Genomic DNA, 60,948 nt, shown 5'->3' on the forward strand with positions numbered 1-60,948 from the left:
AGTTTAGAACGCCTAAAATTTACAACAAAATTACTGAATTGTTGAAATCCTCACAAATTGCAAACTGACCTTGCAACTTTCCATAGGCAACTAAAGAACCAGTAAATGTTACACCTCCAATATATGTTCCAAGGTATGCAACAAACTTGATCATATTTCCCATATCACTTTCTGCCAAATGGGGGTATTCAATCATGTATTCAGCAATGCAGGTCATCACAGCAGCGAGACCAACCAAGCTGTGGAATGCTGCTACCAGTTGGGGGAGAGAAGTGATTTCGATTTTTTTCGCAATTGTCAAACCTTTTTCAAATTTAAATGTATTGAATTATGTTTTGCAAATTACAACATAAAAAAATACAAACCTACAACTCCGCCCATGGTCATTGCAGCCAACATCTGGGTAAGCAGATCGGTTGAAGGAGCAATGCAGCCCAATGTAGCTGCAATTCCACCTGATACACCAATAATTCCCAATGCATTTCCAGCACGAGCTGTTGTCTGCTTTGAGAGACCACCAAGAGCACCCACACAACATAAACCAGATGCAAAATACATCATCTGCAAAATATAAAAAAATTTAAGATGCAAAAAAAAATAAAAAAAATTTTTAATCAAAAATGCAAGCCTAGAAATCATAGCACCTGGTGAAGATCTGATGCACCACTGATTGAGCCAAGCAAATAGGCTCCCAAGTAAGCAGCCGCTGGGATTGCATAAAGATAGTTGTGCTCTGGGGGATCTTCCGGTCTTTTAAACATGTCCAACATCCTTTGTGTAACAAGAAAACCTCCCAAAATGTTGATTGATGAAATAAATGTTGATGCAAGAGCAAGAACCTGAAATTGTCAAACAGTTTCATAACATGGGAATTAAGAGTAGTTGGATGTTACGAACTTGTGCTGTAGTTTGTGGATACAGACCACCTCCCATTAAACATAAGCCTCCAGCTGCTGTCAGTCCTGATATAGCATTTGTTACAGACATAAGAGGAGAGTGTAATGCGGGGGCTACACCCCATACAGTGTGGTAACCAACAATAATGCTCACACCACAGGTAGTGATCATTTGTGTAACTGCAGGATTCGGGGAAAGTATTCCAAGGCCGACCAAACCACCCAAACCTATAACACTTGACCTTGTAAAATTGCTTGTGTTACATTTATTATGCACACATTTATTTGTTATTTACCAGTTGTGGTAAAAAGGCCTGCTTCTTTAAACTTTGCATTAAATGGTGACACAGCGACTTCCTCAACCTCTTGCTTTGTTTTGACCGGTGGGGCTGCAGCTTGAGGAATATTTTGCGGTGGTGGACTTGGAAAGGCAAGTTTTCCTTCATGGACAACACATGAGCCACGGACCTAAAGTTTTAACCTTATTGTGATACCAGTACTAATGCATGTACCCACATTAAATTTTCATGTCATATTCCATCAGAAAAAGTACAGTAAATTAAATATTACTTACAACATGATCAATATTTCCATATGCATAGTCATCCTTGTACACATAGTCAAACACATCAGGATTAGGACTCATTGCTTTAATTAATTTCACCATGTTATTTGAATACAAAGTCGAGGATTGAGTTGGCAAGCGACTTGGAAGATCAGTAAAACCAATAATAGTAACATCCTGAAAAAAGGTGAAAGGTTAACTGCATCATACGATATCTTGATAAAAACATACATTGTGTTTGTAAATTTCCCCAGGTTTAGCTACTTCACAATTTCCACCTGCTTCAGCAGCAAGATCAACAATAACCGACCCACTTTTCATTGACTCAACCATTGCCTTTGTGATTAATTTAGGAGCTGGTTTACCTGGACGAAAATTAACATTTGCACATGTAAGCAGCTTTTTTGTGTTTATGATACTTACCAGGGATAAGAGCTGTTGTTATGATAATATCGACATCTTTTGCTTGCTCAGCAAACAAGGCCATTTCTGCTTCTATAAACTCCTTTGACATTTCTTTTGCATATCCACCCCCACCTTCCCCAGATTCCTCAATATCAACCTGATACAACACTTAATAGGTCTTCCAAGTAAACATTTTGTATAACACAACAAGCTCATATTCAACAAAATACACACATCAAAAGACTGTGAAATCAATTTTAAACAGCTACAATACCTTTAAAGGTTCTGCACCAAGTGATTTAAACTGTTCCAGTGCTGCATCTCTTGTATCAAACCCCCGTACAATGGCTCCCATTGACTTTGCAGTTCCGGCAGCAGCTAAACCAGCCACACCACCACCAATAACTAAAATCTTAACATTGCAAACATTAGACAGTATTAATAAAACTTAGCAATAATGTGTAAACCTTGGCAGGGGGAACTTTGCCTGCAGCTGTTATCTGTCCTGTGAAGAATCTACCAAATTCGTTTGCAGCCAAAATCACAGACTTGTACCCAGCAATATTTGCCATGGAGCTAAGTGCATCAAAAGACTAAAACATAACATATAATCAAGCCTACAACACAGTGCTCAATTTAAACCACTAGTGTTTAACAATGTGATTAGTAAATCAAATCTGGATCAAAAAAACCAAAGGCCCCTGGCAGGCTGTCGATCGCACACCGTATCAATAATAATGTATTAAAATCCAAACACAGCGATCTTCAGACAGCTCAGATCGATTTATTTAGAGAAAAATATATATATATTTTTTTTTTCTCTAAATAAATCGATCTGAGCTGTCTGAAGATCGCTGTGTTTGGATTTTAATACATTATTAGTGTTTAACAATGTGCATTAAGTAATACCTGTGCAATTGTTACTCTTGGCACTTGATCCATTGCAAAAACAGTCAAATGCTTTTTTGATAATGTTTTAAGTAGTGTTGGGTTTTGTGCAGGATAAATGTAACTGAACAATGTACTTTCAGATTTCATCATTTCTATTTCCTCAGATAATGGCAATCGCACCTGTTACAAAATACAGCAAAATAAGTTTGGAAAAAAATGCATACACATTTGAGAACATACTTTTAACACAATGTCAGAAGCTATTGCATTTGTTTTGTTCGTTATTGTCGCTCCACATTCTTGGTACATGGCATCAGAAAATTCAGCAGAATTTCCCGCTCCACTTTCAATGTTTACATTGTAACCAATTTTCGAAAGAATCTTTACACCAGCTGGGGTTAAAGCTACCCTTTTTTCATTTTCAAACACTTCTTTTGGCACACCAACATTTATATTCTTGTATGGTTTTCCTGCACATGCATACAAAAAAATGTATTCAAGTTTAGTTGTACACAAATGTACTTAATAAAGTCGTTGAACAAAAAAGAAAACAACAAAAATAGAAACCATGAGGCATCATATCTAATCATTCGTACACGCAACAAGCGCTGATAAAAACAACACTGTTAACCTTTCTTGGCAATGTCAACGACTATTTTCTTTCAAACCTCGTATTTTGTCAAGCCTGTATTGCACAATAAATACTTACTGAAGTCGCAATAAATACTTAAAAATGATATGATGGCGATGTATTACGAAACAAATATTGAGTCAACGAGTTTAAAACAGTAGGTTTTTAGCGTAATACACAATCGCGTACTAAGCCAGGGTTCGAATTAGAGGGAAACAACCTATGGCAAAAACGTTACAACCGAAATTCCTATACTTATTTTGCTTATTGTGCATTACGCTTGAAACCTACTGTTTTAAACTCATTGACTCAATATTTGTTCCGTAATACTTCGCTATCGTTTCATTGACTTCCGTAAGTATTTATTGTGCAATAGAGGATTGACAAAATATAAGGATTAAAAGTAAATAGTCGGTGACATTGCCAAGAAAAGTTAACAACGTTGTTTGCATCAGCGCCTGTTACGTGTACAAATGTATAGATAAAGAAGAATTCGGCGCCTTATGATCTGCTTCATGTTTCGTCGCAGAGTTCGAATTAGCGGTAAAAAAAACGTATCGCAAAAACGGTACAACCTAAATTCCAATACATAAAGTTTGCTTCGTACGCGATTGTGCATTACGCTTAAAACCTGCGGTTTTAAACTCGTTAACCAAATATTTGTTTCGTCATGCATAGCCATCATTTTATTGACTTGGTTAACAACGTTATTTGCATCAGAGCTTGTTGCGTGTACGAATGAATAGATAAAGAAGGATGCGGCGCCTTATAATCTGCTGCGTGTCGCAATAATCTCAAAAACGGGTCGCAATAACTCCAAAAACCTCTCGCAATTTGCGAAATTTGCGAACTGCTAATTCGAACCCTTTAAGCAAAATTTAAGTATTGGAATTTAGGTTACAAGTAACGTTTTCATGGTACGTTTTTTACCGCTAATTCGAACCCTGGGGGGGGCAAAAAGTGTTTGTAAATTAGCCGATTTGGTAATTAAGTTTAATTGTGGCTAAGTATCACAAAATACAAACGTCAATGTTAGCGCGAATCGTCATATAAGCGACGGACTGCGCAACTGTGTAATGTATATTCAACATGTGAGTTTTTGTTGCAGCACTTGTGCCTTACTTTTATTACTATTACTTGAAGAAATGTCTTAAATATATTTGTAATCAAAAACATGATTAAATGTGTGTTTATGTAGTCAAGGATGTGGTTTTTAGGTGAACGGTAAAGAAAGTTTCTGGCACAGACAAAAATATTTAACAAAATGGGAGTAGGTCTGGACCCCCTATCCTGGATATGCCTTGAACATAACTTATGTGTATATATTAAAATTAGCATTAGGTTTACAGGCTTCGCAACCCTGGCATTGTAGCCTAGCTGGATCAGCCATTTTTACCCAACAAGCAAGATCTAAAAAATGCTGCCTGTGAGGTTTGAACTCACAACCCCGGGCTAACCAGGCACAACTCTCTACAAACTGAGCTATGTGACCACTTCAATCATATACCTTTTTGGAGAAATGGTTGGACATTCCTGAAACTTCTTTTTGTAAATATTCTCTTGAAGTTACTAGTCTGATCCAACAAATGCCCATTTTTACTGAATGAGAACCTCAAAAATGAACTTGCCATTCTAAAAATTATTTTTAGATTACATTGAAGCCTAAAAACATAAAAAATAAATTTGATGATAACATATGGTAAGGATTCAATAAAAACATGCCAAAAGAAGGTGCAGATATTTTTTATTTTAAAGATTAAGAAAAATATTTATTTATCTGTGTTAAATCTTAATATAACATCCTTTTAACATTATCAGGGTTGTACATATAGATGAATCCAGTTAATTACACACCGGTTAATCTATATTAAATGTAATATTGGCAACGTGCTCAACAACTAAACTAATTGACTTCCCACTAGAAAACCGCTTGCGGTTTTTAGGTCAACGTAAGAGAAGGTTTCTGGTTTTCACAGGGTTTTGACAAAAAAAATTACAGTTCAGATTGTTTAGCTAACGAAACATGCAAAAATATTTCACTTGATATGCCTATGAAAACAGACATTGCTTTTACTTGTTTTCCACTTGCACAAATCTGATGACATGTAGTGTAAGCACTAACACCAATGTTCTTTAATTGTTTTCAAACAACGGGAACCCTTTCATTGTACTTTTGTGATTTAATCGTTTGCCCACATTACATAGAGAATAAAGTCACAATCACCAGCAAACAAAATTTCACAAGCTCCTTTAATGTATGTGTCATTGGCATCGCACCATAGCATATAAGATTACATAAGGGAGAAAAGATATTTATGCAACCCAGAGTTTTGGCATTTTGACCATGTTCTATTTTCTGGGAAAGTATTAATTTGCACCACTGTTAACTACATGTACTATTGATAGTACTCCTGAATAATCACAAAAAAAGCTTGGCAAATTGGATATGCAATCAAGCGGATTAGTCTGTAAAGGCATGATCATAGATGCCACAACATAATTTTTTTTAACTGGCAACTTTTTGTGACTAAAGGAATCCGCTTGTTAAAAATGCTGCAGCTCATATACACTGTACCCAGACTGAAAAATTTGTTATTAGCATGAACGATTTTTTTCAACAATTGTTAATTGCATGGATAAAGCACAGGTGATCGCAACATTTTTTGTAGGTTAATGCAATTGCAAATTATCCGTAAATTTTCACAAAATCCACCATGCATGACATTTTTTCAATCTGGCACTACACCAGCGGATTTAAGGCCCTTGTGCAATACAGACAGTCTTTGGTTTTGACCACTTAACATTGCCGCTGGAATTAATTGCACTGGATAAAGCCTATAGGTGCTAGGTCTGGTACACTGCAACTGCAGTATTCAAAGCTCCCCCCTATATCACATGCTAATCTTGTTTAAAAACAAAAGGATCATTACAAAAATTAATAAGGTACAAAGACAATATTTCTTAAAATTGATGAAGAGAAATGATACTATTTCAACAAAGTTTGTAAAATTTGGCGCAACGTAGGCACAAAAAATTACCAAAGCAAAATAAAAAACTCAAACCAAAACTATAAAACCCGACAATTTAGCGGTAGGTTGCGGTGGACTGAAATTTTAGTTCAATATGCGAAAATATTCACAAACTCAAAAAACTCATTACCACTTAATTAGCACCCGTTTGATTGACCTTCTGATTAGGGACGTGTATGTGAGTGTGAGTTAAGGAAGACCAGGCATGTCCAATATTGTGGCGCATGAGTGATTACGGTTAATTGGGTGAAACTTCAATTCTATACTCACGAAACAAGTTTAAGATAAATGTCATTATGACACCATAAACAATACAGTAAATCATAACAGCATGTTTTGAATAGAACAGCAATGACAAAGTAGTATGTTTTTGCGTCATCAAGGTAAAACGCTGTAGTCCGGCATTCACTACCTTGTTGTTATTTTCTTCCTGACCTTCGAAAAATCTGTCATAGAAATGATACACTTTGTGCTATTGTCGAAGCTGTAAAACAACATCGTAAAAGAATTCAAAGCGAAATTCATTTCTTCGTTAGTCTTAACCCTTTAACGGAAACAGCAAAGCCATTGATTTATTTTTACACTCAAATTCCCTGGGGGCAGTTGCGATGTCCAACAATAACAAGTTCCACTTGTACCATAAATAACCGACATTCTAAAGCAGTGGTTCTCAACGGCCGCTCCGCCTGGTCAGTCGCGTGTTGTTGTGCAACTGTTGGGATCATTTGATACAAGAACAAGGATGTGGGTTTGCGTGGTTCGCGTATTTTGGAGAAGCCCTATAAAACATGCGGTTTGGTCTTCTAAAACTGCTAAATAATGTTCAATTTCCCGCCAGGGTAAAGGTTACTTAACGTGTCAAAGCGCACCAGAAGGATTAGAATAAACAAGTTCCTTAAATAAGCAACATGATCGTTATTGAGGCAATGTGTTGTTTTGCAGGGGTTTTGACCCTTTTGGCCGACCACCATCGCCTTCTACCAACGTGACTTTGAACATGTTGCTTATTTAATCAACATGTTACTTAAATTAGCAACTTGCGAATTTAAATCTTTCTGCTGCCAATTTACACGTTTCTTAATAAGCAACATGTTAATTAAGTAAGCAACGTGTTGGTAAAGAAAGCAATGTGTTGATTCAGACGAATTGTACCCATACATATGTATTCGCTGTTGGTATATCAGATACGGGCGAATCTGAATGTGGGCCACAGAACAAATTGAGAAACTCTGAACCATGGTCCACTGATCACGGATAGATTCGTGTCGTGTTTTGCCCTTCGGCTAAGCGTGGGAAGTAAGTCTGACGTACCCGGCAGTAAATGTTTTGGCTGACGTTTTTCTTAGTCCATCAGCATTGGTAGTAGTTGGTATAGTACAGTGCATGTGATTTTGTGGACAAAACTCTCTGTGTTGCCATCATTAGTTATTGATTTACTTTTGGCCTGCAATGAAAAACTAATGTCGTGAATTTTTGAGCTGAGGGTGTGAATGCCACTCTTTCGGTTTGCACTGGCACACACGCAGACACGCTTACTACTTCGTCTAAACAATAAGTAGTTGCGATAATGGCAGATAGTTAACGATAAAACCAAAACACATGTGGGTATAAATGTGGATATGAAAATAAATTGTCACATCTGTCACATTTTTTTGGTTTACTGCAATCTCTAACATAACAATTTGAAACAAATCACCTTGTGATTTTATGTTGTTACCTATAATGTTCAAAAATTTCTAAAACTGTTTTAAACAAAATTATATCACTGCTGTTTTTGTTGTTGGTTGTTTAGTTTGTAAACATTGAAACTGCATATCGTCACAAACATTTAAATTAAACTGTTTTTGAATGAGGTCAGTGTAATGAAACAATGTAAACAATATGGCACAATTTCATATTAACGGTAGCTCTATTTATTTAATAAATCAACAAAATGTTTCAAGGGTCTTACCTGATGGTGCCAACTTCGCTCAGTTTACTCCAATATTGTTTAAAACCAGATTTTATTTGTTAGTAAATGTTTAGGTCATGATTGACTGTATTTGTTTAACAGACTTCCATACACAATGATTAGAAGAACTGTGTTTTTTTGTATATTAGTTAGCTTTAGTTGTGGTGCTCCTGCACCTACCAAAACACCACCACCACCTGAAGAAATTAACATAGGAGACAAAGAAATTTCACAACAAGAAGCAGAGAATTTGGTAAAATGCACATTTTTGTACAATTTGCACTTGTTGTACACTTTATTATGGGTTTTGGGATTTTCTTGACCGTCATTTTTCTGGGGGATTTCTTGACTGTCACCATTCTAAAAACAACTAAGTAGTACATGTACACTGGTTGGTGGTTTTGCATCTTGTTATGTATTAAGAACTTGTGAACCCAGGTTTTGTGCACTAACCAGAAAATATATTTCTATGCAGAACACTGGATTATACTATGATCAGTATTTGCAAAAGGTTGTCAAACTGTTAGAAAGTGATGAAGAGTTCAAGAAAAAAATGGAAAATGCTGACTTCAATGATATTCGGGTAATATATTGTTTTAATTTTATTACCCACATTTTGCCCACTTACAAAGTTACAATTATTCTGGGCTGTGAAATAACGACAAATAGTTATCATGATTAAAATCATAACTTGTAATTAATAACAATTCATTATTCAGCATATTATTTATGCTACTAATCAATAAATCTTTACTCATATAATTACATATAAACATGCATGTATGCACAGATGATCAAACACACATGTAAATCTATGTATATTTTCATCAGATTACATATACTATCAGACAGGCTGCTATATTATTTTTTTGTTAACTAAAAAAGTCATTTTCGTTAACCATGCTTTCAGGAGGGAAGGCTTAGTGATGAAATCAACAAGATGCCGTTTTCGATCAGGGAGAAACTTAATGAATTAAAAAAAGAGGAAATTAATCGGTTACGAAAAATTATTCATGCTAAAGTGGATCAAGAAAAAGGTTTTTTTCCCACACCATAGGCGTCGATTTTTAAAGTTTCCAGGTTAGGCCAAGTAAAATCATTATTCGGCCCATAGGTTCTCACACGTGTTCGTATTGGACTGGTCCTGCGAGTGCCGAGTCAATTTACGGGCTTAGTGCTTTTTAGTGATGAACCGAATCGTCTAAATTTGGTTCGGCTAAAAATATCTTACGTTATCGTCAGATCGTCAAAAGCTATTCGTGTTTGTTTTTTAATGTTGTATTGGCCGTCGTTGGTAGTTTCCAAATGTATTACCGATGTAGTACCGGGCGTGAGCAAAACAATAATATCAAGCACTCCAGCAGTGTTTCCCAACCGGTGGTACGCGTACCAATCCACGCAACGGCATTCCAGGTGGTATGCGAGCATTTTTCCGTAATTAGTGGATATAGTTCGAATTTAAAAAATCGCAAGTAATCTAAAAATGTTTGCTACATCAATCTCTTGTTACTTTGTAACACTCAACTAGGTGGTACGCGTCGAAATTGTTTTACCTCCAAGTGATACGCGACCACAAAAAGGTTGGGAATCACTGCACTACATGCTCCCGTTTTTTAAAGGATATGTCTTCAGCGACAGTAAATGCCAAGACTTACATTACGAAAATGTAACTTCACTGATTAATCATAAGGCGTCGTTTATTCCTCGTTCGTTTAAGCGCAGTTTGTAAGATTGTGTGATACACAATTACGCAGAAAAGACACGATAAATACTATCATTTGTCATAGTATTGAAAATTATCGCTGATTCGGCAGATGAAATCCGAAATCCGAAGCTTCGATACATCACTTTAATGAATAAACCGTTCCAATCCGTGACGATTAGACAAATGCACGCCACAAATTTAAACAGTGGAACACAAAAACATTTACCTATCGCAAGATGCGAGCTAATGGTTGTCATTGCGGGTATATCAGCCTAAAGAACAACGGAGACTTTCCAAATCCAGGGTAGGCAGCCTAACCTGGGTATTTTGCAGGTTGGGGTGGCCTTCTCTTGGAGATAGGAATCGACGCCTATGTCCCACACAAACATAATTAATTGTGTTATGTAATATAGTTCTTTTTGTTGAAAAAAAATGGTGATAAATATTTTGCAAATTAATATTTTTTAAAGGACGAAGAGTCCAGAAAACTGCATATCTTAATCAGATAGCAAGTCATCTAGACCATAACAACAAGCATACTTTTGAAGCAGCTGATTTGACCAATTTGATCAAAGCTGTAAGTAACTAAATAGACAGTAAAACTATAAAATGAACTGGGGCAAATATTTTAGGCCTTACCATTTTAGTAGTTTGGCATCTGTTTAGTTGGTCATTTGGAAGTACATTGTACACCCTTAATATGACTGAGAATAAAATATTAATTTTGTAATTTTATTTTGGTTTGGTCATCAGATTTTACCACAGTATAAATAAAAATGCTGTTATATTATATGTTTTAACCTGCAAGGTCTCATCAGTGCAGCTGTTGAAGTGGTTATAATTATTAAGCAGTACAAATATTGTTGTTCACCAGGCAACTAGTGATTTGGAAAACTATGACAAAGATAGACATGAAGAATTTAAAAAGTATGAAATGGAAAAAGAGTTGAGGCGTGAAGCAAAAATGCAAAAACTCGATGAGCAAGATCGCAAGAAAGCTCAGGAAGAATATTTGCAACAACAACAGGAATTGGCCAAGAAATCGACAATCCACCATCCGGTTGGTGGCAAAGCACACTTTTACAGAGTTCATGTATTGCTTATAGTTTGCTAAGATATATAACTGTATTGAGCTGAAAAGTCTTATTTTTCAGCATTGCATGTATAGTATAATATAACAGAATCCACAGATTTTTAGCACACCCTACAAACTTCACAAACAAAATATTATTGCATCATGTAAAGCATAGCAGCTGAAAATGTTTCAACCAAAACAACTGCAAAATTTTGGTGGAAATACAAGCACAAATATTTCAAGCACCAATAAACATTCCTAAAGGGCCTGTTGCCACTCTTAACACCCTGTATATTGGTGGCACCAAGCTTCCAATAATGCATAATTTACATACAATTGTAGATAAAAGTGCAATTCCCAAATTTGTAAGTGCTAACTTTTTTCTCCTATGTCAGGGGTGTCCAAAGTTTTTGCAGTGCAGGCCGCTTGGGCCACAATAATAACTATTTTTTGCCTGCGCTTTTGTAGTGATTGTTAAACCAATGATGATTGCAGCACTTAGCTGCTCTATATGCATAGACTCGAACAGGACACATGACATCAATCCCAAACGGCAGCTAATACTAACATTCCATAAGGCATGCTTACGGCCATACGGCCTTGATTTAGGTAAATTAAAAAGTTCATACTGTAGTGTTAAATGATGTTTATATGCATAATGATTTGGCACATACAAACATCGAAAACAAATGCAAATAATTTTTACTTCTGTTACCAAGTAGAACCCCAAAATATCTTGCCTAATTTAGATGAAAAAGTTCTGCCTCAGATTATGTGAACTATTTTGCATAATAGAAGCTGACTTTGCTTTTTTTATTTAAATCTCCTTTAAAACATTAGAAAGGTATATTTTGTGTGGTTGTGGTGTTAAATACCACCGGTTAACAGGGTAGCAAAGAGCAACTCGATGAAGTATGGAAAAATGATGATGGACTGTTAGATGAAGATTTTAATCCTAAAACTTTCTTTTATATACATGGTTAGTTTAAGCCAAGTCGGTTTGCTGTGAACTAATTTATTGGTTGCCATGCACTAATACAAGTGTTTGTGTAGAAATTTTTATGCTTTGCCCACCATGGTTCATCAGCAAATTTTTATTATATTTAATGAAAGTGCAAAACAAGAAAAATGCACAAGCAACTTGTATTTCAGCAATCATGCAGCTGGCAGTCATTAAACTACCTAAAAGTCACGAACATTTTACTGAATGACATACAACATTACATTGCAGCCAACCACTAACACGCTCAATACAGCCAAAAGAAAAATAACTTTAAGAGAATAATTTGTATGAGCTGATTTCAGTTTTCATAAGATTGCAAGAAAACAGGTGTTGTTTTTATTTTTTTAAAATGACTTAAATCCAGTGCCCACAATTGTTTGCAAAATTTTAGGATTAATTTAGCGATGCAGAGCATTTTGGAGAATATTTATGTGAACTATACACAAATGACTGAACAAATAAACATTCACAGGGCAGTAAGGCTCAGCTTGAGGATGTTTGGAATGAAGAGGACGGTTTGAATGAGCAAGATTTCAACCCCAAAACGTTCTTCAATATTCATGGTGAGGGCCAGTTTGGCAGCTGAGGTGTTACATTATCTGCATGTTTTATCTCTCACAGAGAGTAAGGAATGCATGGTTGTAACTACTTGGTGTTGTTATAGAAAGCATTTTGGAAAGTTGTAGAGTATATAGATAGTTGTACAAGAGCAAGACAAATAGACAGAAGGTGTTTTATGCAAAAGTTTTATAATAAGTAAGTTGATGGTTTCTGCAGCAAGCATGTTGCAATGCATGACATCCACACACTCCGTTTACTGCATGACAAACTTATGTGCTGTGCATGCGGTGTTAATGAAGTTTTCACATGTGTTACATTCAGTGTTTTTATGGTGCTCTTATATCGCTAGACTAAAGTGCAACTTATTTACAGATATTAATGCGGATGGATACTTGGACCATGGTGAACTAGAATCTATATTTGAAAAAGATGTATGTTAACTATTTTTATTTCTAGTTACCTAAAAGTTGTTATACTGTTTTTTTTTTCAAATTGCCATTGCAGCTTTCCAAAGTGTACAATGAAGATGATCCAGAATTTGATTTTTTGAAAATGGAGGAGGAGCGTAGAAGAATGCGAGAACATGTTGTTAAGGAAGTTGACAAGAACATGGATGGTCTTATTTCACGTGATGAATTTCTTCAGTATTCTGAAACCCCTGAGTTTGCTGCCCCTGATGAAGACTCCTACAAGGTTAATTTAGAATACTACCACACCGTCACACCGTATATCCTGCCTAGTTTTTATTTTTGTTTCCCTTTTTGCAGTAATAGTTTGTAGCAAATATTTTTTTCTTCGTCAACTCATTAAACAAAAATATGTGACTAGACCAGACATTCGCCTGCTAATTCATTCAATCGGGCTTACAAGATGTTGGTTTAAATTAGTGTCGCTTACAAACACTGTTCACAGGTCTCACTGAAGGCTAATGTAGTTATAGCACACATTTTTGTTTAGTTTATAAACTGTAGTGTGAAACCTGTATATACTTTTACTTGCACATACCATTGCCTTGCATGCATAATTTTGATAATTTTTGGTCTGTGGGTGAAATCATTTGCCCACCCCTGTACTAGACATTTGAAATGTTGTTTATCTACTATTGTAACGCTGTTAACATCGTTAGCATCATATCTTCTGTAATATGTGTGTCTTTATTGTAAATATGCTTGGTCACTGCAATGATCAGTATTTAGTAAGTTTAAAATTATGCCCTTTCCTATGTTTAATGCTACGTCAGATACAAACAACTTGTCAAGTGATTTATGTTGTACAGCAAATTTTTTGCATAAAATTAAACTGTGTGAATACTACTTTACGTTGTTTTGCAGTAACATTTAATTAGTGTTGCATCTTTCAGAATTTGGATCAATTGCTCATGGAACATGCACTTTATACTGCAGAAGAAATGAATAGATACAGAGAAACTATTAAAGAACAGGAGGATATATTAAAATTGAAACTTGATGCTTTAAAGGCCCATGCCAAAGAACTTGGTGGTTTGAGGCGTGAATTTGGTAATGAGCGGAGAGAAGCTGCCAAGGTGTGTGACTTCATTTTCTTTTGCCATTTTTAATCTATACTTATCAACTCCTGTAAATAAAGATAAAGCTTCCCATCATACAAACTTCCATTTATACTTTTATCACAAAGGATTTGTTATTACTTTTCAAAGCATGTAACTCAAACTTGTTAGATATCCATACAACAGTATATGCTTTAACAGGATGGATTGCAAGAGGGTGAAAAAATACAACTTCAGCAAAAAGAGCAAGAAATAAAAGACCAAGAAGAAAAAATGCAATTGCTTCATAAAGATTTACAGGAACAAAGTAAAGAAATACTTCAGATGAAGCAGGAACTTCAAAAGGTAAATGCGATTTGTGTTCCAAAGATAAATGCAGACTGTTTACATAACCTTAATTTGACAGCATGAAGCATCTGAGAAGATTGTTCAAAATATAAAAGAAAAGGTTGATAATTTGCCACCTGGCGAAGAAAAAGATAAAGCTGTTGAACAGGCCCATAAAGATTTGGATAATCTGAAAAAAATTCAGAACTCGGAAGGAGTAAAAGAACAAACGGCGGATGACAACTCCAAAGCTGCTGATTCGATTCCATTGTCTTCAGATCCAACACCTACTGCTTCTGTGCCTCCCTAAATTACATAAACTACCTGATTTTTGACCTATTCAAGTAGTTATAGTTGTTCCCATGAAGCTTTTGCTAAGAAAGAGGGCAGTTTATCTTTCGTAGATATTTTGTTGTAAATCTTGTCACACTTGTTTTATTTGCCATATTTGTATTTTGGTATGATAGCAGCAGTGCAATGTTATGCAAAGGAAAATTTATGGAATAAAAACGTCAAAATGGTAGAAGTAGTCCAGTTAATGTCCGATCTGAGTGAAAATAGTCTGTAAACTGAGGAGAAGTGGGTCTATCGCTATGTTTTTTCGCTATAACTATAGCCTATCACCTATGAAGTCGCTGCACCTACAGTATGTCAGTGCTCGACAACTTTTATTCACTCAAGCCACACTTATAACTAGGGATGCACCGAAAGTTCGGTTTGCCGAATTTATTCGGCCGAAACCAAGGTTTTGATAATTATTCGGTTACGGCCGAATATTTTTGCAAAATTCGGCCAAAACCTAAACTTTTTTACTGCATGCAACACTGATACGCAAAGTTTTAGTTTAGAATCATTGTTCAAACTGTACTAATGTGTTTTATTTGTTGATTGTCATCGAAATCAACTTTAAGAAGTTGGTACAGCTTTCTTTAAGTGCTAATAAAAGGCTGTATGATAGGATCAGATCCATTCCAGCACATGTTTTGTTGAAATTTATTGCGATTTTAAAGAGATGGACACCAAAATTAGTTTCGGTTTATTCGGCAACTTTTGCCGAATATTCGGTTGCCACCGAATAAAACAATTGCTGTTTCGGTGCATCACTACTTATAACTAACTACGTCACCCCGCAGCCCAACCAGCATCTACATGACGATTACACAAGAAAGTTTTAGTTTTCTTTTATAACGTAAAACAAATGTTCCCAAAAGGGCCGTCGCGGCGCGTTGGTTTTGACGGAAGGTTTGATGGTCTTGCATTTTCGCGCTGCAAATCCCATCACCGATGGTCTGTTCTTGGATCCAGTTCTGTGAAACCGAATGTTCTGATATTGCGATCTGTTCATTCTCGGAAAGAGTCGCAAATGGGCTAAAGAGGGATACATAAAAGACGATGCAAAAGCAAAATAATTGCTGCCATTGCGCGTCAAGGGAGACTAAAAAGAAGTAGCGCAAGTTGAAAGACGTAACGCAAGCGAGATAACTACAGCGAAGACGCTAGAAAGACGGGGTGAATGTAATAGCGGTTTCGAAAGCCCAAGTTAAATCAAAATAACAAAAGGTTTCGAATTATGACAAGCCGAATTCCCTAGAGGTGCGTCGTTTTGATAGTGTTGGGGCGCCGCGAACTTTCTTATCATTCGCAATATATTAAATTCAATTTTCAAGCAACAAATTTGCCGTTTGCTATATCGACATGATCGTGTTTTTGTAAGCTGGAGTTTTAAATGTTACTGGCATTATTTAACGTCGTTTTGCACTGAGAGAAAACAAAGGCGCTAGTCAAAAATTGGGACATTTCTTAGAAGTAAGGAAATATATCAAATCTATGACACGTGTTAGAAGGTATGGATTCTTACATCGCAGCATTTTTACGCTATACCGTGATTTGACAGACAGCTGCCAGATCGCGGTAATTGTATTTTAGTTATGGTTTGTGTTGTATAGTTTGCCTGTTTTTACAACTTTGGATGCTTTCGATGTGTGTAGATACATGTATAGCAAACAATCAAGGTTTTCAAAATGTTATTTCAAATAGGCACTCACAAAAGGAAAATTGTTTCCCCCTTTTTTCAAGTGCGTACAGGACCGGAATAGCCTATAACACATTTGATGTGAATATACTTTTGCCCAAGTTTTCCTTTTTAATAATATCTTTTCTTCGTTATATTTTTATTTAGATTTTGCGAAATCGCTGGGCGGTAAATTTTACAGGTGTGCAAGTTTAGAAAGTTAAACCACTCGTCTGATCTACTTTTGTAAAGTGCAGTTTTGAAGCTTCTTCTAAACATGTGGTGATGGAAATGGGCACCGCCGAATCGCAATTCCTCGTCGCACCTAAAATGGTCTTCAGATCGATGCCGTCTCATTTTCTATGTATGAGCACATTTAATGACCACTATACTGTCATTTTGGCAACGAATCTAAACGACAAAAACTTTATTAAACAACACACGCACAAGACTTATGCGGGAACTTGCCTGGTATGGGAAATGAGATTTTTTATATTAATTTTTTTCTTGAATTCGAAATAAAATTACATTGAACGTCAGGCAGAATATGTAGACAAGATGGATCTTTAATAAAATCGAAAATGTTTGGGCGCTAACTATTCATATCTGGTTTCACAACACCCAGCAGTAATCAGCTGACTAGAAACACCAAAATTGCCCCAAACACTTTGAAATTCGCGAAAGATAAATCTCATTCACCCGCACTTTGCTTCATTGCGTGCTCTGGCAGGGTAGGAGGCGCTACAAAATACAATCTGCACTTACTAAATATGGCCTTTTAATGGCGAACGAACATGTAACACAGTTTTAACGACAAAGTTCTTGTATTTCATGCTTGTTAACTGCAGCACTAACGACTTCATGTGTGACCTATAAGTATTGTAATATTACAAATACAACAGGGAAATAGTGTTGTTGTAAAACGATTGAACCACTGTACGAAGGCAACTGCAGTAAACAGATATTTCTCAACTGGAAACAATATAACGAAAGTGCATGGAAGGTACTAAAAAGTGCACTGTGTACATAGCAAAAACTATTTAAAAACAATACATATCAGCTTTTTCCATCTTTCGCCACAAACACAACTTCTTCATCTGAATTGTCATGATATTCTGTCTTAATAACATCAGCTACAATGTCTGTTGGAATTTCATCATGATATACATCTGCATTCTGGTAAAATCTGTTGAATATTAAGGACTTAGTGGTAAAACCAGAAATGCATGTGGTCAGTTACCACATTTAAACAACTTCAACAATGAGTCACCTGGTAAAACCCTTTGATTCTCTGTATGATCTTCTGCAGCACAACTTTCGCAAAACAAATGCGAAGCACAAAAACACCACCAGAGAAACAACTGAAAACACAAATATCAAAGATTTTCTTCAGTTTTTACCAAAAACACCAAGAAACAAATATTTTAGATATAGTTTCCATAAATTTGTTATTTTACACACCAGTTGTCACAACAAGAAAAGTTTTTGAGTAGCCCAAAATGACAATATCTGTTTTATCAGTGATAATCATACTGATGGTTGCTGTTTCTTTTGTTGACAGTGATGCATGTGGTTGGGTTTTCGTTTCCAAGGTAAAGTTCAACATGACTGGCTCATCACCAACTACAACTGATTTGGTTTCATTCACCCCACTACAAAAAGAGTATTGTGTAAGCTGCAGACAGATGGCCACTGTTTCGACCTGAAAGGTCTCATTAGTGCAGCTGGTGTGACTTTAGACGACTTTTCTGACCAAACAGCCAAGACTTCCACTTTGTGGTGAAAAAGAGTATTGTTTACAGCTGCTATAGAAAGTGAACCCTTCTTTAAATTACATGGGTCCATTATTTAAAATACCAAACATAATTTGTAACTACATTTGTGTTTGCACCACAAAAAGATAAGTTGGTTGGTTTTGTTAAGGCAAAGAGATAAAATATGTTTGATGTCCAAACTCTTTAATTTTGCCCAGTAAGAGAAGAAAAAGTAAAAAAACACAACTAGATACACATAAAAAATGCATGGAGTATTAGAAAACACTACTTTTTCTCTGCTGTAACATTGTATTTGCCCGGAACAAGTAATCTCCAGTAATCCCCTGTGGTTGCAGATTTTATTTTATGATTTATTCCTTCAACAGTAATGGTGACTTCAAATAAAAAACTTCCTTTTTGGTCATGAACAAAACCATATATTCCTTTATGTACCTAAAAAAACAAAGATCAACCCATGCTGATCCAAAATTATAATGATAACACAACACACACTTCCTCAATAAAAGCAATCAAAGCATGTTTGTTATCACTCCAATAAGAGGAAAGTTTGGAAAGCTTTGGATATTTAACACAGCCCAGTTCCAGTGTTATCTCAAAACAATTGGTATGAATGTAATTCCAGTCTTGCATGCTACCACTGATTTCATACCACTCTGCTCCGTTGGTGATGCCATTCTAAACATAAGTTAATGATAAGCAGTTTTGTCACTTTGATTCTGATTAAAATATATACCTCAAAATGTTCGCCACAAGGGTTTCCTTCATGCATAATGGCATGAGCTGATGAGTATGCTAGAGAAATCTCCCTAAACACTGCATCATCTGGAGATACACTGTATTGTCTTCTAGGTTTTCCTGGAGCATTCTCATCATATGGATAATTAGCAACCTTTATAGTAATTTTATGATTAAATCAACATTAAAAAGTTACACACAAAAGACTTACTAAAGACCCTCCATGCATATTAGCAGACAAGACAAATGGATACTGTTCCATCCACTTCATAGTTGCAACTACCTCTGGTTCAGCAACTGGCTGTTTGGACAAAAATTGATCCGGGAAATTTCTATTTAAATCCACACCATGACTATTGCTTCTACCCTTCAATCCATTCTGATCACGCTCACTATATTAAAAGATTATTAAAAAATATAAAAAAGTTAGCAACAAATACACAAATGTCCAACCTTGACACTTCATATCCATCAGGATTCATAGAAGGCATTAAATGAATTCTTGTGGTATCAACAAGATTTGTGATATTCTGAATTTTCCCATAGTTTTTGCAGAGATATTCAATTAGATTTAATATCAGTTCGCGGCCAACCACCTCATTTCCATGCATGTTTGCAACATACTTAAATTCAGGCTCACCAAGTTCATGAGTTCCAGGGTTATCAGTTATTTCGAAAACCCATATTTCTCTTCTTTCTACTGATTGACCAATACTATACAAGCGTGTTATTTTTGGATATTGTTGGTTATAGGTTTCAAGAAAGGTTGTCATTTCATCATAATGGTGATGCCTAAAGTCGGTTGGCTCCAGTGGCTCTGTTTAATTTTGCACAAAAGTTTTGACTGATTTGTAAAGATTAACAACAACAAAACCTCACCATCTAATCTAGGTTTAATAGGAAACAGTGTCACATTGTACACGACATGATGGCCATCTGTCACCTTTAATTGTTTTGATTGTGAGGGATGAAACCTATGTAAGATGCAAATAAAGCAAAGTTTAAACCAAATTAAATATTACATTGAGCCAATAATTGGTATACATACTAAATTATTTATATATATGGTGTCAAGGAACACACTGGACATCATGTCAAATATATATTTCGAATGTTTTTACCCAGCTTTGCTAAAACTCAGTGTGTATGCCCCAGGAACTAGCATTTTCCAATAAGCACCATTTTTGTCTGTGCTTATGTTTTTTGCAATGCTTGGAGTGCTTATCACCACATCTTCCAGAGGTTCATGTGATTCTCCATTGAATACAAACCCATGAACACCTCGGTCAGTCTGCAAAAAACATATTATCATCGATGGTGAAAAATGAAGGGAGATGCAGTTGCATAACACATTTTAAACAATGGAAAATCCTGCTACAAAACTTGCCCCAAAATTAAGATTAAATTGGCGAGAAGAATTTTTAAACTTTTTCTTACCAGTTCAACAAATTGAAAAAGTGCCTCTCTGTTTTTATTCCATTCTTGTTTTAACTGTGATGCCAAGGGGTATTTACAGCAAGTCAATTCAACAGTAATTTCCATGCAATCACCAACTAAGTAGTTGTAATCTTGCATTCCACCTATAGTATTTTTTTCTACAGGGTCACTCTATGGCACAAATGTGCATTTATACATAGAGGTAAAAAAATCAATGTAAATCAAAAGTTATTTAATCGTAGACGATAACTTTCCACTCCTATGTACAGAGAGCTGTAAACACTCTCTCCTGGAGTAAAGAGTTATTAGCGTTTAAGTGTAAAAAAAACAAAAATCCCCATATCTTGAAAAAGTGCCAAAAATGGACTCCTCAGTCTTTTTCTGATTTTAAGCTATTGCATATTTTTTCATATTGAAAATGTAGGTGCTCGCCTCCAAAAACGCTACTGTGTTGCTAACATTTAGTGTCAGATAACATTTGATTCACTTGGGAGTTGAAACACAAAATTTTGAATTCCTTGTCTCTACACATATGTGCAGACTTATGCCAAGTTTTAGCAAAATCTGAGACTATGGGTGTAAGGGGGGTAAATATAAAACAAAATAACCCTACAGTTACCAGGGAAGTTAATAGTTTTAATTACAAAATAAAACCTTTTGGTAAAAGCCACTTGCTGAAGTTGCTGTAGCAAAGTTTTACCACAAAAAACAGATTTTAAAACAATTGATATATTCCATATTCTCTGTCACACATATGTGAATGATTGTTTGTCACACAGATCTCTAATTTAATTTAGCCTAGGGTTAAGCCTTTCAAATGCTGCATTTTACAAACATGGCCAGGTTTTGTTGACTTTGAGTGCCAGCCTATATGCACACACTAAAATATGTGGACCTTCAAGTCAAGTGTATCCATGTTCGACAAAATTACTATAGCAAATTTAATACGACTTTTTCCAGGAACATTAAACGAAGGTAATTTTAAAAAATGATGTTTTTGTTTTTCTAGCACCCAATGGCCCTGCCTGATCCTCTGGAACACCCACCTCCAGAAATAATTATTTATTATTAAAAAAACGATTAATATAGGCGATCCACCAGATCAATTGCTTTACTGCTGTGTGCCGATGCTTTGCTATGTACTATTAAATGGACCCTTATTGTTTTTAGCTTGCGGGCGAATACAGATTACCGATAATGAAGAGACCGGGCTGGCAAACCAGACCCGTCAGCTAAAGAGACTGGGCTGGCCAACCAGTCCCGTCGCCACTGGCAGAATACAATGTGACAAAGGCAGTCGTAGATGCTATTGTAGCTTATAATTGCCCCCCTTGATTCTTTTTCAGTTGCAGAAAAAATTGACGCCTGTGTACCAGACCAACATCACTAATCACTCCAATTTTACACAATGTCCAGCCCTTTGTGCTACATTTCAAACGACAGGTTAAATGTGTATTAGGACAGTCCTTTCACAGTGCTAGTTTTCCTGTTTAACAATTAGGTGATAATTGCAGTTACTTTCTATGAAGTGGACATAAACCAGTCTATACTATATGACCTAGACTTACCTGGCACATCATACCAATGAGCACCATTTGTAATACCATTTTCAAAATAGTCATCTCCACATTTCTGATTGTTGTTATGCATTGTAGCATGAGCATTCGCATAGGTCTGTGCCATAAGCTGTTGCAAAACACATAGAGCATATTATTACAATTCATTATCATATATGTAGAGAAAAACAAATAGTCCAAGTACAACTAATATTTATTTGCAACCCCTATATAGCTGATATTAATCCAGCTATAATAGGGGGAAAAAATACGCAATGCTTTATGTTGCAAATATACTTTCAATGCAAGCAGTTTTACTTTAAAAAATGCATCATCTGGAGCTTTACTGTAAACACCATGATGATGATTTTTGGAGTCGTCATAGGGATAACTTGCCACTTCGCTTCCCGCATGAAAGTTTACAGATAAAACAAACCTAAAAAGCCACGATTGTTGGAATAAATTGTGCAATAAACAAAACTATGTAAAAAATTAAATTTTTATATACATGCATGATGGTTGAACATCTGATACAAAATAATGACACATGTGGAGGATAACTTAAATTTGTATCAGAAATTGGCACAAGAACAATTAACTGCTGTATTAACATATGAAAAATGTTGATTTGTACGCAATCAACATTCTTTGAAAAAATCTACCATGCAATCTACAAACTTTACACTCTGGGTTGTGCAACAAAAATGCACACATGCATATTAAGATTTTTTGCACTGTTGAGGTTTCATATTTGAAATGAAACATTTAAACTCAGTATGATTAATAAAAAGATAGCATACTTATGAGACTTAATCCAATTCATCATTGATATTGTTTCTGGCTCATATCTTCGTACTTTTCTTTGAAGTTCAGAGTCAAACTGGTCAGGAAAATTTCTATTTAGATCAACTGCATTTTGATTTTCTCTGGATGTATGGAGCCTTGGTGGAGTGTAGCAGCTTCCCTCAATCGAATTTTCAAAACCATCTGGATTCATTGATGGCATTATATATAAACGTGTTTTTTCCAACAATGATCGAGATCGCACATCTTTTTCAAATGTACTTAGCAAATATTGACAAAAGTATATCAGGATTTCTCTTCCAACAGTTTCATCACCATGCATGTTGCCAACCAACTTCACTTCTGGTCTCTGTGGTGAAGGCTCTTTAACTTTGCTTGTTATTTCTAAAAAAAGGAGCTTTCGCCCCATTACTGAAGTACCAGCTGACCCAGTTCGGGCCAGTGTTGGATATTGTCTTTCCAAGTTTTTAAACAAGTTTTCCAAATCATCTGAGTTGTGATAACTGTCAAATTCTAAAACTGATGCTTGTTTGATATGCAAATCAATAGCTTTTGCCATTGATTTCTTCGCAAAGTGGAAGTATGAGGCAAGAATTAAGAAACCAGCAACAACAAAACAGAATGATATTCTTTTATATGACATGATGGATTTAAACTACACAACTCGGCGATAACAGAATATGGCAATTACACATCAAACTTATTGGTCTGATAATAGTAAGCTCTAAAGTACGTTGGGCACTATGCACCTGGGGTAGACAGACTACAATGAAAGAATTTCTAAACAAGACCAAATTAAAAACTCTCCATATTTATTATATGCAATGTGTTCAAAAAGGTCATTACTTTCTTACATTAGCCACCATACACACAGAATGTTTCACTGTTTTAACCTCGTATATAAAATATTCATATTTTTCAATCATGAAAATGTAGTTTCAGAAATAACCTTCATTTTATCAAATAAACGTACAATATTTTGTTTGAAGGCCAAACTGTTCAAAGAAAGGCCAGCGAAATTTTGGCCTCATAAACGCCTGGAAACCGTGACTGCACATTTTATTTTAGAGACCTAAGTCCACTAAAACTAAACGATTACGAAATTTGTTTACATCTTATGTGGAGTCATAACGTCATACGTTTCTACATTAAAAAAATATATGCTTTTGATACAGGCAGGCTTCGCCTATCAACGTACGACATGAACAAAATAAATATTTTTTTGTTTTTAAACCACTAACCACGTAGCATAACCAACGACGCTAGTCAACAAAACTTTAAACGCTCGTAACTTCGCCGTTTCTTGATGGATTTCGATGATTTTTGTACATGTTGCATGAAATGAAATGGTATGTAATTTTAAAAGATATAAAAAAATTAAAAAATTTCAACGATTTATGGAACTAATATTAATGTACATTATCATTAATCGATCATAACTACTTTTATCGAACCGGGGCCAAGACTATTCGAACACCGTTGAAAACTACATTAAAAGCCCTTTCCAACCATACCAAACTTGTTTAATTATCGCATCTGAAAGAACGCCTACTGACCGAAATATTATTTATACCCGTCATAAAAAATACTTTTTTTTTATTGTTAAGTCTTTTTACAGATTCGCGGCCACGACTAGCATACACCGTTGGAGCGTGGTATTACTTCTGCGTTGTCTGATTACGGTGGTGGAGATCCTCTACGTTGTGAAGGTCGCCTGACAAGTTGTGCGCTTGCGCACCAGTGTACCTTGACCACAATATACCCCGTGAAACCACTAAGCTCCTGTAGCTCAGTTGGTAGAGCGTTGGGCCTGGTTAGCCCAGAATCGTGAGTTCAAACCTCACCGGGAGCTTGATTTTTCAGATCTCGCTCCGACTTGTCGGGAAAAGTGGCTGATCCAGCTTGGCTGCAATGCCTTGGCTGCGAAGCCTGTGAACCTTACAAACATACTTGATTTTGTTTTTATGGTGGAATTTATCATAATATTTGATTCGTTGAAAAAACATTTGTATACCTCATATGTGGCAAGGTTGTTGTTGTAGCACGTACTTTTTCGCTTGCACCTTTCACTCAGCACGGATGCCAGCGATGTCAGCAACGTGAGTGATCGGCCTCATTACCCGCGCATCTGATCGGCGGTGAAAAGGCTCAAAGTCGTGCGACAAATTTTTCAACCTGGGTTAATTAACAATAAAATGTTTTTACTTCATGAAATCTACCTAACCAACAACACTTCTTTCACGTGACACAAGTTACCCTTCAATTCAATTTTAAATGTTACTAGAACAACTTTGTGTCCACGCTTCTGGTTTTAGAATACGTTTTTATCAATAAAAACTTAAGATGCTTTAATAAAAAGCGAAACATGTATTCTAAAACCAGAAGCGTGAACACAAAGTTGTTCTAGTAAGATTTAAAACTGGGTTAATTAACTATTTTTTTGTTTTGTTAAGAAACTCTATATAAACCTATAGGCAAAATGCTGATGCGATCCATTTCGCTTTTACAACGAAGTACCGCCAACGTTTACAGCAATATTCTTTGCAAGTTCTTTTGAAAAGTTTCGAAGTGTCTTCTTCCATGTTTAGTGGAAGCAGGCAGAGAAAGGTATGTGTACCTGATGTTTTGTTGCTTTTTTGTTGTGGTTAATGGCATAAAATACTTTTACAGTCCAGTAGAGTGGAGAGATATGAAACGGGCGTATCTGGCAAGCAGACCATGTGGAGGATTCCGGAGAAGAGTGTTCGGAATCTGTTGCCGTTCCTCTCGGACAGCAACGTCAGGCGGTTTGTATCTCCGTTTACAGTTAAACCAAGCGATGACTTTTGTTTAGACTTTGTGGCTCTGAGCATGCCTGGAGGGAGGATCGACCACGCGATTGTCAAGCTATCGAACACTCTCATTGTTGAGGATGTCGAAGCTGTCGTCGTAAGCTTTGGTACGAACAACATCCTCAACATACACGGGAGCTACCAAAGCATTGCTCAAGTCGTGGAGCTAACAAAGGAGCTCATGCACTTGGTTAATGTTCTTTACCAAGGCCAAAGTAAGCTTGTTAACTTTGCATTGTTTTGCTTTGTAACTTGTTCAGAAAAACTAATCAGATAATAGATCTTTCTTGCAAACGGCTTTATTCGTCTAACTACAAAGGAAACCTCCTATACTTAATTATCTGTATTCTACAGGTTTGCCATTGTGGTATACTGCCACTTGCTGGAAGACGAGGGTTTTGCGTTGGTGATTTGAATAGGAAATTGCAACAAATCGCCGCAGAAATGAACTTTACGTTTGTAGAAACTGCGGTTCCAATGCATTTTCTTTCAAAGAATGGTATTTACTTAACTGAGAAAGGTTCAAAACTGTTTCTTTCACAGGTGGAGGAGAAAGTTAGAAGAGGCATTGTACGAGTTCCCGAGAAGAACGAATTTCCGGCTTTAGGGTTTCAATCGACGGAAAACCCAACAGACCGACGATACCAGTGGTTGAAAAAAAGGGAGTAACGAAGAAAGATGAAGATGTCGTGCCAAATGTGGTGGTAGGTCATGATGCGTTTAATTATTAAGCAGATTAAACGAATGCTTTATTCGGCTTTTGGTGTTGTTTAGGAGGTTGGTCGTGGCTTTCTATCTTCATTTTCTGAAATTATAAAGAATTCCGCCCAGGTAAGACATCTTGCCTTGGGTGTTTGATGATGTCGCGTACAAATGTGTGTAGTGTCGCGAAAATTACATACGTTTGCACACAGGGACCAAAAATGATCCCATATACTCGCTTGAGAGAGGGCGCTGCGAAAACGAGGTTACTCCGCAATTCTGCAACGCAAAAACGTCGGAGAAACATCGAAGAGGGAGGAGCACCAACGGCTAAATTCGGTGGATTTGGAAAATGTCAAGCACCTTCACAAACACCACCACAACCCAACAACAGTGTAACGGGCCACTAATCGAAGCTGGCTAAACCTGTTGGCCGCGCCACACGGCTGTAACTGATTATTGCAGTCTTTACTCGTTTCCAAGTCGAAATCTTCATCAATGAAAGCATTTATTTATTTCGTGTTGGAAAACGGTTTAAACACTGTTTTTCAGCCTACCAATTTAAGCCTGAATCAAAATAGAATCAGAAATTAGTATTAGCACACATTCAAAACACACTTCTGCCACGTTGTCAGCTGGGCACAAACAACAAAGGTAGTGTGACGTCATATTTAACAACTTATTGAATTGAGTGGGGAGCAAGTTCACGAGAAATTCTTACACTCCCCCCCAAATTGACAAGTTTTTTTCTTTACTTTAAATTTCACAACACATTTTCGAGTAGCGTTAATAATGCGACATAACAGAACGTTTGATTAATGCAACGAAGGTGTTTCGCATCAAGGATCACCAATTCGTGCCAAGGTTTACGGTATGCATGCATCTTTAACGGTTCCTCTAAAATACCGGGTCGGCGGGTTAGCCAGGGTTAGCCAGGTTTTAAAGTATGCAGGATATACTTTTAGGAGCTGACAGTGTTGTAGGTAGTGTTCGTGGTGTTTGCAGTGTAGATAAGTAAATAAGTTTCGTTTGTCAAGTGAACCCTTTCCAAACCGGACCACCCTGCCAACCCTGCCAACCCTGCCGACCCTGCCGAAAAATGACAATTGACATTGATTTTAATTCAGAACCATTCCAAAAAGCATGCAAAAAGTATGTAACAGATATTTTCGAAGCAGGTGCTGAATCAACGAAAGTTGTTCAAAATACACATAAAAAAACGCACTGGGCTTGACGGGCTTGACATTGGAATCCTCACGGCAGAGTTCCCTTCTCAATCACACATAAAGAACTGTTACCAGAGGTCGTATTGACGTTGCTCGTACATTGCCAAAAAAAATCGAACAATTCCGGAAGGAATACTTAAATTCGGAAACATAAGAACAACGTATCCAAAACTGGCTTGTCTGAAGTCAGCATGAGGAATCACTATGTTGTTTTCCATGCATGCTAATTTGTTTGCTACAAGCTGGGTACCACATCTAAATCAATCTGCATTGGCAGCAGCTAAAAGGTGGTCAGCTCGGTTGCGAAAATTTTACAACATAGTTACCGAGCATGAAAAGTTATCTAGGTTGGCGTCACTTAATCAAGTTCTAATGCAAGAGCTCGACCTTGTTAACTACCTTGTAAGTATAATTTTGTGTTTTCGTAAGGGACAAATTGCCGTGGTGGCTGACATCGACGCGATGTTTCATCAAGTGCGTGTTTCCCTCGTGATTGGGACAGTCTACGTTTCCTTTGGCGGCCTGGAGGAGATTTATCGAGAGACCCTAAGTCTTATAGAATGAAGATGCACCTTTTTGGAATCGTATGTTGACGATTGTTTGACTTCAGTTTGAAGTGTAAAGGATGGACTTTAGTTGGTCGAAGGGCTACGTTCACTACTGACAAGGGGGTTTTCGTGGGACAAAATGGTTGCCAAACAGCGTTAAAATTCCCAATACTCTTCCAAAGGAAGAACTGAGCACGTCACTGCGATTGCATCCATTAGATACAGCGTGTTTTTGGTGTGCATTGCAACGTGCACGCCGATGAATTTACGTTTTCCGTGAATTTACCAATGTACTCCGCACTTGTCGTGGCCTATACTCTCGCGGCTGATTTATAGAAGTTTGTGTCAACCGGAAATTAAATGGGATGAGCCAATGTCTGTCAAGGATCTCAGGAGCATGGGAAGGATGGCTGACCAAGCTGCGCGAAGTCAGCATTTCCCGTTCTTTCAAATTGCCTACACACGATATAGAAAGTTCTAAATTGCATGTGTTTGCGGATGCGTCGAAGGAGGCCTACGGCACCGTTGGCTATTTGCGGTCCATGGGCATTGACAACAAGGTCACACGCACTTTGGTGATGGCCAAGTCCCATTTAGCACAAAGTATTCGCAACGACCGTCGCCACTTTCCGCTTTTTGTTTCCTGTCGTCTCGCCGTGATACAACGGAACACGTGCATCCATTATTTGAAACATATTCCAACGAAGCAAAATCCTGCAGACTTGGCTTCTCGTGGGGTGACGGCAGCTGGTCTGCTCGGATCAGGATTGTGGATTACTGGTCCGTCATTTTTGACAGCAGGTGTTTATCGTGGTGAAATCCTGTTTCGGTTTAAAGTGCATATGACACGGCCATGACAACTTTGCGTAAACCTAAAGGTGCATCTACAACAAACATATATCCAAAGTTTTTCGGTTCTACGTCAAATAAAAAATGTAGAAAATGACATCGCACAAGGCACTCGCGTCGAAAAAATGCATTGTTTAGATAGGAGAAGGCGCCTTTTTTTCAGATATCGAATAGTTTCAAACATAGGATAATCCACAGATTACGTTACCTTAAAGGTCATGACAGGGTTTTGCATCACAAAAAATATGTCATTGTGACGTCACAAACCAAAGGCTTATTTGTCCCTAATTAACGGAAGACCATTGGGTATAGCAGAAACAACACTACTCTGTACGTCGGTAAGACGGGGATGGTGCGTTTCTTTGCTAAGTGACATTACATGACGCCATTTTGGATGTGATGTCATAACTTTAACCTCCCCTTTGTGTTGACTTTAATTTGATGATTCCAACATTTCTAGTTACGAACTATATTGCTAAAAATACATTAGTGGTTGATTCTAAAAAAAAGCAGTAGCTTTTTATACAGGATCAGCCTGGCTTATAAATCAGGAATATATATTTCGCCCCATGGGCATCTTCAGTTCCTTCAGTAAACACATTAAATGATATTAAAAACGTCTGAAAAACAGCAACATTAGAGAAAGGGCTAGTGATAAACTAACATCTGCAGTTTTGGGTAGATCCCAATATTTCAATTTTTGTCAGTTAGTGGTTGATTGTGGCGAATTAAATAAATCATGTATGACGCGAACTCGTAGGCAACGCTACTGTCGGGCAAAAAGTGGTATTATGACAGAATAACTGTTTTGCATAATCAGCTAATTTGGTCGGTTTTTCTCGGCGGTCTTTGCCAGCCTCAAAATTCAATTAACCTACTTCTATCTATTGCTGTGAGTGGACAAAACGACAATGCTAAATTGACGGTTTATCTCTGTCGTGTTTTCAAAAGTTCATGCATCACGTTAGCGATCATAAATGCTGTAACAACAAGAACACCCTGTTCTAGTAACTGTTTTATTATTACACAACTAAATAAGACATAATAGGTGGAACAGCGGCCATCTGTTTTCAGCTTAAATTAACATAAAATCCGTATTTTTAACTTGTTCACTTTTTGTCCCCTGTTTATTACAATATTATGCTAAACCAGTTTTACAATGTTTTCCATTCCTATGCATAAGGCTCGCTGCCAGCACTCGCGCACGACCGAAGCGCCTTCTATGACGTCACGCAACAATATCACGCTTTCGCACGGTTTCGTTCGCAGCGGCAAAAGTTCGACTTTGATCAACTGTATCTCAGAAACCAGTTGACGTAACAAGCTACTTTTTTCGCCAAAAATGTTCTCAAGTTATGAACATCTTTTAGTTTTGATTATCACCATGTTTTACTTTTACGTGTCATATGCACTTTATATTTGTTGCTTAGAAGGTTTTCATCTGTGTGTAAGGTTAAATGAGCCACTGCCTGGTTACTTCGTTATTAGTCGTTTTTATTAAAACGGACAAAGGGCCATGCAATGGCATCGTCTCCTTCTGCTACGGTTGAGGAGATGAATCCTGCCGAAGTGGAACTCGTTAATGTCCAACGAGACCACTTTGCTCAATGGATGGTGGCTGTCTCTAAAGATGGTGAAATGAAAAAGATGAAACGACAATCTCTTATGTTTAAGATGGATCCCCTTGTGGTCAATGGCATTTTTTGCCTCGCTGGACGCCTAAACAAAGCGCCAATTGCATATGTAGCGCGTCACTCAGCGATTCTGCCGCACAATTCGTATCTCACGGATTTGATTGTTGCTCACTTTCAAGAGCAAGCAGGCCATGGTGGCGTAAATCACACGCTGACGCTGCTGAACCAGCGTAATTGGACAATTAAAGGTCATTGTCGTAAGGTTCCGTTTGTCCCTGAAGAAACGCCTGACCGGGAATGCAAGTGATGTCCTCGCTTACTGCCGTCTGATTGCAAATGGATATGCATCCCTTTCCATACACCGGGGCAGTCTATTGCGACCCGCTAATGGTGCGACAAGGACGAAGCGAGGTGAAACGATATGGCTGCTTGTTTACTTGCTTGACCACTCGGGCGATTCACTTGGAAGTTGCTGTTCCTGAGTACGGACGCTTTTGTAAATGCGTTCCGGCGTTTTATATCGGGCCGGGTTCCTGTGCTGAACATGCACTCAGACAACGGAGCATCAAATTGAAGAGTAATGATTCGTTCTGTCAGGAGAGTCCTTAATGCCCTAACCGGTGAGCGAATCCCTGCTGACGATAAATTACAAACATTCCTATTGGAAGTTGAGTGCATTCTTTACTCTCGTCCACTGACGCCTGTTAAAGGATGGCGTCGCCTTCAGTACCTTTCCGACCAGGTCACATGGGGATCAGTTTTACAGTTGAGTGAGCATATATGCATGTTCTGTTGCTAGGGCGAATTTGAGCTTGAGCCAGTTTCAGGCAGTTTTAGGAAGGATTTGGGTGTTTAAAATCAGATAGTGCTTGGGTTTTGTCGTAAAATGAACTATAAAAGCAGCTCAAACTTTAGGCCCCACCGCTTACGGGAATCCACAAATTACGTTACCTTAAATGTCAGGACAAGGTTTTACATCAAACAAAACCAAAGGCTTATTTGTCCCCGATTATCGGAAGACCAAAGGGTATAGAAGCAACGACATTACTCTGTACTTCGATAAGACGGGGATGGTGCGTTTCTTTGACATTGCATGACGTCATTTTGGGTGTGATGTCATAACTTTAACCTTTGTGTTGACTTTAATTTGATGATTCCAACATTTCTAGTTACGAACCTTATTGCACAAATACATTAGTGATTGATAACGGGGAATTAATCAAATCATTTATGACGCGAACTCGTAGGCAACGCTACTGCTAGACAAAAAGTGGTTTGCTACTTTGACAGAATAACTGTGTTGCATAATCAGCTAATTTGGTCATCTTTAATCGACGGTCTTTGCCAGCCTTAAAATTCAATTACTAATATGTTTTGCTGTAAGAGGAAAAAACAATGCTCAATTGTCGGTTTGTCTCTGTCGTGTTTTCAAAAGTTCATGCATCAAATTGGCGATCATAAATGCTTTAACCACAAGAACACCCTGTTCCAGTAACTGTTTTTTTATAACGCAACTAAATAAGACTTTTTAGGTCGAAACAGCGGTCATCTGTCTGCAGCTGAAATTAACATCAAAATGCGTTTGGTTTTTGCGCTTGTTCACTTGTTGTGCCCTGTTTAATGCAAAACTATACTAAACCAGTTTCACAATGTTTTACATTCCTACTTGCTTTCGCACGATTTCGTTCGCAACGTTTGTTTCGCCAAAAATGTTTTAATATTATGACCATCTCTTAAGCCTAATTATTAATATGTTTTATTTTTCCGTATCACATAAACTTTAAGGTTAAATAACGGGGTCCGTAAAGGTATATTAAAAACAACAAATACGTTTTATACAGTGCGTAAGCAGCATTCACTGCAGTAATTTATAACTTGAGTGGTTTCATAAGGTGTACAATCGTATAGTGGACAATTACTCCAGTTTTAAATGGTTCTTACACTATTTTTGTATTTTACGATTTCAACGTTGTTCACAATTGTTTATTTTACTACACTTATTGTAGTAAGTGACATACTCTAATAAAGTTATAAAGTTCGTATTTGCTGTTTTGTGGAGATGGGTTACAGGTAATTGTGTGATAACACCAAACTAAATTGAGTGTCGAGTCCAGACTATGCGTAGACTCGGACAGAAGAGTTTGTCTGGCACAATATACCTGCGTAAACTGTTGATATTGTTTTGTTGTATTTTTCACTAATCACATCTGACTTAAGACTAGGGGTCCAAGAAAAAACATGTTCATAAAATGGGGTCCGCTGCCAAAAAAGTTTAGGAAACCCTGGTTTAAAGGGTGTTTGGTCAAGCAGTCGTGGTGAGTATTCTTGAAAAAGTGCAAAAATATTGAGGTGGATTTTGTGGAGATGAAATCACAAAAAAATTTCCCATTCGTTACTTTGTGTTAGTCTCACTACTTATCTACACACTCTAGTCAAAATTACTTGTAAGACAACCAGGGGCGTGCAACAATTTCACGTTGATACTATTGCGTCCCAAATGCACAATAAAGAAAACCGACATCATGTATTTGCAGCGGTTTTGGCTTCTGCAAAGTGCGGCAAATTGTATAGAGTAGACTAAATCGCGTACCACTTGAAAAGCTCTCGCGTACCACAGTTTGAGAACTACTGGTATAAACTGTTGTGGGCGAGAATCGCAAAATACGAACGCCGGTGTTCGCGCCAATCGTCACATAAACGGTGGCTTTCTGGTTTGCGCAATTGTGTAACGCTATGGAAAGTTTAACAACTAAACTAATTGACTTTTACGCAAGTGAACCACTTGTCATTACAACGTGGCCACTAAAAAATGTTTGGTAACAATGCCAAGTGTTCGGTATCAATGCTTCCTATTTGGAAACAATGGCGAATGCAACACGAAGCGGTTTTTAGGTCAACGTCAAAGAAAATTTCTGGTTTTCACGCGGATTTTGACAAAAAATTGTTTATTTATCAAAAAAGACCAAAATATTTCACAAAAGGGGGGGTCCGGACCCCTCGGACCCCCCCCTGGATACGCCCATGAAGACTACCTAAGCTGCTCCTCAGGATTATTTTGCCCCCATGTTGGACACTACTTTGACTAAAAAAGAAGATTGAACTATTGTGTGAATAAATCAAACACAAAAAGTGAATTTACACTTTCTGTTTGCAATTCATGAATATACACTATTCATTTGCAATTCAGTGCAGTCACCAACCCCCCTCCACATAATGCATTCAGAATTGGATGTCTTTTTGACAGCCCCTAATTTCAATTTTTAGCATTTAATTGTGAGAGAGGTCATTCAGGCTTTATTTACAGAAAAATTAATCGTTCAAAGTTGGGTGGCTGGGAAGGTTAGCAAGGAGGGCGCAAAAGTGCCCAATCAGTGATCTATTTGGGCACTTTTGCGCCCAAATCAGCGAAAGTAGATTTGGTTTACTGGTTGTTTTGAATTGGATTTTTTTCCAGGAGTTGGGTTGTAAGATTTGGTAAAAAATGTTGTGCCAAAAAAGTTTAGGAACTGCTGGTTTAAAGACTCAGTCGTTAGGTTTGCCATCCCTCATCTATGCATTCTGGTCAAAATTGGTTGGACAGGTTCTATTTTGCCCTTGGGGGCATTTGTTCCCTTCCCCCTAACTAGATAGTAGCTCATGGAGCCCATCAGAGTTTTATGGAGCTCATCACTTCGGTAGTCACATGATCAAGCAAACATGATAAGCATTGTCTATGCACCTTTTAGATGTTTGTGGTCTTTCATGATACACAAATTTGTACTGAAACATTTTCATATTTCATTGCTGTGGATAATTTGTTAAAAAAAATACTTATAAAGCAAAGATTTTATATACAAAAACTATAACTGCAGTTTAAACTTTAATCCAGGGGCTGCTTTGTAATGAAAATCACCAACCCACTTTTGATTTTGAGCATCATAAAACACACCTTCACCTTCCAATTTCCCCAGATTAAAATTTCCTTTGTAAATACACTTATTTGGCCAAGTATACACTCCAGACCCATTGTAAAAATTGTCATAAAAATCTCCCTGGTAAGTTGCACCACTTGGATACGAAATGTGTCCACTTCCATTCATTTTATCGTTCTTCCAGTGGCCAGTATACAAAATTCCAGAGGATGTTTTATGTATTCCATGACCTTCTCTTTCAATTTTCCCATCTTCTTTTACTTTGTACTCACCATTGTACAATTCGTTGTTTGGAAAGATAAACTCACCTGAAACACAATGGACCCAGCTATAACTAATCAACATTCCATGTGAATAGGTAACTTAAACCTAGCATTGTATTAAAACTGCCAATGTTGTATTTTTAATACCTAATGGGGAAAATTTTTAAACAAGCAATTACCTTTTCAAAAGATGGTTTAGAGCAATTGTTAATTAGCCAATAAGCAAAAGGCTCAATAGTAAAAGCTATGTGACAAACTAAATGCTACAGAAACACTTTTGAACGCTTGAATTAAAAAAAATGTATGTAACACACCTGTCAACAAAGACTGGTCATATTCGTCCTTTAACATTATTGCATACCGAGCATTGCAATGCAAAACAAAAACTGGTTAACTGCCTCTATACAACCACTTTTCTTCAGCAGTTACTATGGTTACATGAACATGCCTGTGAGTTGAAGGTGTTTTCCTTTTCCTCATTGCGCAATTTGCCATGGAAGAGATAGGGCCATACCATTCAACTTTATGATCTTTGTTGTGTACAATTTTCAGTACAAAGTCTGAACGTGTAACGCCAGCTTAAAATAGCAGCGTTTTCGCTTCCAATCAAATGTAAGAATTCCAAACTCTGTTTCACACAGGTCGCTGGCGTTGTCATTTCCTCTCTCATCGGAACATCTTTCGCTTTTCATGTGCTGTGTCTGGCATGGTATTCTGTTAATGCCTTTAAATTGAAAACAATATCTCCTAAGTGGGGTTCACGGACGAATCCTACGACTAACAATTGTCACTTAGTAAAAGTAAAGCACTACCTAAATTGAACTTGTCGTTGCACATACTTGATCGTGTTCGTTACTGCATGATAGAATTAGTTAGGGTATTTAAACTGGTGTTTGTAGTTCCAGCGATTTGCATCAAGTCGCCACCATCTCATCCAATCGTTAATTGGCCTCATGTAACTGTTTCTTTTGAACCTACGGTTGCAAATTTGATATATTTCTTTCGGCTACTACAATGTTGTGACAGCCCCTTTGTCTTGTGTTTCCGATTAATAATCTACGATGGAGTGTTTTATCCACGGCCTGACACAGTTGCAACCGAATGCTCGATGAGGGGAAATATTTCGACATACAATGCTTATAGCCGACACAGCAGGTTAGGATTAACTCCAACGGTTGCGGCATGTTTGTAAAAATATACGGCTTGGCAACGCGCCATCCCCCACATGAAGTTAAAACATTATGGACATGTTTTAAAAAAACATAAGTTTCGACATATGGAAACTTCATGAATTGTTGTGATCGGTTTAAAATAAGTTTCTTCACATTATTCCGTTGCAATGAGGCATCATTTTTTCATAAACTTATCAATCAATTATGAACTTATTCTTTCATCATTTTTGTTATTGTTTATTTTTGTTTAGGATATTTCCATATGAGAGCATATGTACCATGTTCTAATTTATTTCTGAATTCAAAGTAAGAGCCATTTAATTCTGAAATACCAAGCATGTCCGTTTTGTAACTTTGTGTGAAAAAATCCAGCTAAAAATCATAGTAGGGCTTTATATGTGCGATGATTAGAAAAAATATTCGCCCGTCAACTTTTTAGTGTGTGTTATTATACTTGGCAGACAGACTTGGAATAGATTTTTCAGCTTTCATCAGTTTAAATTATAATTACCGAATTCGCGAAAACTAGAAATTAAACTAAACATCGAAGTAGAATTACAAATAAACAAGCCAAGTTCATACCTCCCGGAATGCATGTTCAAGTCGTGAGTCAGAACGTAGTGGAAACGTTTGTACTACAACTATAGCTCAATGTTATGTCTGTTGTTTTGAGGCTTTTGACTATTATAACAACGGCCTAATTTAATTGGTACGCTGCAACATTAGTATTTTTTAAACCCAACAAAAAATTGTGACTTTTATTAAAATGAGCATATATTTTTTAGCAATTATTGAATTTAAATCTAAATAGATTTATTTATCACATTTTATGAATTAACTTTTACTATTTTTCACGTTTATACGGAGAAATAACGGCATATCACCCATCCATATAAATTACAGTTTCTATGACAACCCAACAGGAGTTTTTGCCGAAGTACTTTGGGGCTCTGGAAAAGTGGTAGTTTAGAGATGGCGGATAAACAAAACTTGTCGCGCAATACATTTGTCTGTTATGTGACAAAACACAATAGTGAAAGATTTCACTAAACAACCAAACTAAGTTTTTTCTGGTTCGGGAAATTTACTTCGTGGAGGTTGCCTTACCCCATAAGGTACCAAGCAGTTAATATTGATTTCATTTTTCGCCTCCAACTTTAAAAAAATTGTCATTTACTTTAAAATATTTGGGGACAAAATGGTATTGCAACGTTTGATTGTTCTATTACAAATTAAAAAAGTTATTAACCAAGGAAAATTTGTTTCAAAACAAGCTTTTTTCTTCATCAACCATCCATAATTAAATTGAAAAATACCTGCAGGTTTGGTTTATTGTAGAACAAATATTACATACAAAATGAACTAAGCAAAAAAGAAAAATGTCGGCACGTGTTGCAACAAAGGACCTAAAAAGGTCTGCAAACATTCCTGTTGTGACACATGTCATAACAAATGATGATGCTGGACTAACAAAGGTACAGTAGTTACAAATAAAAATGTTGACTTATGTATGTCTGATAAACATGAATTTTCTTATCATTTGAAGCCAATTCCTACATCCTTAAAAATTCGAACTTCGGCATAAAATTGTGGATTGCTACCAAAATTGGATAAAGTCTTCTTATTACATATTATTGCATTTTTTACCTGGTATTGACCATCCTGTGTAGGGAATTGCACTTCGGCCCATTGATATGAATAGGGCAGCAAAACTACTCACAGACCCTCATTCTGATCAACTGTTTGAGAGACATGTTCATGCCCTGCAGCGGATTTCAGAGAGGTAGATTTATAGAATATGAATGTGGTAAATTTAGAAATGCAACATGTTGTGACATGGTAAGTTTTCACGTAAACCAAACAATTTGGGTGTATTGGTACTTTTTTTGTTTTCTGGTACTGGGCTAAAAGATTGTTCCGGAACTATTTCCTTAATAGACTTACACTTCCAATTTGTTTTACACTTTTTTCTTTGCCACGATGTGAAGTCATGCATGTTAACTTTAACACTAGTACCACAAATCACCTTTAGTATTACCCTTTAAAATGTGAATTGTTAACTTTCCTAAAAGTAATACTGCAAGCATTACAAAATTGTCAAAAGAAAAACAACCCAAAGGATTACTAATTTTGTTTCCAAAAAACTCTTTTCAAAGTTTGTTGATAATATAAAATCACATATATTGCTATTATACACACACCTCAAAACACCCATCAATTTTATGCACTGTAATAGTATGATAAATGTTTAGAATCGAATCCCCAAATGTTTATTGTAGGTACAAAAGAGGTTTTCTTCTCAAAGACCTTGTGCAAGTATTTAAGATACTTAATGTGTGTGCTGATAGAATACCAACACATGCTTGTTATATTGAACCAATGTGCAGTCTTTTGCACATTTGTGGGTGAGTATAGATATAGCATAATTTGCTATCTTTAGTGTATTTTATTTATTTGTGATAACAAGGTTAAAAGTAAAATAGAGAAGTGTTGTTCAGAGCTTTTGCATTTCACTGTTGATGGACTCAGATGTGATATGAAATTTTATAGTTTATTTTTTTTAATATTATATTAAATTAATTAGTTAAAACTCTGTTTAAGATTGCCCTATTTAAAAGAAAAAATGTCTGATGAAACAGTATTTGCCCAAATAGTGATCGAATCAATTGCACAAATGGGATATTTAATGCGAGTTCCAAATTCAAATGTTAGGTCATCAATTGGTAATGCTATTATTTCATTTTATTGCAATTCACCTGAAATGTCTGAAATACTTGAGGTATGTTGTCTTGTGTGCTTCATGTTTTAGTTGTCACAAAAATATCTGCTTTTAGGGTTTGAGGCCAACTACACACATATATAACAAACACATGGTGGAAATGAGTGATGTAGCAGAAACTTTGGTAAAATCATTAACACTTGTGGGGGAAAACACAAAAATGAAAATAAAAATTATGGAAGTGTTGCAAAAGCTTTCATCCAACTCAGGTTGTGAAAGTAAAAAGTATCCACAAATAGCTTTTTATAATATAGCTGGCGCATATTTTTTTCATTTGTTACAACAATTTTCATTAAAAAAAATAATGCATATATGTGAAACTATATATCCTCATTAACTGTATTGTATTACCACAATGAATGTCTTTACATTGGCATTTTACAAACATATCATGCAATGTGAGTAGTGGCTCTATGATGCAGAACCAAACTGTAGCCAAATGCTAAAAAGTGATGCTGCATACCACATCTGTTGTAATATGAACATACCAGACAAATCGGGTTATCTCCTTTTCATTTCTGTTGAAATTTTGTGGAACTTGTTGGAATTTGGTGGCCAGGAAGTTGCCCATCAACTTGCTAATGTGGAGTGTGTAAGGTAGGTAATTGTGCATGCTCTATATTGGGTTAACTATAAACTTTCCTTTTTATAGGGCACTCAAATATGCATTCAAAGAACTAATAGTTAGTGGATGTTCCAACTATGAAAAACAACTAAGAAATGATTTACTTGTTATTACCACCCTCGTTGCACAAAATGTGGATTCACCAATTATTGAAACAGGTAATATGGACAATTGAGATGTACTAGCATGGTAGAAAGAAGTAGGATAGCTTCTTGGTTCTGTCCTACTTTACTTTCTTATTTTAATGACATAACTTAGTTATTGCCCCTAAAAATACCAAACAGCGGTGCAGTAGTTTTACTAAGCTATAATGATAATCAAAATACCACCACCGCCACAGTTTCAATATTCTTTGAGAGTGGCAAGGAAGTATCAGTTGGTACAGGAGGAGTTTACAAAAAAACCTTGTTAGACAATCAAGGCAAAAAACTCTTAGAAAGTATTTTTAGGTTATAAAAACTCTCTAGCTGCAGTGGATCAAACATACATTGTTTTTAAAAGGATTTGCAAAACAACTTATTCTATTTGCCACATTTTCGGAAGTTAAAAGTCACAATCCACTTGTAAAATCTTTAAAACTGACCCAAAGTCATGAAGACTTTGAGTTGAAAAAGCTCCTAATTAACATGTTGGAACTATTGAGCAGAGACCCAGCAGCTCTTCAAGTATGTACAAATGCATAAACGTTCAAACTTTATTGTACAGTATTTTTTGCAATTTTAGCTGTTGTCTGATGGCAAAGTGCTTTTATCACTTTTTCATTATGTCAAAACAAATGAATCAAAAAAACTGCCAAGAGAGTGGTCACCTGCACAGTTTGAAGAATTGCAACTCTACACAATGTCAGCCCTTAGCCATCTTGCTGTTTTGCTTATTGATGATTACATGACTTGTCAAGGAAATACAAGGCTGTTGCTACTACTGGAATGGTGTGTTTCACAAGTATGTCTAAGTTCCAATTTCTGGATAAAAAAATTGTTACAATGAACACATTTGATGTATTTTAATAATTTAACCTTTTTGTTGCAGGAAAAATTTAAGGGCCATGGTAATTCATTTCATGGTATGGGTGGAAGAGACAACAAAAAAGCTCAAATGCATTATTGCTTGCGATTAATTAATGCTATTGTATCAAGTGGAAATGAAATTATTTGTCAGGATCTATGTGACCAGGGAATAATATCTCAACTTTTGAGTATGTTAGGAATACTTTGTTGAAAATCAACTACATTTGTAAAGAAATAGTTTTGTTTTGTGTTGTTTTATAAAAGTTTAAACTCTGTATTTTATGTTCTATTATAAATATTTGATTATTAACAACTGGCTTTAAAAATTGGGATCTAACCAAAACTGCAGTCGCAGGCCTGTTTATTTACAAAGCCCGTTTTTTTTAGTAAATGTTAAGTTTTTCAACCTGCAGATATTTTGCAAAATTTTTTTGGTAATGCTGATGATGCAATGTCGGTGGAGATGCAATGTGACATACTTTATGTTTTATCAACAATTTGTGAAACTGATATTCACAGAAAGGAATTGTTTGGTAGTCAGGTGAACTATGGCCATATTAAACAATAAAAAATATATTAAAATGCAAAAACTATCAACTCAGGGTGTAGATGTTCTTGTCCATTACATGAAAAATAACCCTGAGAAAATATCAAGTGGGTTAGGGCATCACAAGCTATTGTTGGCTGCTGTAGATGCAACATGGTGTTGTGCTGTTGGGTGTTTCACAACTGAAGATTTTTTGCTGGAGAATGAAGGCGTCTTCCTCTTGATTGACTTACTACAGGTGTTTAAATAAACAATTTCTACCATTTATTTCAGGCATTTACATATCTTACAAAATAAAATAGAATTGTCCCCACAACATGCACAATCTTATACTTGGATGTCTATTGGAGTTATGTGAAAATCCCAAAACTATTGCCCATATACATACATGGAGAGGCAACCAAGATGTTACAGCCCCTCATTTTCTCATACATTTATGGCGAGAAGAAGAAAAAAAGATTGGATCCCTACGTGATGAAAATGGTGCTATAGCTGATGTGGCACATCCAATATCAGGTTTTATTTCTTAACTAGCTATAAACGTCATTAAAATGGTGAGCTTTAAAATCATTGTTTTTTGTAGGAATGATGCAGAGAAACCAAGGTGTTGCTCCTCAATTGTCCAGTGCAGCTTCTTTGGCCATTGTTGACGTATCCGAAAACCTTCGTGCCAAAGTATTTGCATTATTTACCAGGCTTGGATTTAGTGATTTGCCGGGACTTACCACTGAGGATTATGTTACACTGGCAATTATTGAAAAATATTTAGACTTTAAGGTCAGACTTCGGTTTATTAAATATCTTGAACTTAATCGTACTATGTACTGAAACAAAAAGGTTTGTTTGTACTGTTTTACACAGTAAAAGCCCTGTTTTAAATAGTATTTTTTTTATAAAAGTTAATTTTTTCATTGTGTGACAACTGACAACAACTTACATTTACAGGCTTCTCAGCGATCAATATTTTTTGCCGCATTTAAAATACTTATTATTTCAACGATAGTTTTTGTTCAGCTTGGAGAAGTTTGGAGTGAGATAGTAAGTGAATTGCCTCTAGATGGACTGCGTCCAACTACACCTGATCAAGAGGCAATGGACACAATAACTCGAGCTATTGTTGAGAGGGGTAAAGGAGTTGCTATGCTACAAGCTGAGCTTTTGGAAGCTGAACATCAACAGAACTTGCATGATGAAAAACAGTTCTACGTAGAGGTATTGAAATTGTTTCAAATATAATTTGACATAGCTGTTATGTTTGGCAGATGTCTGAAGTAAAAAAAAAACGTAAAGACTTAGTTTATTTGTGTTGATTGGATGTTTGCAGATCAAAGAAAATCACAAACAAAAGGAAAAATCTATTGAAAGATGGAACGATTATGTGAAGCGAACTTCTAATTACCGATATTTAGTGAATTGCAAAAAAGAACAGGACAAATCAATCGAGTCATCCCGTGCTAAGCCTCGTTACAGAGATCAAACAAAAAAAGTTGCTGCAATGTTTCATGAAACACTGCTCAAACAACTTCAAACTACGGTTGGTTTTATGCTTCTCTATTCCTTTGAAGACAACCGTTTCCTACATAATCATGGGGCATTATTTCGAAAATATCGTTGAAATTGTTTTTGTTCCAGAAATATATTCTATCCACCTTTCTAGCCGCCAATTGCATTCCCATTGTTGTTTATAATTCATGGTCTTTTTAATTCGTGTACCCGTTTTTAGACTTTTCAGGGAAGAAATATTACTGTTGAAAGCACACCCACTTCACTCACGAAAATGCAAGAAAGTGTTTCTCGGGAAGCTCGTGCTGTTGTTGCATAAACACACCATTGTTGATCAAACAGCGGTGCATTTTACTGTGGTTATATTGTTACATTTAGTCTGTCTGATTATTTGCCTTCCAAAAACACCCCGTTTTTGCGAAAATAATATCAATGTTTGTGAAAATTGAGACTAGATATTCATAACGTCGTAATGGTAAGTGCAGTTACGCCGTCAACGATTGCAGTGCAGTGACGAGAACCGAATAGCCTGGAACCGGGTAGGCAGTTGCCGTGAAGCTTCCCGGAAAAGGTGGAGTTTATTAGGTTTGCAGGCTAGCTGGATCAGCCAAGTCAAAGCAAGATTTGAAAAAAATCAAGCTCCTGGTGAGGTTTGAACTCACGACACTGGGCTAACCAGGTCCACGCTCTACCAACTGAGCTACAGGAGCTCAGTGGTTTCGCGGGGTATATTATGGCCAAGGTACACTGAACTTTCACATATATGTGGGGGATCTCTACCACCATATCAGATAACGCAGTGATGTTTCATGGCGATCGCTAACGTATCGTGATTCGCTGTTTAGACCGCCTGATATTACAACGTGTCGTTCTATTTAATAAAGTAAATCTTTTCACGGAGTCAAATAAGTAGCCTATTGTAAAGAACACGCAAAGCAGGCTTAATTCAGTCGCAGCAGCCAAAAAAACACTCAAACGCAGCAACCGTCATTCTACCGATGAATTTTCTCATGTTTTGCTTGTCCAAAAAATGAGCTTCTTCGGAGGAAAATTAAAACATTGTGGCGTATCCACAGACGCCAAATATATCAAGGAAATATATCTCGCGCGATTTGCTGTTGGATTTCCATTTTGATTGGCGTGATGACTCGTATCCCGTGATGCTATTACGTAATGCACGCTATGCTTTTGTAACCTTTTAATCAAAAAGCTCTTGCGGAAGTAACGTGACAGAACGCCGAAGCTACATTTGACATGATAATTAAATCTTTACACAACCATGTGAAAAAAGCATATTCCTGAGAAACTGCACATCGACGCATTTACCCATATCAAACAAAACAATAAAAAAGAACACGAAGAAATTACTGAAAATATGCCAAACACACTTCCATGTTTATTTCTGATTTAAATCCGTTACAAAGTAACGTGATATTTCATAAATAGATTTCCCCTTTGTTTCAGGCACTTTAAAAAATGTAAAGATGACAAATATCAAAAGCAAAATGGCGAATATTATAAAAGTGTAACCATGAATAGCAAGTGCTAATGGTGGGTATGAAATACCCACCACAAAATTTCCAACCCAATTAACCAAACCTGCAACACTAACAGCTTGAGACCGTGCTGCTTCATTAAACAATTCTGCTGTAATAAACCATGGAATAGATCCAGGGCCAGTTTCAAAAAATACAACATAAAGTATGACAGCCATTGCTGATAACCACTGGATTGACATATTCAAAGAAAAAACGAGAGCCACAGCACAAATGAGCATTCCAGTGAGACCAACTAAATGTAATGTTCGGCGGCCTGCTTTCTCAATTAATGCAATAGATATTCCAGTCATCACAACGTTAGCAACTCCCATTCCAATGGTAATATAGATGCTCATTACAGCAGGCACACCAGCAGCAATGAAAATACTTGTTGAGTAATATAAAACAGCATTAATGCCTGAAAGTTGTTGTGAGCACTGCATAACAACAGAAATAATAAGTGGCTGAAGAAGATGTTTTTTCTTAAACAAATCAACCAGTTTAACAGTCTCTTTTCTATTTCCATGTTCTGTCCGAATTTGCTGAATTTCGGCTTCAACATCATCGTAGTCATGTAGCCAGGAAAGAGCTTCAATAGCTTTTAACTCCATTCCTTTACCAAATAAAAATGGTGGAGAATCAACACAAAACTTTAATCCAATAACTTGATACATGATAAAAATAGCTGGGACAATGAAGAGAAATGGCCATAGAATTTCATTGCCAAACAGATGTGGTAGTCCCAGAATCTGTGATATCAATATTGAAATAACTATTCCCATTTGGTTAAGTGTTCCAAATACACCACGGTATTTAACAGGGGCAATTTCAGTTAGATACAGTGGAGCTAGTCCAGTATTTAATCCACAATTTACACCAATTACAAAGCGTCCAATAATCAACATTTCATATGTTCCAGCAAATTTACTGGTTGCCATTAGTAAACAACCTACAAACGCAAAAAAATTGTTTGCTAACAATGCATTTTTTCTTCCCATGTAATTGGCCATATACCCAGCACAAAATGAACCTGCCATTCCACCAACAGCAAAAATTGAAACTGTCAACGCCCAAAGAAGTTTTAAACTTGTAGCACTAATAAATACTTGGTGCCTGGCAAAATATGTATGATTGTAAAATTGTTCAATAATTATTTCCGGAGCATTGATAACACCAGTGTTGTAGCCAAACTGAAAACTTGATCCAATCACAGCAACACTAGCAGCAAACAAGACATTCTTTGATATTTTCTATAAAAAAAATGTGGTAAAAGTATCAAAGTATATTGGCATAAAACATAGAGATGCAAAAAGAATAAGGCTATTTAATAGAACAACCACAATATTACATTATTAGTGTTATAATTTCTTAAACTGTGGTGCCATTACTGTGATAAGCTAATTTGTATTTGTCCATTTATTCGATAGTTGGTTTATATTATACCTTATTAGTGTCTTGCAGATCAACTATAATGGGTTCAGCTTCAGCGTCCATGGCGAAAACCAACCAAATTCTTCACAAGAAAGTTTAAAAATGGCCTCCAATCAGACAATCAAACACTAATGGTAAGAACAAGATTAATGCCTAAAATTACATTTTCACTTCAAAATCTATACATTCGGGTTGATTAAAAAGTAAAATCAAGTCCTTTCCCAAACTGTGCTTACTGTGGCACCAAACCAAGTCTACCTGATGCATCCACCATTCTATCTCATTGAAACTATTTGTTGTTATATTTTTACATATTGCGTTTTGTTGAGTTTTTGAGATTCCTTTCTTGTTATGGGTGGTACGTAAAGCGGGCGAACAAGTACGAACCTCCGTATGGTACGTGATGTTTTTGGCCGTTTTGTCATGTGGTATTACTAAAATGCGCAGTGTACATATTTTACAACACATACATTTGTAATCGCTAATTTTACCAAATACTTTATACCCCGCATAAGTTTGCTACATATTACGTTTTTCTGTGGATAACTCAATAGATTATCTTATCTCTCTGATAATTCCCCCTTGTTCTTTGTTTTACCGCTGATTTCTACCCGCGCAATCGGATATTTCACTGAAGTTTGCCGTCAAACTTCCTTCATATGTATGATAGCGGATCGTTCTAATTTCCATATTTTTACCGCGGATTATAGCTGCATTCCTTTTTTCATTGCATGTCGATTTTTGTAGCACACCTCCTCTTGCGGATATTATTCAGGCTAAATCACAGAACTCTACAAAATAAGTTTTTCCCTCTGTCGAATTATTCGACAAATACTTTCCTCCAACCTCCATAAGCAGCTACCATAGTATATTAAACCCACTTGCAATGTACTTGTTTGTTACCAAACATGATGCATTTTTACGAAACAAGTAGTATTTTTCGTTCAGTTCAATCTTAAAGAGATAAAGCAGCCTGCAACATGTAAGGTTTTCAGTGGTTTTGTCGTTATTTCAACGTGTATTCTAAACTTACGTAAGCAGAATAATCCTGTAATCGAAATAAGCCTGGTTGTTCTCATGCGTTAGTTGCCAGATACGACATTTTTGCTATTCGACACGCACGAATTTTTTTTTAAAATGTTCGACACGCAATAAAAAAATCGAAGCCCTGCATACCAATAGCACAACTTTTGTCGTCTACAGCCCGTTGACCTTGGCTGTGCCGACTGGTCCATCCCTAACTAAAAGGAGAAAGGACTTTAATCCCTATGAGGCAAAAAAAATTGGAGGGAGTGAAGTTGTGTCCTTGCCGCAATCACCGTAACGACATGCCTCTAGTGTCGTATACCTATCGCGGCACTATGTTCCGATTGGTGAAGGCATGTAGACTTACCTGGCATCGAAGAACTGACGATCTTTTGAACATTTTACATCAACAAAAAACATCATTTCAGCAGTAGTCTTTTGTTACATCAATTACACATGAGCTACGTTAAACCTGCTTTTTACATCTGCACGGAAAGGCAAGAGTGACGCTGTTTATTCGGCCGAATGAACCGAAAACAATTTTGTTATCCATATGTAGCTTTCGTTAAGTTTGAACAATACTAACACATGATAAACTATGCGCACACGCAAAGCAGCGATACATGCAGTAAAAAAACCTTTATTTTAGTTTCGGCCGAATGAATTGGGCAAACTGAACTTTTGGTGCATCCCTAACACTAAAGACTGAAAAAGCTTTAATCTATGCAAATTTTGATTCTCCCGCCCCCCAAAAAAACTAACGTCAGTATTTGCTGCAATCTACACCAATCTTAAACGTGATTACGTCGTACAATAAACGTTAATAATATACATGCCAAAGTGCCCTTTTTAAACATTTTTTTTCATGGTTGGTTAGCTATAAAACCATGGAAACGATTTGCAACAACTTCCTTTCATGAAAATGTAGACAACATTGTCTGTACATTCGATTACCGGTATTTTACTAGTATGTATTTTTGTGTAATTACTGTGAATAAATGCAGTTCGAAACATAATTTTGAAATTAATTTGTGTGCTGAACCGTACGTTGTGTGGAGTCAAACTAAATTAGAACTTCAACAGCCATGCGCGTGTATACTCCTGTACATATGTAAACTTGTTATTTTAAAGTTAAGGATTATCGTTGGTTATTTTGAAGTACAATTTTGGAGGTGTTATGAATGATAATAACCTAATTTTTTCAGTGAGCTTCAGGCAGGGCCACTGTTTTAATGTAAAAGGTCTGCTTAACATTATGTTTATGGCAGCTATACAAAAATTTGAATAAAAACATTACAAGAAAATCATCATGGCTACTTTCATCCGGTTGCAAGTTGCTACCAGAAGTATAGTTGAAGAATCGTACAACAAACAGAAACAAGCAGAAGTTAATCGCTTTCTTGAGTATGAAGCTGCAGTAAAAATACAAAGCTGGTACCGGGGAATAAGATGCAGAAAATACACAAGGCAATTACACTTTATTTTTCAACAAAAAACATTTTTTTACAAAGCTGTATATTTGCTATATTGAACAATGATATATAAACAAATAAACTTTTTTCAGGTTCCTCAATGCTTGCGCAGTTGAAATCCAAAAGCATTGGCGTGGATATATGGGAAGAGTTTATTGCCGAATTAGAGTAAAAAACTTGGTAATGATTATGAGAATGAACTTGTACAATGCTATGTCAGTCAGGATTCAAAAGCGATGGCGTGGATTTTACACAAGGAAACATATTCACAATTTTTATGCAAGGAAAAGATACCTTGAAGGTTTGGCAATCAAAAACCAAATTATTAGAAGTGAGTTAGCTGAACTCCATGAGCAACAACTGATTGACCTTCAAAAAAGTCAACATGAAAAGATTGAGAAAAAATTGCAGATGGAAGCAAGAAGGCAGCATTATCTTCTTAGCACGCACCAAATTTCTGGAGTGTATAATTCACCATATAGGGAACAAGCATGTGAAATGGAGTTCAGGTTAAAAATGGCAAAACCTCTCTCACACAACTCAAAAAGGGATCCTAAGGATTTAGATTGCGTTGTCCAGGATGCTGTTTCTTTGTCAGAAAAATGTTCAGAAAGACAAAGTTTGCCACTATTAAAAAACAAGCCAATTCAGGGTCCATTCAAACCACTGGCTGAAGTAGAAGCACAAAGGTTTAAACTACTAAGTCCATCACTCAGGGTTGCAACTGCATACAACTCTGTGGAAAAGGCCAGAGAGAAAATGAAAAATGCTGAATGGACAGCTCGGCTTCATGATGTTCCATTCATGCCTTTTAGCAAAAGAAAAGTTCCATACAAACCACTCTTACACACAACTTCCAAATATGGTCATTTATCATATGGCAGTGAATACTTTAGGGAAGAGAACAACCAGCAAAACATCACAAAAAAACGGTTACAAACAGTTGTGTCACCAATCCCTCTTTTTGATCATTTTGGACAAACCTACTCAAAAGGTTCAGTTTTGCTTCAGTAGAAAACAAAGACTAATGTGTGAACTCAGTTACCATAATATTATTTCTATTGCTTTATTTTTGAACACTACTGTTGTTTTTACATCAATACTTTAAACTTTGTCATGTTGAAAATAAATGTAGCAGGAATAGAAGTTCTTTGTGCCTCAGCAGTTTTACTTCATATGTTTGCAGTAGTTTTGAACAAAACGTTGAATTTTCCGTGCAACGTAAGCTGCAAAATAAATAGGGAAACAGCTAGACAATGAATTGAACATGATTAGGCTTGTGCTACACTTCAGACTTACTTGTTCCAAGGTAAGAATCCACAAGACCCGACGGTTCGCGTTTTCCCATCAATCCAAACATTTTGGGGCTGCGACGTGATGTCCATTCTAAAAAATCCAGCAAATCTTTTAGAATTCGTAACACAATTTTTCCTTCTTTTTGGCCTAAAATGTTGGATGGTTTTGGTTTTATTCTAGTAGTCTATGGTCCTTGTATCAGCTTTGGATGTACTTTTTAGGTTTATAAGTAAAAATCGACGAATTAGACTGCAATGGACCAATAACTTACGATGGACATCTGATCTCTTGAAACTTATGATAATAGCCTTGTAAATTCGCAGATAGGCCTACTTAGAGACTTTTCAACTCGCATTCTATGGGCAAACTTTAGTGTCGGATTAAAAATTGAACAAACAGTTTCATATCATAATCACGTATAAATTATTGGGGTAAACTATTATGAAATGAAGAAAACAACTGTGTTCGTTTTTTACAAGATACAACAAGGAATTATTCTTCCGGTGTCCTAGCATTACGGCGCGAAAAAGGGCAAACACCCAAGACAACACGCCCAATTGAGCGTAAAAAGTGCCCAATTGGCAACACTGACTTCCCCCACCAAAACTAAGCATCCAAACAATGACATTATTCCTCTTTCTGTGTCAAAATAATGGACTACTGTGAGGTCATACTACGATAGAGAAGGCGACTTAAGCAGAGCTTAAGACACGTTTCTAATTTATTTATAAAAAAATTATTGAAGGAGACTTTTAATATTCGAGGGCGATAAAACATCAAACATAAAAAATTGTGGATTTGGAGAGGGGACGAATCATACAGCTAAATTTTTGGGGGGACTGTACTCCCCTTCGTCCCCCCGGAATTAATATCCGCTCAAGAAATAGGCCAAGCCAGTATACACAAGGCGTTTATGTGCCAAACAAATAAAACTCGTATATGGGGTATAAACATAAAGTAAAGAGATGATAACAAGACAAACCATATTTAGTTTCTTGAAGTGGTGCCGATCTTTTTCCCATTAATCCGCTAAAATACTTGGTATTAGGAAGGGCTCGTGTCATAATACTTCTTCCCATTAAACCGTAGAATTGTTGTCTCTGAAAAATGCCACTTTAAAACATAGGACTGAGAGGTTTTTTGTTGTGACTTATCAGAAGGACGCAAATGCACAAGCCCATGAACTAAAAGGGGGAAGAGAGATAGCTAGTTCGCAGAGGGGATTTTTAGCTTTAAACTTTCATGCATATACGTCCATTTTCGGCCGGCTCCACACACACACGGAGCGTACGCTCGCTTACCAGATTAAAATAAACGCGTGCGTGTGAACCAGGCCTAACATAATTGTAAATTTATGTTGTCTTTTGTCCATATACAAGTTCTAAAACGTAATTACCTTTTCCTTTGGTTTATTCTGATTTGTCTGGAATAGATTGAATGACAGGGGTTCGTCGAATATCTTTAAAGAAAAACTTTTTAAAACTATTTAGAAATCACAAAGCAAAAACTATTTAGAAATCACAAAGCATGGTTACATTTTTTTTTACCTTTTTCGAAGCTTCGAATTCATCACAAACCAAACGCAATAATTGATGATATTCCGCAAAGTTTCTAGTTTCTTTTGCATTCAGTTGACTGGCAACTGACAAAATCACGCATAAGACAATGTAAGGAATCAACATGCTTCTCTGATCTCAGTTGAATTTGTCTGAATGCGGAATATAACAATAATCTTCACAATTTATTAATCCCCTGTAAAATCAACGAACTGTGTAAAAGCGGATTATTAGGAATATACAGAACAAATTTTAATCACTTGAATTTCAATCGGTTACAATTGAAAATAGTTTGTAGGCATTGCGAAATACAACAAAATACTATAACGTAGATTATGTTGCCAATCCTATAGCGGACTTTATGCTATTATCAGCTAATGCGATCTGGCTTTTACGAAATATGTACTGACCACGCATAAGACAAGGCACGACAACGCGTGACGTTTCCCTTTTTAAATCTGCCAATATTTTTGCCCTTGGAATTTTAATTTCAAGCTCCAAGAGATGTAATATGCTTAAAATATTAATGAGATCAATTTAATAGTAAGATGAATAGCATGTGACATTTCTTTAATTATAGCGTCTGTGGTTTGTTGCGGTGAATACTATTTTTATATACTTACTGTTTTTATTATTAGGACGTTTCAAACAATCTAAAAACTGATGTTTAAAATCGAGTCGTTACCGTGTTTTTATTGTCACATAGCCTATTGATTTTTACCTTTTACATCCGGCGTATTAGGATCACAGTAAACTTTCTAGTACTTGTGACATGGAATTAAACCAACTGCAGTTTGATTGCAATAGATATGGAAAAAATAGTATGTAAGTCTGGTTTTGACTGCGCATACATGACTGTACGCGGTCATTGTATTTTGAATACCTTTATTGCCGAGCGATGTAATTGACAAAAAGGAGTCCACCCCAGTCTGCGATCTATCAAATTTATGTGACATCAAATCATGTTTTAATCAATATTATGGACGTTTCATCACTTGTCGCGCGGACAGATATCTTGTATGTATGGCCACGTGACATTGATTGACACAATATTACAAAGGTCAAACCAGATGAGCCATGTTGGAAATAAAATTCAATAAATTCAATGACGCCTTTACACAGAAACTTTACAAACAAGCTGCAAACATATACTTCCTCTTAAAATTTTCATTACAAATACATTGCAATATCGAGTCAAATACTTTTAACTATATAAAATTAAATTAAATCAAGTACACACAAATTATATTTAAACTTGATGCTGAGTGTATTTTTGCGGAAGCAATGTATGTTTCGAACACAAAGCAAGTTCACTGATGTGAAGACCACGCCACGCTTTTCCTATTCGGTAAAATGTTAATAAATGACGTAATCGACGAAACTGAAAAGTTGTTATACAAGCGAATTTAAATATGAACGCTTTCATAAATGTAGATGCAGATCAACTATAGACCAGCAATGAAGTTGGTTCTCAAAAAGCGTCCAATACAATTTTAAACAAAGAATTGGATTTTTGGGGGAAAAACGCATACAAGTAACAATTTAAAAAATTCTTTTACGACTTAAAATTATAAAAATAGTGACAAATCGTGCTGATAGATTGGTGCGTCGTCTTTCTAAGAGTGTCGCATGAGAAAAAGTTTGAGAACTACAAAAGTAGCATTTAAGCTCACTTCGTTTGCTTAAGCAGAATCGAGATTAGTGAACAATGGTTTATTAGAGATAAGTGAATAATCTGAATAACTTAATGAGATTGGGACACACAAAAGAAGGGGTTCCCAAGCTAGGGCTCGCACGCCGAGTTTCATGGATTGCAAGTAGTGTTACGGACAATAGCTCCCCAGTACAAAATAATCATTTCCCGCCATTACAGTGATTTTGTTGTCGACATCTTGTGACGTAATAAGCACCTACTATCTTACGATCCCCACGTTTCGGCCGGTGTAATGTTGAGGCTGGTGTAATGTTGAGGCCGGTGTAATGAGCCTGTATGTATTTAATATTCTATTTGAATACAGGTGTGGTCTAAAGATTTTTAAAATCGCAACCTAGAAATTTATTTCGAGAATACTGGAATAAACGCGAATATTAAAACTTGACTGACCTTATGCAACCAGTTAAAGAACTGTAAGGTGGAATTGAGGAAGGACTTGAATTCCACAAGTAGTATACATCAAGTCACAGTAAATAAAACATTTACCCGTCATATTTTACAAATTACGCATCCATACTTATCCTATGCTGGGCCTCCATAAAAGGTGTAAATTCTATTACGGTGTAAATTCTAATCCTGCGGTTGCGTGACTGACGTTGGTTTAAAATCCCTGGCGTTGCACCTAGGTTTTCTGTCACATATTCTGGTATACCAAACATATGTCACCAATCTCCATAGCTCTTACATCTGTTTCGCATGTTTTGATAACATTTAAAAGTGATGAGAAAAGGTTTGCGGGATTTGTCATGTAATGAAAAATCTAAACAAGTTATCTCGCTTATCCACCATCACCAGGTTGCTGTCGCTCGCAATGGTGATCGGAGGCCACGGTTGCCAACCGAAAGTTCGATGTGTCGAATTTATTCGGCCGAAACTAAGGAATTTGAATATATTTTTGATATCTTTGCAAAATTCGGCCGAAACCGAAACTTTTTTACTGCATGCAACGATGATACGCAAAGTTTAGTGTATATTAGAATCATTGTTCAAACTACACGATTGTGTTCGTTATTTGTTTATGTCACCGAAGTAATGATAATCAACTTTAAGCAGTTTGTACTGCAGAAGAGGTTATTCTTTAAGTGCAAATAAAAGTCTGTATGATAGGATTAGGTTGTAGCAACACACATTTTTCCTACTTAAACTAGCATATATTTTGTTTAAATTTATTGCGTTTAAAAGAGATGAATACTGTAACATACGTCACAGAAACCAGTGCTTGTATTGCGTAATGTTTTGCGTAATGTGACCCAAATGATTTAGCCATCGAATGTTCCCGAGTTAAGTGATTCATTTAACATCCTGTTTACCACATAAAATGTTCTCCTATGCTTAGGTCACATCACACCTATGTTCTTGTATTATATTACTTCAAGCGCCTCAAAATATCACGCGACATTATTTACCAATCAGCTCACAGTATGGAGAGCTTTAAAAAGCCGAGTTTAGACCGGTAAATTCATTCTATTTGATTCCATTCGATTTTACTTGTTCTATCGTATTCGTATTACTGTTATACTGCTATTATTACTGAGACTCAACAAGCTATTCGTCGGCTTGGGATTTATTCCCATAGCCTGATAATAAACTGTTTAATCGGGGTGAGGTGAGGCAAACCTTACAATACCAAACTTAGTTTCGGTTTATTCGGCCGAATTTATTCGGCAACTTTTGCCAAATATTCGGTTTGGGCCGAATAAAAAAATTGCTGTTTCGGTGCATCACTAGTTTTAATGACGTTTCTAACACCAGAGGGATGTTAGTTGACAACGATGTATGAATCTAGGGCGGGAACCTGTAAAAGATGTTTCAAGCAAAGCAGCGTAATTTTTATGACGGTTATGACTGATTCGGTTAAATAATAAATAAGTTTGGTATGTTTATAAAGGGTATTTGATTTTAATGTATGACTTGTGGTGACCGCGGTACGCGGCTCTATAATAAGAGTGATGGCCGATATTTACATTCGTACAAAAAGTTGTCGATATTTAAAAAAAGGATAGCGTCTCATTGGTGTCATTCAAGTATAGAGACAAGTTGAAAATTGCACTGTTTTAACAACAATTTTTTCAACTATTCAGGGTTATTTCATCATATTCAATGTACATGGAGTTGAATTGTTCATCTAATATTAGCATTATTCAACTTCCTGGAGTAGGAGATGAGGTAAAGCAAAGTTGTTGTTATTATTATTATGTATATATGCAGTACAGTAAACCTTGGCTTATCTATATTTTATCTGTCCATTAGAATCATCAAGATTAGGCGAAAAACAAGATATTTGTTTCAAGTCTGATCTTGTGTAGATAGCAATATTATAGGGATCAATGTTAAGGCTGTATCTCACAATTAAATCTTGAAAATTTATTGCAGCTGCATTAAGACAGCACATGGGGGGGTTGCAAAGGCTTACCGCCAAACTGCCAGTCCTAGGGGGGTACAAACAGCCCTGGGGGACCCCATAAACAGTTATGAGACATCAAATTCAGAATGCATTGCGCAGAGGAGGGTTAGTGACTTCACTTTGTTGCAAATGGAAGGTACTTTCTGTGATTCATTTTTTCACGAAACAAACCTACACTTTTTTAGCCAAAAGAAATAATGTCCAATAGGGGGACAAAATGCCCCTGGGGGAGCGGTTAAAGTAGTTATCTCGGATATAATTTTAATCAGAATTTGTAGAGTCGGGACTAACACAAAGTCACAAATTGAGCATACTTTCTGTGATTAATTTTTCCACAAAATCCACCTCAATATTTTGGTAGTTTTTCACCTGCATGTTCAACAGCACCCTCTACCAATTTACTGCTTGACTAATGACCCATTGGATTGTTACACACAATTAACTCTGTTATGCAGGAGTTCGAGAAGGGCAATTCCCAACCAAGAAACTCTTTTCCATAAAAATACAGAGATACGGCCTTCAGAAAGTATCTGACTATAATTATGTTTTATGAATAACCATGAAATAAAACATGGTTTAGTGTACCCTCAACCCAGATTATAAGTTCTGTTGAGAAAAAGCAAAAACCATTTGTACTTCTAATTTCATCCAAATTAGGTAAAGATTAACTGAGGTCTAAATATTGTTTTTTGTATTTATAATTAGACTTTAACTGGAATTGTGATTTCCAAAAAGGATGTAAGATCATATCAAAACACAAAAGGTAAAAACATTTAAATAACACATTATGCTTTGTTCTAGTGTAGAGATTTTTTACCCCATTTTAGTTCATAAACCACTGGTCCAATTGAGTAAACATTTAAGAACTCCAAAGGCCAAAACCAACATTTGGGCAATTAAATATCAAAACTCTTTTTCATGTAAGATTATTGTTAATGTAATCACAAACATAATCTTTTTTTAGACACTTATGTCAGTATCATTCGTCTTAGGTACATTTAAAAATGTGTATATAGAAGCAATTTAATTGTAGATGGAAGCAATGACAAGTACGTGTTCAGTTGCACTATACGAGATTCTCCATCAGACACAATAACTGTACATGTGTGGGGCAGTCAAGAATATGTACAACAGACTTACGAAAAGTTTCTAATAACTGACGTTGGTGGGAATATTGTGTAGCGTGTTTATTCTCTGTGTAAAGTGCACAAAACACTTTAGTTTTTATTTCATACAAATTTGTAGTGCAGGTTTTTAGGTTTCACCTGGCCATTAAAAATGAATCTGATGGAAAATTTAATCCAGTTACTAGCAGGTAAATTTAACATGATAAAATAAAATGTTTTTCGTATTATATTTTTTTAAATCTTTGTATAGTTCTTACTGCATTCATGTAAGTGAGTACAATGGTGGTTTCATTGAAAGTTCTAATGTGTTTCTGTCAACGCTGCCCAATGGACTGGAAAGAATACCAATATGCAAATCAAATGATTTTTACACTTTATTTGAAGTATGTGAGTCTGCAACTACAGAACACGATGACTTCATTAATATTCTCGCATGTGTAAAAAAGGTAATTATTTTGTTATTGTTTCCATTGCAACCAATGTGGGAATATGCATGATCATTCTTAAAACCACCTTGATCACTACACTTGCAATATTGTTATTTTCTTCTGTTGCACTATGCTCATATTGTTCTTGTGTTGAACTGTGTCAACAAAAATTTAAAATTTTTTTCTACCTTGTGATGGCTAAGCTCAACAAAAAGAAATCAGTGTTACTGTATATTTTATCTATGTAACTGCTCGTATTCATGTGTGAAACATTTTGTACTTATTTTGCCAAAAAAATGATCTATTTTGTTGCACAGGACTTGGCTATAGCACAGGGGTGTACAACTCAAACAGGGATGCATGCGTGTGAACTTTTTCACTGAACAATGTTGGATCTAAACTATATACATTTTCTAATATTCTGTAAATGAAAACGGATGCATCCCTGCTGTATGTACACAAGAGACATAGTAAAGTACACAAAAATTTTTACAATCCATATATTTGCTCTTAAATATTAAGCTTTAATTTCTCCATTCTATTTGGTGTTATGATATTGTTTATATTTTGTCAAACAAAAAATTAAAATTGGGTCTTTTCATTACCAACCTTCAAAGTTTAGCAATTTAAATTCTTTCTTTCGTTATAATTACAAGTGTGTTAAACAGGTACTAAAATGGCATGCACTATCAGTTGACCCCTTTCAGTACCTTTAAAATGAGCCCAACATTGTAAAATTCCATTGAAATAGACAAGATATCAACAAAAAAACAACTACTAGGTCAAATATGAAAGCAAAAAAGCAATTTTCTGTGTCCCTCTGTAAACGAAAGATTTTAGTTTGCCATGCACTGCTATCATATTAAAATGTTTTTGTTAAAAAAATTTTCAATTGCACTTTTGTGTTTAAAGGTGGGAAAAGTTGAGAAAGTTAAACTAAAATCAGGAAAAACGTGCAACAAGACTCAAATCTGGTTATTTGATGAGACTACCAACAAGTTTCTTTTAACTATGTAACTGTAGTTTAATACAAATACTAGTGATGTACCGCGTTAGTTTTAGCGCAGTTTGTAAGATAGTGCGATACACAATTACACCGTTAAGTTTTGCGCCAAAATATATTATCTTATCTAGTAGTGAAAATCATCCATTAGGTCCACACGCTATTCTTGGCATTTCCAGAACGTTTCTAGGGCGTAAACGAATTAAAATAAATTATTCGGCCGAAACCGAATCTTCGTCAAAGTCGCTGATTCGGCCGAGAAAATGCGGCAAACCGAAGCTACGGTTCATCACTAATAAATACTCTTGTGTGTGCGAGAAGTAAGTCAAAGTAGCATCCAAGACTTCCTTGTTTATGAAATAAAACGAGACCAATTTGCCGCATTGGAAGATTAACTTGACAGTGCACAATCTCGGCCTATTTTCCGCCTACTAAGCTGCATGAGCCCAATGGTTGTTTGAAGCTTTCAATATGATTTACTTGGCTGCTAAATCGCTAAGACAGACCTACCCGGCCTTGAAGGAATATACTTTTACACCGGGTCACAAAGTTTTTTTCCAAACTTGATCTACATATAAGCCTATGTAACATATAAATCTGTGCGAATATTAGCTTTACGATTTCGTGTAGTATTTCAGCTCAAATTTATAAACAAAAATAACAGGTAGTGGCCCTGTTTACACGTAATCATTAAATTCGCACAGATTTCTGTTTTACATAGGCTTATATGTGGATCAAGTTTGGCGAAAACTTGTCACCCGGTGTAGTAGTATTTTGCGGCCTTTAACATAACATAATTATGCGTAAAATAATTGTGTTATGCCTTATTTTGGTTTTTACATTGCAGTTGGGACCTGAGCAATGGCAAGTGGGCACAAAGCTGGAGTTGCTGGAATACTATTATATTCATCAATAATGTTCGCATTTACTTTGATGAATTTTATGGTCAAGTCACAGCTTCCACAACTTGCAAGACAGTAATAATTTGCAATCCCGGTAAGATGCTTATTTTTAAAATCCAATACTTTGTAATAACAAATCAATATTTTTAGATACTGATGAAGCGCAAAGGTTATTTCGTTATGCACAAAAGAATGTGGAACAATTGGACTGTTCGTTGGTTGGAGATGATGGTACGTTTAAATTGTCCCGTTAAATGAGATCGATCTGGCATTTTTGTTTCCAATGTCTTACAAAGTACAAGTTTTTTGATGAGTGGGAATCTTCTGCAGCGTGCTTTCTTTTTGGTGGTAACGTTAATTACACAGACTACTTTCTTTGTAGTTTCATGCTTACCACGAACTATAAGCGAGTTGAATAAAATTGGAGAAAAGGTGAATGTCGAGAGCAAAATAATTTTGGTTTTATCTGGCGTCGTTTCCCAGTTGGATATTGAAAGCTTTGGAAAAAAACGTGATTTCTACTGGTAAGTTCAACATCGGGTTTCTGTGTAAGGGTGTTTTGCTTCAGATTAATCCCGAAAAAAAGTTCGTTTTCATACTATTACATAATTCGTCGTGGCTTTATTTAAATCGACAAAACAAGTCACGTAAACTTCTTTTGTAAATTGCCCTCCTCCCAAACAATCCTCCCACTTTTGGGACTAAACGTGTTTGAATTTTGTTTTAGTTCATCCTGTGGCCTTCACGTCCCAACGAAAAATATAACAAAATGTCCCAACTCACAATGTCCAACATTAACTAAAGGTACCGATCTAATGATCGATACTAAGTATGATGTCAGGATGTCTATATCAGATCACTCGGCAACATTGGAACAATGTAGAATAAGCAACAGTGCTGCACTGAACATGTTTGGGATGACGGTAAAAGCCTTTCTTATAGTCCATGCTGTACAGCATTATAGGTTAGCAAGTTCAATTAGAATCTATGCTAGAATTAATATGTTTCTTTTCACTCATTTCCAATGTTCCTGTTCCTCAGAAAATATGGGTTGGTGTATGCTTGTTATCCTTCGATACCTGCAGAAAATCAAATGTAACAGACAAGGCGAAACATTTTAGGTTTGGGATCCTGGGGAGGTCTGTGAATCATTTGGGTAACTTTGCCGAGTTAAACCCAACACGGTAGATAACTGTTGTCACACTGTTTATTATGGGCATTTCGAAGAATCGTTTTCTGTGTGTTCGGCACGGAGTTGTCAGTCGGTCCGGAATTTTTGGGTCGGGTTCGGGCTTTCGTTTAAAATAGTAATTGTACTTTCCTTACACGAATTTGCATGTCATTACGTCAGCCACGACACTCCGAGAGAGCTTTGTCACATTACATCTGTTAGAAACGCAAATACACTGCCGCATTTGCGTTGTACAGTTCACTTTTGGGCCTAATTCTCACCTTATTTGGATTTTATTTCTTGTATTGCTTTGGCGATTTGGGCCAAAAAATTTATACTCACCGGATCGTGTTAAGCAAGTCATTGCGGGAGGGCTACAAGTAACACAGTTACACACTTAATCATAAACTACCAACCCGGCGGATGCAAACATTCAAAAAAGTTTTTTTGAATTAAAGTAATGACATAAGAGTCACAACATTCAATATTTTCTTTCTATAATCGACTTTTTTCCAACACCACTAGTTGTGCGTGACACAGGTGGAAACTTCACATTTACAAAATTACAATTTTAAGAACTTTAGAACTGATGATGCTTTTAGCGAAACAACTTAAACTGCGTTTTGACACGAGGTTATTTATATTGCAATTTTGACAAGAGTGGTCACTATAAATAAAATAGTTGCACATGCATATTCCACTGTAATTTGTTTATTTCAGTTGAATGAATTTGTTGACCTATCAGCTGATGAGCAGACCAGAATAAAATGGGAATGGATGTTAGAAAGGTGTTGCTTTCATGTACTCTGTTCGTTTGCAGAGAGTGGTCAGTTCTTTGTGCGTGTTAACTCATGTGAGAAACTGCGATCAAGTTTGGACTGTGACGTAGCCTAACCGCTTTTCGTGAATATGACATTTTTGGGCAAATTTGTTTGTGTTGTTAAGGTTATTTTTGTGTTCTTGTTTAAAATATATAAAATAACGTATCGACTCAGTGTACCAGACATGTAGCCTATATAAAGACACGGGATAATCTTTTTATCTCGTTTTGGAGAAACTGTTGCAACATAAGTTTATGTAGAGTTGAGGCCATGACGTCAATTATGATCTTTACACAAAAGACACGCTTACGAAATATCTTTCCAGAATTGCTGCGTAATTTGCCTTATTCCAACCTGACAAATAAATTAACTTCGATAGAGCCTTTTTGTCCCGAATAAAAATGTAAAACTGTTTAATTTTACGCACGTTTCGCATTACGTGCAGTGATAGCCTATGCAAAGTTAACTCTGGCGTTCCCAACTTTGTTAAGTTGCATTAAAGGAAACACAGACTTTATTGATATTTTTTTATCAGTGCAATCTCGCAACAGAGTAAAAATTATCGTTTCTTGAAAACAAA

General features: G+C 36.3%; 9 protein-coding genes across 12 annotated transcripts in view; 5 read left to right on the plus strand and 4 right to left on the minus strand.

The window, feature by feature from the left end:
* LOC145894171 (NAD(P) transhydrogenase, mitochondrial-like) overlaps positions 1–5,069 on the minus strand; it is a 7,796-nt gene extending 2,727 nt beyond the window's left edge. The window contains exons 1-14 of the mRNA XM_082982660.1: positions 4,896–5,069; positions 2,998–3,227; positions 2,776–2,937; positions 2,334–2,459; positions 2,141–2,278; positions 1,885–2,023; positions 1,693–1,826; positions 1,471–1,638; positions 1,193–1,364; positions 898–1,124; positions 645–839; positions 366–561; positions 70–303; positions 1–12 (exon numbers count right to left, since the gene is read on the minus strand). The exon at positions 1–12 is cut by the window's left edge and continues 149 nt beyond it. Of these exons, the coding sequence (XP_082838786.1) occupies positions 1–12; positions 70–303; positions 366–561; positions 645–839; positions 898–1,124; positions 1,193–1,364; positions 1,471–1,638; positions 1,693–1,826; positions 1,885–2,023; positions 2,141–2,278; positions 2,334–2,459; positions 2,776–2,937; positions 2,998–3,227; positions 4,896–5,019 (2,257 nt within the window). The 5' untranslated portion in view covers positions 5,020–5,069. The remainder of the gene's footprint in view (positions 13–69; positions 304–365; positions 562–644; positions 840–897; positions 1,125–1,192; positions 1,365–1,470; positions 1,639–1,692; positions 1,827–1,884; positions 2,024–2,140; positions 2,279–2,333; positions 2,460–2,775; positions 2,938–2,997; positions 3,228–4,895) is intronic.
* A 3,405-nt stretch (positions 5,070–8,474) lies between these two features.
* LOC145894615 (nucleobindin-2-like) lies at positions 8,475–15,090 on the plus strand. Of its 2 annotated transcripts, none has more exons than XM_082983238.1 (11): positions 8,475–8,621; positions 8,844–8,951; positions 9,279–9,405; positions 10,544–10,650; positions 10,948–11,133; positions 12,037–12,127; positions 13,085–13,143; positions 13,217–13,405; positions 14,073–14,255; positions 14,439–14,582; positions 14,644–15,090. In XM_082983238.1, exons 1-11 carry the CDS (start codon positions 8,484–8,486, stop codon positions 14,872–14,874), a joined length of 1,563 nt encoding a protein of 520 aa, XP_082839364.1. In that variant the 5' UTR covers positions 8,475–8,483; the 3' UTR covers positions 14,875–15,090. The 2 variants fall into 2 exon arrangements, with proteins under 2 accessions (XP_082839364.1, XP_082839371.1); XM_082983245.1 differs by lacking the exon at positions 12,037–12,127 and adding an exon at positions 12,624–12,714.
* Positions 15,091–17,222: 2,132 nt separating this feature from the next.
* Positions 17,223–23,992, minus strand: LOC145898197 (carboxypeptidase D-like). Its single transcript, XM_082986630.1, has 14 exons — positions 22,879–23,992; positions 22,397–22,514; positions 22,091–22,208; positions 20,523–20,665; positions 20,207–20,376; positions 19,965–20,059; positions 19,539–19,902; positions 19,297–19,477; positions 19,084–19,239; positions 18,843–19,025; positions 18,619–18,782; positions 18,037–18,227; positions 17,846–17,936; positions 17,223–17,761 (listed from the first exon to the last, which is right to left on the minus strand). The coding sequence occupies exons 1-14, from the start codon at positions 23,523–23,525 to the stop codon at positions 17,632–17,634; spliced, it is 2,751 nt and encodes a 916-aa protein (XP_082842756.1). The 5' UTR covers positions 23,526–23,992; the 3' UTR covers positions 17,223–17,631.
* Positions 23,993–28,554: 4,562 nt separating this feature from the next.
* On the plus strand, positions 28,555–29,046 carry LOC145917749 (uncharacterized). The gene has a single exon (XM_083003025.1). It carries the CDS (start codon positions 28,555–28,557, stop codon positions 29,044–29,046), a length of 492 nt encoding a protein of 163 aa, XP_082859151.1.
* Positions 29,047–34,338: 5,292 nt separating this feature from the next.
* On the minus strand, positions 34,339–35,295 carry LOC145910639 (uncharacterized). The gene is made up of 2 exons (XM_082997832.1): positions 35,161–35,295; positions 34,339–34,891 (listed from the first exon to the last, which is right to left on the minus strand). The coding sequence occupies exons 1-2, from the start codon at positions 35,195–35,197 to the stop codon at positions 34,512–34,514; spliced, it is 417 nt and encodes a 138-aa protein (XP_082853958.1). The 5' UTR covers positions 35,198–35,295; the 3' UTR covers positions 34,339–34,511.
* Positions 35,296–36,971: 1,676 nt separating this feature from the next.
* LOC145894897 (cilia- and flagella-associated protein 69-like) lies at positions 36,972–43,327 on the plus strand. 3 transcript variants are annotated; one of them, XM_082983576.1, is made up of 18 exons: positions 36,972–37,133; positions 37,341–37,493; positions 37,689–37,801; positions 38,298–38,423; positions 38,620–38,797; positions 38,853–39,006; positions 39,220–39,394; positions 39,450–39,580; positions 39,924–40,087; positions 40,146–40,364; positions 40,452–40,617; positions 40,843–40,970; positions 41,032–41,214; positions 41,279–41,492; positions 41,560–41,753; positions 41,991–42,188; positions 42,301–42,510; positions 42,700–43,327. In XM_082983576.1, the coding sequence occupies exons 2-18, from the start codon at positions 37,398–37,400 to the stop codon at positions 42,796–42,798; spliced, it is 2,748 nt and encodes a 915-aa protein (XP_082839702.1). In that variant the 5' UTR covers positions 36,972–37,133; positions 37,341–37,397; the 3' UTR covers positions 42,799–43,327. The 3 variants fall into 3 exon arrangements, with proteins under 3 accessions (XP_082839702.1, XP_082839710.1, XP_082839696.1); XM_082983584.1 differs by having other exon boundaries at positions 37,357–37,493; XM_082983570.1 differs by lacking the exon at positions 36,972–37,133 and having other exon boundaries at positions 37,148–37,493.
* Positions 43,328–43,662: 335 nt separating this feature from the next.
* LOC145896828 (solute carrier family 2, facilitated glucose transporter member 3-like) lies at positions 43,663–46,116 on the minus strand. Its single transcript, XM_082985130.1, has 2 exons — positions 45,461–46,116; positions 43,663–45,267 (listed from the first exon to the last, which is right to left on the minus strand). Exons 1-2 carry the CDS (start codon positions 45,509–45,511, stop codon positions 43,876–43,878), a joined length of 1,443 nt encoding a protein of 480 aa, XP_082841256.1. The 5' UTR covers positions 45,512–46,116; the 3' UTR covers positions 43,663–43,875.
* A 1,567-nt stretch (positions 46,117–47,683) lies between these two features.
* On the plus strand, positions 47,684–49,092 carry LOC145905894 (spermatogenesis-associated protein 17-like). The gene is made up of 2 exons (XM_082993218.1): positions 47,684–47,941; positions 48,039–49,092. The coding sequence occupies exons 1-2, from the start codon at positions 47,784–47,786 to the stop codon at positions 48,958–48,960; spliced, it is 1,080 nt and encodes a 359-aa protein (XP_082849344.1). The 5' UTR covers positions 47,684–47,783; the 3' UTR covers positions 48,961–49,092.
* A 5,412-nt stretch (positions 49,093–54,504) lies between these two features.
* On the plus strand, positions 54,505–60,441 carry LOC145917758 (meiosis-specific with OB domain-containing protein-like). Its single transcript, XM_083003037.1, has 11 exons — positions 54,505–54,678; positions 55,622–55,679; positions 55,950–56,081; positions 56,162–56,231; positions 56,294–56,489; positions 57,384–57,484; positions 58,322–58,470; positions 58,527–58,607; positions 58,759–58,900; positions 59,104–59,299; positions 60,268–60,441. The coding sequence occupies exons 1-11, from the start codon at positions 54,613–54,615 to the stop codon at positions 60,439–60,441; spliced, it is 1,365 nt and encodes a 454-aa protein (XP_082859163.1). The 5' UTR covers positions 54,505–54,612.
* Positions 60,442–60,948: the final 507 nt, after the last annotated feature.

The sequence above is a fragment of the Ascidia mentula genome, chromosome 1 (genome assembly GCF_947561715.1).
Source record: "Ascidia mentula chromosome 1, kaAscMent1.1, whole genome shotgun sequence".
Lineage (NCBI taxonomy): Eukaryota > Metazoa > Chordata > Ascidiacea > Phlebobranchia > Ascidiidae > Ascidia > Ascidia mentula.

Coding starts and splice junctions, on each gene's coding strand:
- LOC145894615 (XM_082983238.1), top strand. CDS start 8,484: ATGATTAGAAGAACTGTGTTTTTTTGTATATTAGTTAGCTTTAGTTGT. Junction 11,134..12,036: donor AATCGACAATCCACCATCCG/GTTGGTGGCAAA, acceptor ACCGGTTAACAG/GGTAGCAAAGAGCAACTCGA. Junction 14,256..14,438: donor AGCGGAGAGAAGCTGCCAAG/GTGTGTGACTTC, acceptor ATGCTTTAACAG/GATGGATTGCAAGAGGGTGA.
- LOC145898197 (XM_082986630.1), bottom strand. CDS start 23,525: ATGTCATATAAAAGAATATCATTCTGTTTTGTTGTTGCTGGTTTCTTA. Junction 20,060..20,206: donor CTGAGTTTTAGCAAAGCTGG/GTAAAAACATTC, acceptor CATCTTACATAG/GTTTCATCCCTCACAATCAA. Junction 18,228..18,618: donor AATGTTACAGCAGAGAAAAA/GTAGTGTTTTCT, acceptor CTCTTTTTGTAG/TGGGGTGAATGAAACCAAAT.
- LOC145917749 (XM_083003025.1), top strand. CDS start 28,555: ATGAGCCAATGTCTGTCAAGGATCTCAGGAGCATGGGAAGGATGGCTG.
- LOC145910639 (XM_082997832.1), bottom strand. CDS start 35,197: ATGTTAAAGGACGAATATGACCAGTCTTTGTTGACAG. Junction 34,892..35,160: donor TGACCAGTCTTTGTTGACAG/GTGTGTTACATA, acceptor ATTGTGTTTCAG/GTGAGTTTATCTTTCCAAAC.
- LOC145894897 (XM_082983576.1), top strand. CDS start 37,398: ATGTCGGCACGTGTTGCAACAAAGGACCTAAAAAGGTCTGCAAACATT. Junction 41,493..41,559: donor TGTGGCACATCCAATATCAG/GTTTTATTTCTT, acceptor TGTTTTTTGTAG/GAATGATGCAGAGAAACCAA. Junction 41,754..41,990: donor AAAAATATTTAGACTTTAAG/GTCAGACTTCGG, acceptor GTTTTTGTTCAG/CTTGGAGAAGTTTGGAGTGA.
- LOC145896828 (XM_082985130.1), bottom strand. CDS start 45,511: ATGGACGCTGAAGCTGAACCCATTATAGTTGATCTGCAAGACACTAAT. Junction 45,268..45,460: donor ATCTGCAAGACACTAATAAG/GTATAATATAAA, acceptor TTTTTTTTATAG/AAAATATCAAAGAATGTCTT.
- LOC145905894 (XM_082993218.1), top strand. CDS start 47,784: ATGGCTACTTTCATCCGGTTGCAAGTTGCTACCAGAAGTATAGTTGAA. Junction 47,942..48,038: donor AGATGCAGAAAATACACAAG/GCAATTACACTT, acceptor AACTTTTTTCAG/GTTCCTCAATGCTTGCGCAG.
- LOC145917758 (XM_083003037.1), top strand. CDS start 54,613: ATGTACATGGAGTTGAATTGTTCATCTAATATTAGCATTATTCAACTT. Junction 57,485..58,321: donor AACAAGTTTCTTTTAACTAT/GTAACTGTAGTT, acceptor TTTACATTGCAG/TTGGGACCTGAGCAATGGCA. Junction 58,471..58,526: donor AGTAATAATTTGCAATCCCG/GTAAGATGCTTA, acceptor CAATATTTTTAG/ATACTGATGAAGCGCAAAGG.